Below are 60,077 nucleotides of genomic sequence, written 5' to 3'. Positions count from 1 at the left end.
ATACTTATCAATAAAACAGCAGAAAGAAAGAAAGAAAAAGTATCACCCTTTTCAAATTATTTTAAATTGGCTTTCGGGATGTGTTCAGTAAAATATCAGCTAATTAAAAATTTAAAAACTTAATAGAATATATGAAAAATTGAAAATACAGTAAAGAAAAAGGAGCTACTGTCGTGAAATATCAGGTTCTCTTAAAAATAAGAAATTAGTGGGAAATATTGCAATTTAATGAGGTTTTTTATCCATTCTACAGATAACGTGATATTTTCAAATTAAACATATACTCGTGACTCTGCTCCCTGTCCCCTTATCCAATTCACTAGAACACTTAATGATGTAATTTCTGGTTATTGTTAGCTGCTAGGTTGTTCGTACATACAAATGATTGTAGCAATAACAATTTTATATATATACCTCTATTTATTTATTTTTATGAAACTAATGTTACATATGAAATTTACATGTTTTTCTTAGTGAAGATCAGCTCTTAGATCGGTCCAATTACAACATTTAGGTAGGTTTTCATAAGACTTTAAAAGTCAACAACTTACGAGGTGTGATACTTTTTCAGGTCATAAAGTCCAGTTTTTTTCATTCGAAAATCGATCACTACTATTTTGGACATGATGAATCCATCTATTAGGTCTGATTGGATTAAAACATGTGGCATGGAGATTCAAAGGCGTTTGTATGTACAAGCTGTCCCTAAATCTATCGCATCCCACTCGTTCAAAGGAATTTTTATGAGTGATTTAAGGCATTGGAAAGCTGATAAAATTTACTACATTCTGTGAAATTCTGAGCTTTGTTTTTAGATTGTACACAGAACTATGACAGTCAAAACAACAAGTCAGTTTGGGGCCCAAGCGAGTATCGAACCGGCTATGGACTGGATCAATTCTACATGCAATGAATGAATGCTTTTTAATCACGTTTCTAAAAATTTACAGAACCTATAAATGCAACTTCAATAATGAATTTATGTAGGTGTTAAGTGCCAAATTGGGGCATGAACTGAAAAGGGTATTCTCTGTACTTGTATGCTTTATTGCAAACAGTGATTGAAATAAACAAATTGTGCATTATATATTACGTGATTGTGTATGGATGCATTTGATTATGTATGGTCAATGCCTATCGGTGAATGCATTTTTAAATTGAAATGTTAAAATTGTATTTGTGGCATAATTGATTCACTGGTATTACAATATTGCACCCATGAGCTCAGATTTGAGGCCTGAAGATAGACTGAATGAAATTAACGAATTAAAAAGCTAACCATATGACACTAAATCTATTGGGCTTACAATAAGAGGGTAAGTGGTACTTCTGGCTTTGTCAGTATTGTTTTTAGCATGCAAGGTTGCTCCTCCCTAGCCACGAAGATGGAGAAGCCTTCACATTAGCCGTGGAGTTGATGGTTATGAAACTCATGAGTGGAAGTCTGATGCATCAGGTTGGTGTTTGGGAGCTCTCTCTTGATTATGATTATCCCTCACCCACGACTAGTGAAAGGTTTCTGACCAAGATAAAATCATAAATTATATGAATACACCTGCACCATGGTCTTGATCTAAGTATTGTCTATATAGTACCCATAGGGATAAAAAAATAAGAACCTAAATTTGTTTGTACATTTAGATAGGCATAGCATGCATCACGTAAAAAGAAAAATTAATTAAAATTAAATTGAGTCACTCATGCATAATGATCTTCGCTTCTACAACGGTAAGTGTATACATGTTTACCTGTTCATAAATAATATTTCAACTCTCTACAAATGATAATCTTTTGATGCATTATAATGTTATGCATGCTTGAATTGATAATTGTCTGCATCCTTATGTGAGTTGTGGAGATATTATCTTGCATATTTGTTTAGATTTGCGAGTACTGAATAGAACTTCTTACCAGGCTTTTCATGAGTTTGACTTATTTTATGAGCTTTCCGGTGAAGTATGATGTATAAATACAGAGCGAATGCAGAATGCATAGGCAATGTCAGGATAGTTTTGAAAAAAAATAATTATCGTTATTTTGGATTGAAAATACTCTGATGTAAATTTTAAATTATTGAAACTAAATTAAACTTTAATAGTGAATGTTATTTGCATTTTAATTCAGTTAAGATGATTGAGTATACTGTAACCCGATCAGAATGTTTAAGCCAAAGAAAAAAGGTTGTTTCTGATGTTTTTAAAAAGAAAAAAAATCTCTAAAATTTTCTGGTTAAAATTTTTGGGTGTTACAAGTAGGAACCTTATTTCACATGAGGGTCACTCCGGCGTAACGAGTAATAGTTCAAGGTGAGAAATCTTGCCAACGACCAACTATTGGTCTCAAGAGGAAGCAAGCAATACGAAATGCAATAAGACAAAGATATTTTTAAAAGATTGATTCAAAATGACACTTCTTACAAAATCTATGACAATGATCTCTGCAAGGTGAAAACCCCAATTTGGATAAAATCAATAAAAGATAATAGAAATTTTGTTAAACAAATATTATTGTATGATCAACTTGTTGACATTTGTGGGTCAAATGAGACAACATAAATGATTGACCGTAAAATGAATGCTTTTGATGAAATAATCAAATCATGATGCTAAAAAACATCATGAGAAAAAAATGACAAATATGACATTTATAACTAACAAGGGTGCATGACATAATGATGAGTGCCATGGTAGGAGTTATGAAATGTAATGTAAATAATGACCTAAGTCTAAAAATAATGCTCTATTTTTTTCAAAAGAATAAGGAATTACCCCTTGCTAAACTTTTTGAAAACAATGTTGAAAATACAAATTTTCATCTAACTGGCTACTTGCTATGGAAAGTGTTACAAATATAAGAAGTGTGAGTGCAACTTACACTACTCAGCAAAAATTTAATTCTTTATCAATGTTGATCTTACTTCACTTTTCAGTTTTTTTTACTTAATTTAAGTCATCATAAAATAAACTAACTCACTCTTCTTCACTAGAATAAATCTTTTGTTTGACCTTTAAACTTTAAATCAATTAGTCATAGAAGCACATGTATAAGCTTATGCTTCAATAGCTATCAATCTAATCTCACAAAGATTAAGACTTTAGAAACTTTCAATAAGTAAGACTCCTTAACCATTTAGGTCTGAAAATAAGAGCTCTAAGTGCATAAAAGCCTAAGACTTTCCATTCTAATTTTCTGTAATCTTTTCATGTCAAAGTTTGCATCAAACTTATCCATATTGAATATTTCTGAGTGGTCAATAATTTTTTAAATACTTTGAAAAACAATAAGACATGGGTTATTAGACTTGAAATAATGAGGATAAATGGTAATAACAATGATAAGGGATGAAATGATTTTTTTTTAGATAAATAGATTCTTTTTTTTGAACTTCGGGTATCACGAGGCTCAAAAGAGGTGACAAAGAAGGTTGGATATGTCATTCCTGAATGCAAGGCTAAAAAAAAAGCAAGTGGGGAAGGGATCCTAGTGATCTCTTGCATGTGATCTTCAATTGTGGAGGAAGTATTAAATTTTTTGGAGTTGTCTCACTTTTTTTTTCTTCAATAATGCATCTTTTTTTGTTTTCTTTAACAATGCCTTTTTTCTTTTATCATTGTCACTAGGTCTTAAGATCAAGTGCTAACTTTAAGGAAAACTGCCAAGTTTAGGGGATGACATGACTCTTTTTCTTTTCTTTTCTTTTTTTGACATTTTTTTTTTACTTTTTTGAGCATTTGATGTTATAGGTAGGAGGTATTAACGGGTCGGATTTACCTGAACACGACCCAGACTAAACCCTATAGGGTCTGGGTATGGTGACAAATAAGAAGACTTGATTAAGACCCATGTCCAAACCCGAAGATATGATTAATACATGGACTCGAGTATAGTTTGTGAAATTTTATACCAAACCCAAGCATGACTTGAGTTCCAATAAAGACTCACAATTTTTCAATATAAGAACGATAAAAATATTATTTTATCCGGTTTGGTTCTAGTTTTTATTTGGTCTGGGTATGGTTTCTCTTATAATAGACTCAATTAGACCCGAGTTTGGACCTGATATCATACTCGAGAATCTAGTTTAAGTCCGGTTTTACCTAAGTCTGAACTAAACCCAACCCATTGACACCCCTAGTTATAGGTCACATTCATCTGCATGCATCCAACAATCATCGCTACATCTTAGGTGCCATTGACTAGTAAGTAAAATAGGTTGAAGTTGTCTCTCGAACTAGAGTTGAAGGTCAACATATAGTTGATTCATTTACAAAAACAATGTGTGTCGTGATAACAGATTCCATTTCAAGAATGATAAAGTTAAGAAGATGACTTGAATGAGTATTAGTGACAAATCTTAGCTGTCATCAATACTCATTTTTTTAAATATTTCTTTGAGAACTAGTGACGTCTCAAGCCATCACCAATAAGATATATTTGTGATGGTCGATCCGTCACTGGTACTCAAGTAGACGTCACGTGTGTATACCTATAATGACGGTCAAACATGAAATTATTGACCGCTCTGAGTTTACAATAAGTAATAGTGACGGAACTTATAGTGTTGGACACTAAGCCGTTCATATTGGTGTAGTGTTGGTATGTCAAAACCATAATCTCAAATCCATTTAGCCAATATCTAATTAGTCCAATATGGTGTTGGCAACATCCCATCTGAACCCAAACCATTTACATCCTTATGTTAAAAAAAAAAAAACTCTGATAGGACGTGCCATTGTGGGCCTTGTGTCCGTGGTGACACGGACATACTAATTCGAGCAAAGTAGGAGTATTCTTCTAATTTTCTTGATAGTTTTTTATTACTTTTTAATAATATTTTGATAAAAAAAAGTGTTTTTAAATGCTAAAATACAAATAGTAATTTTAGCAATTGAAATTAAAAATTCCGTGTCTTCATTTTTCATTGTTTAACAAATTTTCAAACTTAGCAAGTTGAACTCGCATCTCGTATCGTTGTGTCCACGTGTCTCTGAGACGTAGGACATATGGAACCGGATTCTCCGTAGACCAATTACATCATTCTTCCAACGTCCTCCGACTGTTATTTTGGCAAGGAATTGCGACTCCCTAAGCGTTCCCAAACAGAGGGAAAACGACCGGAAGAATGAGTGACAGCCCAAAACTCTATACCAACAAGCCCAGAAAAGGTAATCTGAACGATACCCGCATCGGTTTTCTTTTACATTCTTCGGATTCGAGGAAGAAATATAAGGATGGTGGTCGTGTAACTCCCCCTTTTTTCTTCTTTCTGGTGTTTCAGCACAGTTGAAGCCCAAATCCGAAGAAGATCGTGCGTTTTCTCATCCTTCGATGGACCCTCCGCGGCCTTCTCCACCGCCACCACCACCACCACCACCACCACCACCAACAGCAGCTTCTGCTCCTAAAGAGACGTTTGCTCGCCGCTACAAGTTTGTATGGCCAGTTCTGCTGACGGTGAATCTTGCTTTTGGAGGTAGGAGCTTTACAACCTTCTCATTTGATTTTAGGGTTTCGTTTGATCGGTTTCTTATGATGGTTTGGATCTGTATTTGCTTTACCATCTGTATGTCCTCTTTGGGTTTGCTTTTTCTTGTGCTTTTGTTGAGTCTAATTCTATTGATGATGATTTTTATGTCTTTATACAGAGACTAGAATATGAGAACTACCGTGTGAACTGGGCAGTTTCGACACGTTTTTTTGCAAATCCGACCATGTAGATGTGTTCGGCATGGTGAATTTGCTAGGAGTCAACTGCTGGGTCGTGTATATTGGATGAAAAAGTACGAATTTTGGATGCCTGAATATTTATAAAGATTATGAGCCGTTGATTTTAAAGCTTTAAAAAAAATCTGGTTTATGCATCATAATCGGATGATTCAAGAGCTGGTCCTTATAAAACCAAGCATGTAGATAGATCACATCGTATGGTTAGATTTAAGGAAAACAAAAAAACAAAAAATCTATAAAAATTGTGGTTCACTTGGTAGTTCTCATATTTCCAGTTCTCTTATTCTAGTGACCACATTGTTAGTTTGCCAGTGTTTTCTCGTTGCTTAAGAGTTGAATCACTGACGTGCATTGATTTGTATATCTATTTGGCTTTTTGTGTTTCCCTCTCTCAACAGAGAGAAAACATGAAGAGGGAAGGAGCCTTTTACATAAGTTCCAAAACTCCCATTTCAGGCCTACTAGAACCAAGGGATTCAAGCTTTCCTGAAGATGTACTACTGGAGAACGAGATTGTAGGTCTCTTTGTGGTGGAAGGTTGATGTAAACTGACACATCTCTGACACCACTTTGATGTAAATCGAGAGGGCTCGATTTATGAGAAAACTACCAATTACGATTACAATTACTTCTACTTTAGATCTAGGAAAAGCAGAAAATAACAAAAAAATAACTCAATTCAATATTCTCAAATCAACTCTCCATTCTACATAGGGCTCTCATCTTTTTATAGATGAGGTCCCCCAAATCTCAATCCAAGTAAACTACCTAATTTGATAAACTCCTAAAAAGATAAAACTTATCTTAATTAAGATAGGGATCAAGCATAAGGATCCAATATCCATTACAAAATAACCTAAATATGAAAATGATCCAAATGATACGAATATCTAAAAATGTTGAAATAGATCCAAACGGATCATTATGGACCCATGATTTTTGCTTTTCTCCTGCATCATTCTCCCCGGGTTGGAGAAGACTTGCCCTCAAGTTTGGGTCTCACTTACGTCTTTTTCAATTCTGTTCCACCTTGTTGGTTATGGGCCCACAATATAGAACTAGATAGCTTCTCTGCTCCAGAAACTGTGTAGTACAAACTGCTAGAATATGTGTTTGAAAGCCGAACATATTCTTCCTTAACCATTCGTAGACATATGGGTCCCAATACTGATTTGGATCACATGGATCGAATTGTTCTAGGGCAGAGTTACCGAAAGCTTCTTAGATAGGTGGCAAGCTCGCTTCTCGAAAAATCACTTCGGAAGTGTGATACTCCTCACTTCCGAAACTTTTTGGGAATCTCGATTCTGTCACTCTTCTCCTATGCTTTCCACACGCTTCATATATTCTTCTTACATATTTTCTCACTTTATTTTTCATGTTTTTTATGTGTGTGTTTTCGCTTCTCACTCACTTCCATGTGCTTTCTCTAAATTGGCAATCATCATTTTTAGATTTTGTTAAAAAATTAATTCTTACACTAAAAAAATCATGAAATTTAAGAATAGTCACTTTTATTTTAGTTTTTATTTTCATTCCATTTTTATTCTCATTCAATTCTTATATTGCTTATTTTTTTATTCCTCGATTCCCGCTTCCTATACATTTTAAAGTGCATCGCTTCTGTTTCCCTTATCGTTTCCTGCTTTTGCTTCCTAGTTTGGCCGCCTTGTTCTAGGGCTGGTTTGATCCAATCTTAAGAAGTCTACGAACAAGTGATAGGGACCTCTTATTGCAATTGATGTCGATGCGCTCCAAACCCAAACCTAGTTATAAAGGGGTCTGTTTGGGCCAGACCCGGGTTCTGACATATAAAAATTGGAATTGGGACCCTGGAACCGGGCCCAAATGGATGTGACTCGGTTAAGGGCACTCGGAACCGGCCTGTAATCTGGTTTCTTCATCGTCTCGGTTCAGAGAACCGATTCACCCGATTCTCCACTCAGGTGGGAGACCACCTGTGAGGGACATCTCACTCAATCGGGTAGGGCAGAGGAGCTCCCCACCTGCTTGGGTATCCTGTCGCCCACCTCTGTCTGGCAGTCATCCGCTGGATGGCTACCGCGCGGTGGGGTGCCCTCCCTCCGATTCCACGTTGAGATGGGGGGCTGACGCCCAACCCGGTGCCTGAAAGTATGGTGGGTCAGGCGGCCATCCTGCTGGTACTACAGGGTTTGACTGGCCGGACCCAGCCGACGGATGGTCGCCAGTCGGATCTCAGCCGGTGCTAGGGCACCACCCAGCCGACAGTTCTTGCCAAGAAGAGGGGCCACTTGATGGCGTTTGCCCACCCAGATCCGGCCGGCAGGACAATGCCGGTTGGATCCTGGCCAGCCTCATGGCCATGCCCGATGGTTGGCTCTTCCCACGAAGGGTGTGGACCAGCGGAACCTTGAAGGGTTCTGCCAGTCGTTGAAGGCCCTATGTTTGTCCATCCAATGTGCAGGCTTGTCACGACGGCCAGGGAGACTATCAGACAGTTGGGTCCAACTGGCGGATGGTGGCTGACCGGACTCAGATGCTCTATAAGTTTGTGGAGCCTCTATTCGAACTCTGCAAAATTTTGTTGTAGTTGATCAATTATTTTCAATGCTAAAACATTCTCTAGTGCCATTGTGAGATTGTTGTTCTGATCGTCAACACTTCCTGAGTTGAATGCTTGGATAAATAAAAAATTCAACAGGATCGTCTCTCAAATATTATCGAGGTGATAATCCTTCGCTCTGATACCAAATTGATTTTAACTGACAGAGCTCTGATACCACTTTGATGTAAATCAAGAGGCTCAATTTACGAGAAAACTATAAACTATGATTACTGCTACGATAGATCTAGGAAATGCTTTAAAAAGCAAAAAATAACCTTAGTTGTCAAAAGTTGTGCCTAGGCCGCCTAGGCGGGTTTGACGTAGGGCCACTGCCTAGGCTTATGTGTCTAGGCGATAGGGCCATGTTTTTTGACCTAGGTTGTCCCTGCCTAGGCCACAGAGACATAGTTGTCATGTTTTTTTTTAATTTTTTGTCTCCTTTCTTTGTTTTTTCTTTTTCTTCTTCCTCCCATCCCAAAAGTTTTCTTTTTTTGTTCTCTCATTTTCTTCTTCTTTTGCTTTTCTTTTTCCTCCTCCTTTCACCCCCTCCATCTTCTCTTTTTCTTCCTCTTCTTCTTCTTTTTTCCTTCTTTTTTTTCCTTTTTTTTTCTTCCTCCTCTCGCCCCTCCACTCACTTCTTTTTTTTCTTCCCTTTTCTCCTTTTTTATCTTTTTTTTTTGTTTACATATATGCATGTGTTTTTGGCACACACACATATATAAAATCTGTATTTTCTATTATCTCTCTCTATCTATCTATCTATCTATCTATCTATCTATCTATCTTTCTCTCTCTCTCTATATATATATATATATATATGAATGGGTTTCATCCTATCTCCTTTTTCTTTATCTTACCGTTAAGACCCTCCATATATCAAAGTTTCAGGTGTTTTATGCTCAATTTAAACCATTAGATGTGTTTATCAATACTTATTTATTGAGAAATAAACTTTGTTTCAAATTAATTTGATGTAAAAAATGTGAACATTTTATCATAAAATTTTAGTAAGATATCAACCGATGATTTTTTTACCTCTTTAAAATACACATCTGGGCATAAAGATGCTTAATCAATTACAGGTTCTCCATTCAACAACAATCATAAACACATCTAACGGTTCAGTTTAAGTATAAAACATCTAAAAACTATGATTTTTGGAGGGTCCTAACAGTGACCTAATGAAACAAGGACCGGATAATCCTGATTCTCTATCTATCTATCTATCTATATGTATGTATATAGAGTAATCTGATGGTGTGCCCCAAGTTTTAGTGTATGTTCAATATTATGCAATTTCATGAATTTTGTGATATATTACACTTAATTAAACACTTCATCCATAGTTGAAATCATATGTTTATTACTAAATCTAACCATTTATTGTAATATTTTTGTTTTTATTGATTTATTTTTTTGGTCCCGCTTAAGCCCCGCCTAGTCCTTTTAGGTGTCTTCCGCCTAGGCTCCGACTAGCACTTTTGACAACTAAAAAAATAACTGAAAAGTAAGAAATAACTCAATTCAATATTCTCAAATCAACTCTCCATTTTGCACAGGGCTCTCATTTTTTTATAGATAAGATCCCCCAAGTCTCAATTCAAGTAAACTACCTAATTTGATAAACTCCTAAAAGATAAAACTTATCTTAATTAAGATATGGATCAAGCATAAAGATCCAATATCCATTACAAAATAACCTAAATACAAAAATGATCCAAATGATAAGAATATCCAAGAACGTTGAAATAGATCCAAACAGATTCTTATGAACCCGGGTCTTCTACTCCGCTCCTGCATCAAAGGTGCAACCTGAATAAGGGAGAAATTTTGTCTCGATTGTACTTTTTGGTCTTAAGTTAATTTGTGCCCACTATATATGCACCATTGTCTATGAGAATGAGAGAGAAACTTTGTCTCTAAAAGTGTTGTGCATTGTTGGCTTAAGCAAGTCTCTTTGCCCATTATCTGCACACCTTTGTCCACTGCTGCCAATGCCTCCTCACTCAAGAAGCAAGAAGGTTCTTTAATGCCAACTATGATGAACTCCTTCCTTGACATCTTCTAGTTATGCCATTGAGAAAATTCACTTCATCCAACAAAACCATCTCAAAAGGTGTATAAATCGTTCATCTACCTCTTATCTTCAAGATTCTGCTCTGCAACGATCTTAAGATTGAAAAACCAATTCAAACTTCTAGGCCCAGATTGGTGTTTGAAGGAGATAGCTTCACTAAGATTGTTCTTTCTTCCATTTTTTATAAGGCTGGGGTAAGAAATTTAGCCATGTAGTACCCCCCTTAGTTGTTAAAGGCGCTACACGGAGCCTAGGCGGTGTGCCCTTAAAAAGACTAGGCGGGGCCTAGGCGGACTAGTCAGTACCCCAATTAAAAAAAAATTAAAACTACACAAAATATGTAAACAAACTGCTAAAATTAATAACAAACACGTATATAACATAAAATCAATCAACAATAAGCAATAGACAAAACACATGTCGTCCAACAATATAAAGCAATTATACTAAATAACCTGCTCATTTACCTTGTTAGTTGTATGGTTTGTTTATTCAATTTTTTATTTATTGTTAAGATTTTTGAGCAGGTTATTTAGTATAAATTTTTTGATAAAATTGAATAAACAAACCATACAACTAACAATGTAAATGAACAATATATAAAAAATAAAATCATGTGTACAAAAAAATTAACAGTAGACATAATATAATCAATAGACAAATAAGAAGAAGAAATGAACAATTAAATAAATGAACCATGCAACTGATAATCCGCTAAAAAAATTAAGAATAAATGAACAATTGAATAACTCATAAACAGTCTGTCCAGCAGAAATATAACTAAGAAACATAAGTACATAACCCGAAACAGTCAAACAAATTATACATGAATAACATACACAAATAGAATTTGTATGTGTGTGTATAAATTATGCACACACATAAACATATTAGAGAGAGAGAGAGAGAGAGAGAGAGCATTGACCCTTTCTGGTATTACTTTCAGTGGTGCAACAATTAACATTTGCTAAATTTAGAGTAAAGGGACAACCTCTGTAACAAAGTTGATTCTTCCCACGAATGATACTTCATTTGCTATGAGGTGATTCTCTTGTCAATGCATTTGTTGAACCTTTGGCCAGAAAAGAGTCCGAGGAACTAATGAACAATCAGCCTAAAGAAAGTTTGGTGGACGACTATCATCTTGATACCGATAAGAGATATGCTTTATGTTGTTTTTAGAGTGTTGAGAGTGGTCAACTTAGCCTTATAAGTGTTCACATAGAGATCTGATAGGGTCCCAAAACTTGGATAATGAGACATATTTGTTAGAGATGAATGGTTGATCTAGTAATATTGTTTGATTAAGAATTATTAGTTTATTGAAGGTGCAGATTGGATCTTTTCCATGGGATTGAGAGTTCAGGGAAATTTAAATGGTCAATTGGTCATGCACCAATTTTGGAGGTGGAAGAGAGAGAGGGGAATTTTTTCAATAAAAGCTTGTTGCTTGTCCTCATACATGCCTTTGCTGCTCTTTGTGATTAGGATATTTGAGACAAAGAACCTTTCCATGCCTAAAGATTTACCGCAAGCCTCTCATAATGGAAATATTTAAGCAAGAGTTAATGTTCTATATATAAATCATACCATAGTGTAGGATATATTATTAAAAAGTTATATTTAAAGCTGAAAAATACTAATAAGATATGAGACAATAGGAAAATCATAAGCAATTACAGTCTGTGGGCTACAAACAGAAATAAACAAGAATAAGCGAAAAGCAAGCTAGACAAAGCAAATCATCAAAATCACAGAATGCAAATATATATGTAATGAATACATCAAAATACATGCAGAAATAAAGATTATCATAATTCACAAACATGACCCTTTTTTGTTTTTATAAAATTACAAATGTGACCTAATAACAACTGTTTATCACACATTCAGACCGGAAAAAAAAAATAATTCAAGGTAAACATGCTTATAAAATAGTAACTCTATATAAACTGTAAAGGGTCAAGATTTAAGAATATGATAGGTTCATAATGATATATGGTACACACTAAATGCTATATAGAAAAAGTGCAACCCATCATATATCTATGAAAAACAAAGAGGTCATATTGAGAGAGAGAGAGAGATGTCTCTCAATCTCTCATCAATTGAATTCAGAAACATAACCAAATATTTTGGATACATGTCAATGAAAAGACTTAGTTCCATGGGATTGAATGAGATAGTTGGATGATTAAGTTGCACTATCATAACTGAGGGGCTATGTCACATGGATAGGGATGCGGGAGCGGGACATGATGTGGATTCACTTGGTACGATTCAATAATTTTCAATAATTAGGACACAGGGACACGGCTGTACACACATAGATGTATGTGTGTGTATAAAACAACACTTCTAAATCACTGTAATTAGGAACATCAAATAATGAAAGTAAATTGAAATTGAAATGTAATGTAATTAATGACAAATTTTAAAAGAAAAAAAATTCAAATGAACATGAAATAAATAAATAAGATCATAAAAGAAAATAGATAAAGTTAAGGACACAATGTTGACCGTGTGAAACTGGTTTGAGTGTGCCCATAAAGTGTCTGAGTGTTGTATCATGTCGATAAAGGATACACATGCTAAGTGAAGTGTCAGTGTAACGTAACTGAGGGGTCTTGTGTTCAGATCCCATGGGGGCTAATCCCATCTTGTCTGTCAGGAGGAAAAGAAAAAAAAAGTCTGATTTTATTTACAAAAGCCAAGCATTAGAATTCTGTGAAACAGTGAATGCGCAGGTTGGACTCCTATGTCACATAGGTGCGAATGCGGGTACGGATGCGGGTGCGGCACTTTAAAAAAACTTGAGTGCGGGGAGGATATATATAGATAGATAAAAATAGACTTGATTAGGGTTAACTGAATCTACTTTTGGATAGAAATGGACCTCAGTGTGGTTGACTTCACCTAACACAAAGGAAGTTAACTGTCCAAGTGTCGCTCCCGCAGCTTACATAGTTGGACTCAGATGTGGATGGTTGTGCATTCTATTTGTGTCAGTATAGTTAACCTGTAGGCTTGGCTGAACATTAGTTACTGTTGTTTCCCTTTGTGATTTGTAAACTGCAGCTTACTTGTTTCTGAGAACAAACAAGAAGGATGAGGAGGATGTGACTAAAGTTGTTGGTGAGGCTCCTGCTCAGGATGCCAATACAACCATTGCAGTTCCTGAGAAGGCATTGCCTCCTCAACCTGTAATAGTGTCTGCAGCTGCACGCCAGCCAATACCAGAAGAGGAGCAGCAAAAGCTTTTCAAGTGGATGCTAGAAGAGAAGAGGAATGTGAAGACCATTGACCCGGTGGAGAAGAAACGTATAGATGAAGAGAAGGCCATCCTTAAGCAATTCATCCGTGCTAAGTCTATCCCAACCATCTGACCATCATTGATTTCAACAATTTCGTTGTGGAGAGAGAGAGTGTGTTCATATAGAATACAGTTAGTTGTCTTCATGCATGCACTCTTTGCTGTTGTGTTCGTTTTGTTCTTTTAGTTCAGGAATGCTGCATTTGATAAACAGGTTTTATTGTTCTATATTTGCTTTTATTAAATGAAAATGATATCTACATTTTATGGAAAGAACTCCCACAATAGCAGTTCCTCATCAGGGATCATATTACAAAGGATCAAGCAATCAAAGCACACCTCAGGACAAGGGTTACAGAACGTAGACCTCTATTGAGACACGATCAGTCGGGCAGATTTCCCCCAGATAGGGATCTTCCTTCTGCTACACTTTGCAACAATGCTAACTACACTCGGTTGTTGAAAGACAGAGAGATCGAACCTGGGAGGGAGGTGAGCTGGTTGTATGAAACTCAAAGAATGATGGTCACCGGGAATAGGCGCTCAAATCTTTTCTTTTTCAATCCTACAACCATCACCCTCCCACCCAAATTCGTTGGAGGAAAGGCTAGCTTGACGCTGTTGTCTGATCGACCTGAGGCAATTTGAAGATCCGAGTCGCTGATTCCTTCTTGCAGCCATGGATGGGGGATAATACCAGTCCTAAGCCGGGGCATGAACAAAAAGGGTGGTATCAGGCTTTACTGCCAATTTATGGATGTTCAGTACAGCACGTCCAAATATCTTGCAAATCCCAAATCCTCCATATTATGATGTGAAACGCTTGATCCCAACATAATTAACTTCAGTCACTTCCAGCAGAAGGGCGATTGAAGCACCAACTAAGCTCCTCAATCGGGGTTCGATGGGGAATTCTGTTACCTCCAAAATGGGAAATGATAAACTTCCAAATGTTAGTCACTCTGCATGAGAGAAATAGATGGTGGGATGTTTGCTCGTCCCCACAACAGAAGTGTTTTCTATTTGCTAGTCGAAACCCATTATGCTAAATTCCATCTAGACTCTAGAGTAGGAAGCTTCTGTTCAAACCGGAGTATAGAGTCCAAATTACACGAGGGATATCATCTTTAGTCCATATTAATCTTCGCCAGGACTCTTGTGCAAAATGGCAACAACTAGCTAGCCTCCCAAATGACCCTTCTACTAATGATGATAGATTATGAGTTGACATTAACAATCTATCTGGCTGGAACTCCAGGGATGGGGATTGGATATTGAAGGCAGGAAGGACAGATTTGAGCATTTTTTTTTGTTTTGACGAAGTTCCCTGCCGAAAACGCGAGCAGACAGTTAACCGGTTTACATTGTTCTATATTTGCTTGATGGCACAACATTATGATGATGTGATGTACAGATCAGCTGTCCAAATTTTGCAAGTTGAATTAAATGATGTCTTTACGGATCTGGATTTATTATAAGAATCTATGACTTTATATAACAAGGTTTCTTTGGTTCCATTGGTTTGTGTGTGACATTGTCCAATGTGGTTTGTTTTCTGTAGCTAAGTTTCTTCCTACCCTGCCTTTTTCTGATTGAATTTGCTAAAATTTGTCAGTTGGGTTTTGGTCCTTAATCAAAATTATATTCATTCATAGACTGCAATATCAAATGTAACACGGCAACAATGGTCGTTAATTGTTCCTGAAAAGTGCTGTATGCCCTTCTCCAGTGGCGACCATCTTTGATGCGTAACGAAACTGACACTTTTAAATGTCTCAAGTATCAAAGTAGCTTAGCAGGTTGAGTGATTTCACTTCATCAAGTCGCCGAACGGTTGAGAAAACTTTAAGAGCAAAAGTTAGAGAGAGAGAGAGAGTAACCAGGCTGTGATACAACGCAGGTTTGAGTTGCAAGTTCGAAACATTTTTTTTTTAAAATAAGATAAGAAGGCATCAAATTTTTTATTTTTAATCAATAAAACTATTTTTTTGATATTTTAATAATATAGTTTTCATTGAAATAATATCACAAATCATTAAAATTATTATAAATAATGTCCATATGTGTCACTGTCTACGTCAGCGTGTTCGGTGGTGTCCGCTCCTGTCGTTAAGATATGAAAGCAAAATGATGTATTCCTGTGACATAGCCTGCCCCCTATGGCGACTAAGTCACCATACCAGGCGTGGGGTTTCCCAAGTTTAAATATGAAAAAAAAGGGACCTCCTGTCTACTTTGCTACTTGAATAGTTGCGCTTTTAAGATTTTTTTTTTTTATATTTACACGGAGAAACCACCTCCATGAACAGAGACCGAGCTGCCTGCAGCACTTATAGTCTTTTAAAACCAATTCAAAAGAAACTTTTAAGGTTGCTCAACATCTGGGTTATTGCATTTCATTGACTACTTTTATCTGAATGCATTTGGACTACCCGTGTGAGGTATAAAATGTTTCCCTTTTTCATAAGACAACTCATGGATAGGTCATCCTCTGGTCTCTTGTTGGCAACTCCACAACGAACAGCATTTTGCTCGCTTTGTTTGACAGTAAAAGATCAAAGGAATGATTTTAGAACTAAGTGTGTCTTTGAAAGGTAAACCATAAAAGCAGGGACTAACTGTAATTAAATAGATATCCAGCAGTTTTTAGCGAATCAGGTGTGGTTAGAAAGTTATTTTTGTCTAGTTTTTATGTTACCTTTCACACATGCAAATTTTTTATATATGCAAACTTCCTCTCAAATGTGTAACCTTTTTGCAGAATAATTTTTGTTTTCATATCTGTATCTCTTTGATCTGACGTCAAAATCTTATCATTTTATAGTTGTTGGAAAGCTAACACATGCCTATAATTTTCATGTTTTAAGTCAGTATCAAAAAACTCTTCTAGGGTTTCTGTTTCTGAATTTCAAAACCAAAATAGAAACATACTTTGCAGACTGAAATAATCGAATAATCTATCTTCCAGATAACGTTTCAACCCAGAAAATGAAGGATTTCAAAAAAATACAAAAAACAAACAAAGAAACTAGACAAAAATATTTTTCAGCGACACCTGATTCACTGAAAAATGATGAATGTGCTCTGAGATACAACCCCAATAATGTTCCTAAAACAGAAGATGAACAAGAGTGGTTGCTTTTTTTCATCTATTTTATGCTATTTTTCCATCAAAAAATAAAAAAGATAGATAATAATAATTATAATAATTATTAATAGTAAATAGTAAATAGTTACTAACTTACTATATAATAATTATTTTTTTATTATAATATTATTAAAATTAATAAATAACAAGCCCATCGAGTCGACCCGGTAGCCAACAAGCTGGCCCGAGCCTGGCCCACGCATATAATGGGTTAGGCTTCAGCCAATACCTAATGGGCTCGAGCCTAAAATATTGGCCCATCAAGCTGCTTGCTCATTGCGCAACCCTAGTTAGGTTTGGTTAAGTCATGTTTACAGGTTTGGATAGGGTTTAGGCAGGGTTCAAAGAAAAATCAAGTTCTCTCAAAATATAACTCAATAAATGTTGTAAAAATGGGAGATAGTTCATGACACGTTAAAAAAGCTTGGGTTAAAATGTCAGGGGATTCAGGGTTGCAGAAATAAAATTCTACAAAGTTTTGAGTTTGTTTTGGATCTAGATTTTGTTTAGATTTTGATAGACCCTAAGAAATTGAATTATTTTCCTAAAAAGAAGTTAAAATTATCCCAGAAATTAGGATTAGGTTAAGGACATGTTAGAAAATGTTTGGTTAAAATTTAAGAGCCTGGTTAGTTCTGGTTTAAGAATTAAAATTCGATCAATTCAAGATAAGGGTTTGAATCAGGTTTGTTTATGAATTGTTGGGCAGAACCAGTTTCGGTGTCAGATTTAATTATCCTTAATGGGAAAGAATTATGATCCAATTTTTGGAGGGTAGGTTAAGAACATGTAGGGGCATCTAGGATTAATTTTACTAATCTGGACTAGGTATAGATTAGGAGATACATTATTTTAAGTTCGGTTATTTTTTTAAATCACAACAATAGTATGTTGTTTACAAAATTGGGTTCAGGAGAGGTACAGGCTTAAGGGGGGCTTGAGAAATAGGATCTAGCAACTTACTCGGGTTGGGAAAGGTGTCCTAAGGATTGAGAATGGTTTGGTCCTTCTAAGAAAGGTCCAAAAGTTGTGATGGTGTTGAGTTGGTCCAAGTTTGTCGAAGGAAGTTGATGAAGTCCACACATACACTACATACAATTTGGTTCTACATAGTACTTAGGTAATTTCAGACCTTAGAAGGGTTGGTACCATCTTACACTAACCATATTAACCTTAAGACAGAGTGAACAATTCAAGGGACCAGGGACTCACAGAGGTAAGGAAGGAGGAAAGAAGACGTAAGGAACAAAGGGGTAGAAGAGAAAGAGAGAGAGAGAGTTGACTTTATGGGGGCGATTTCTTAAAAGAGAGAAAGAATGAGACAACTTTGTTCAATATTTCATATCATGCTAAAAAATGAGGCCCATTTTTATAGGTCAAGGGGACTTCCATAATAGTATCACCATTCACAAGATGAATTAAATCAAAATAACAACTAACAAAACAATATTAACTCCTAGTTTTGTACTTAGAAAACCCTTCCCCAAGTCACCTTAACTAGGGGCCAACTTACTAAAACCTACTTGGGGTTCCACACTCTTTTAAGGTGGGACTCCAAAGGCCTATACAGTTTTCTTGGAGAGCCTTGAAGGCTCTTATGTGGCGCCAAGAGGTGTGACCCACTCTCCTTCACTTCCTTCTAAAGGGGGCGCACAAGGTGGGTCCCACTTGCCATAAATGAGGAGGGGCGCCCAAGGGGTCCCACATGGATGGCGCGGTAATTGCTTTGATGAGATGGCATGGATGAGATGTCATGACTTGCAAACTTTGGAGCTTGAATATTGAAACTGGTTCAGTCGTTCGGGGATTTGATTGTAATTTTTGGATCCTATGAGTTGGATCTGGGTCTGCAAATTTTGGAATCGCATCATATAACCTGCTCATATATTTATTTAATAATGAACCTACTAATACATACATTCATTCATTCATTGAAAAATAAATATGTTTATATGCACATACATTCATCCATTCATTTAAAGATAAATCAATTTATACATGTATTCATTTCATTCATCTAAAATAAACTAGCTCATTTATTTCATTGATTCTAAAATAAATCAACCCTTACACATATTATTATTTTTCATTCAATATAAACCAACTCTTAGAATCATTCATTCATTCATTTATCACCAAACATTTTATAACTTTGACCCTTTATAACTTCAACATTCACATATGAAACCTTGCAAAAAACACAACATATACACACAACTATCTTCATTCAATACTCTATAACTCTAATCCTTTATAACTTCAATATTTATATATGAAACCCTTAAAGAAACATAATATATACACATACATAAACACACAACTATCTTTATTCTAACACTTCAACTTCAATCCTTCATAACTACAACATTCACATATACACAAATATATAAGTCCAACCATCCATAATTTTGTCAAAGCTCATGCATACATTCATTTATTTATTAAAAAATAAACCTATTTATACATATATTTAATTGTTCATTCAAAAATAATTATACTCATACATACATTCATTTATTTATTCATTTAAAAATGAACATGTTCATACATTCATTCATTTTATTCATTCGAAATTAACTTTCTCATTAATTTTAAAATGAATATGCTCATACATGCATTCATTTTTTGTATTCATCGTGAATTAACTCTTACAATCATTTATTCGTCACTAAATGAACATGCTTATACATACATTCATCAATAATAAACTTGTTTATTCATAAATTTTTTTATTCATTATAAAATGAATATGCTCATACATATATTCATTCGTTCATTTAACTTGAAGTAGTTTTACAAGTTAAATTTTTATTAAAACATTTTTATGTGTGCTAGAAAAAACTAAACTTTATTGGCGCAACAAGTAGATGTGCCACTAAAAAACTTTTTTCTAATGCACTTCCTTTATGCACCCAAAAAAAACTTATTACACTATCAACTTAGTTTGGCTCAGTATAGCTTACTTTTTCACTGGCACTCAGTACATTAGCGCCAGTGACACTGACGCTAATTATATTAGCGCTATTAAAAATGATGGCACACTAGTAAATATATTATTTCGTGTGGTTCTCTTTTTAACTTACAAGTCTCCAACTGACAACCTAGCTAGATGTATTGGGCCCTTGTAGTCAAACAACATTTCATTCCATTTGTCATACGTATGCATGTTGCTGATGTCTATCAATGAGGGAAAGAAAAGGGATCCACACGTTACTTCTTTCAGCTTTTTGTGGCTTGTAGTGGAACAATTACTGGTCTACGCCTTATCTTGTTGCCCAAAATACCCCCCTATCATGCAAGAAATTGTAAATGGCAACGTTGTTTGTTGTGGGTTTTATGTCTTTTACTAATTTGTTTTACACCTTTCTAAAGGTGAATATGCCTGTCACAAACAAACATGAGATAAAATGTTTTCTATGTAATTTTCAAAATTGATAGAAAATATTTACTTCTGTTTTACGAAAAAACACAACCTTTAATAATGTTGCCTTTAATTCCAAATCATAATTGAGAGAGAGAGAGAGAGAGATTAGGAAAGCCATTTACATGGAGAACCTTTTAAAAAGTTAGAAAGAGAGAAATTAAAAAAGCTACCTAGACGCGGACATTAGATTACAAGAAGAGAGAGAGAGAGAGAGATCTGTATATTTTTGCATGTAAATTATATGTTTGTAAGGGCAAGCCCTTGTTGCCCAAGGGGGTTTGGTACAGTGGGATGGGGCCTTGGCTGCTAAACTCAAGGATCAATTCTCATAGGCGACTCCAGGTCAGGGGTCCTAACCTCAGAGTTTTATGCTGCCGGCATGACGATCATAAGGTAGGCAGGTTCAGCCAGCACCATCAGGTCTTGGTGAGGTTTCTTCAGGTTATAAATTTAAAAAAAAAGAAAAAGAAAAAATGGGCAAGCTGTTGTTCCAGTTTTTCACTAATTTGATATAAAGCAACATTCAAATATATAGCGTGGCTGCTTAGCATTGATGAATTGTCAATAATTCACTTAAATTCCCCTTTCTTGTCATAGCGTCGTTGTCATGAAAGATAATTATGATGATGCAAGGGAACAAGATGATAGAATGTCTTTTGGGAGTAGAGAAAACTGTCCGAAGCACAAAAAAACAACAACTGAACCCTTGTTTTTTTATTGGTATAGGCAAGCGGGGGGGATCGGGTTAGGCATATCCCTACCAGATATCTCTTAAGCCCCATGTGCGGAGGAATTCTAACCTGACCCTTCAACTTGGCACAGGACCCCGCTTACCACATGGGGGTACCACCTGGGTGATAAAAGCAACTGAACCCTTGTTTTTTTTCTTTTTATAGGCAAGCCCGCGTTAGGCAGACCCTACCGGATATCTCTTAAGCCCAAATGTGTGGAGGGATCTAACTTGGGCCTTCAACTTGGCACAGGACCCCGCTTACCACATTAGGGTACCACCTCGGTGGTAGAAACAACTGAACCTAGGGATGGCAGTGGGGCGGGGCGGGGTGGGGGACAAGGTCTCCACCCCCGCCCCACCTCAAGATTTTATCCTCCACCCCCGCCTCCGTCCTCGGCGGGGATGGATTTTATCCTCCACCCCCGCCTTCATCCCCGTTTCATGTCCTCCATCCCCGGTTCAAACGGGGATGAGGCGGGGCGGGGATATTGCGGGGAAAAGTGGTCGGGGCGGGGACGGGGCGGGGCGGGGAAAAGTGCACGTCCATCCCCGCCTCCATCCTCGGACGGGGATGGATTTTAACCTTCGCCTCCATCCCCATTTCATACCCTTCATCCCCGGTCCAAATGTGGCGAGGCGGGGTGGGGCCCCGCTTTCCCCCGGTCCACTGCCATCGCTAACTGAACTTTGTATCACAGAGGCATGCCGCTTTACCAATGGGGGCTCTGTAGGAGCGGTTAGTGGACGTCGTTACCATGTGTTGGGACGTTGCAAGTTCAAAACCCAATGGTATGTTGTGTAACTGGTGTGCCTTTCAAAAAAAAAAGACATGCCACTTCGACCACGTATCTCTGATGACATGACTTTTAGCTCTAAGAAATGAGCTGAAATCAAATTTGATCACATCTCGGACATGTTTGACTACGTCGGACACCGCAAAACATCTGCCTATGGACGTTCTCATCCAATTAAAAAAAAAGCAAAAAAAAAAAATTGCTTTTCATTATGGTATTTTATTTATCATTTTCCTTATTTGATAAGCTTAAAAAGGCCCGTCAAGGCATGTTTGATGGTTTGTTCAGGATGAACAAGAACATAATATTGGTTCTATGTGTTCTATAATAACTGTATCAAGTTCAATCGTTTGTTTGGACCATACTCGGATATCGTGTTTCAAATGTCCTACGTTTGATGAGCAAATAACTTGGATAAGAGTCAAAAAAACAAAAGACCACAAAATGCAGAAACAAGATGTCTTTCAAAGGCTAAAAACAAAATCATTTTATCTTTCACCGTGTTTGGGCAAATTCTAAAAATTGTACTGCTAGATTTTGAATAACAAGCCCGCCAATTAATCTTTGTACTGTCCATCTGTCTGAGCAAGTTGCCTCTCCCCACCATTCACAAATAAGAGTCCTAACACCCTCCTCCTTGAGCCACCGTAACTCCAATTTAAAGGATCCCCAAACATTAATATTTTTCTCGCCCCAAAACACACTACAAGAAACATGTGGATTAGCGACGACCTAAATCCGTCGCTAATTCGTCGCTAAACAGTTTAGCGACGGATTAACGTCGGATTAGAGACAGATAGCTTTCATCGCGAATTGTTCGACGCTAAGTAGCGACAAAACTTATTCGTCGCTAATTTGCGATGGATTAGAGACGGAAATGATCTGTCGCGAGTCTGTCACTATTTTAAATTAACGATGGATAATATCCGTCGCGAGTCCTTCTCTATTTTAAATTAGCGACGAATAATATTTGTCACTAATCCGTCGCTAAATTTAAAAAAAAATTGCTCGCTGTCGGGAGGTATTCCGGCAGCAATAAGCCGGACTTGGAGCAATTAGTCAGCGGCGACGGAGGAGGAGGACGACCCACCACCGGATCCCAACAAGTCGTACTCCCTCGACCCCAAGATCTCCGATTGGGTCTCGCAGAGGTCGAAATGGACCGATCTCGTTGTTGACGGCCATGACGGAGATGAGGCCGGTGTCGGGGCGGATGGCATCGCGAAGGTAGTCAGAGCCGACAGGGAGTTAGGTGGCGTGGAAGCGACCTGCTCCCTGGCGCGCTCGACCGCCTCGTCCGACTCTCCGTCGTAGAGGTGAGTGCGGGAATGGGGGTTGCTGAAGCGGCCAGTGAAGAAGGGCAGCATCGCGTCCAGCACCCGCGGGTCCACCAGCGACGTCGCTTGCATGTCCAGGTACAACGGTCGCCCCGCGATCCGCACGCCCTTCATCGAGATTCCTCCACCTCCTCTGCTGCGTCAGAGTTGGGCGACGACAGTCGCGGTGGTCGACATCGTCCGGCAGGATCGTCCGGTGAGTCTTACTGCGGCGAGCATGAGGCTCGGCTTCATCGACCAGCGGGAGCACGAGGCTCGGTTTAAATCGAACATTAATTTAAATTTCGAACGAGGGAGAGAGGTAAAATTTCGCGCATTAGGTGGGACGGTTTAAATCGAAAATTAGCTATGGATTTAGCGAGGGAATTTTTCTGTCGCAAATTAGCGACGGAAAAATTCCCTCGCTAAATTCGTCGCTAATTTCCTACAGTTTTGCAATGAAAATTTTTTGTCGTCGATCTGTCGATAATTAGCGACGGATTTGAGATGGAATTTATACCGTCGCTAATTTCAAAAATATTTCAAAGATTGGCGACGGATAATGTTCTCTCGCTAAGTCCGTCGCTAATTTGTGACGAAAAAAATCCGTCGCTAATAAGGGTTTTTCTTGTAGTGACAAGTGAATGCGTGAGTAGTCTTACACTAATATATGTTTGGCGAATGCACTCACACTACAAGAAAAACATTAATTATCGTCAGAAATTTGCGATGAATTATTTTAGTCGTAAATTTGTAACAGATTAGATAGAGAAAACTAGTCGTCCTTAAATTGAAATTAGTGGCAGAATTAGCGACAAAAATATTTTATCTCAAAATCCATCGCTAAACAGCAACGGAAATATTCTGTCTCAAAATTCATCGCTAATTAGCGATAAAAACATTCCATCACAGAATCTGTCATTAATTAGCGATGAATTTTGAGATAGAATATTTCTGTCGCTACTTTTCGATTTAAACTGGCCCATCTAGGGTGCGATTTTTTCCCTCACTCTCGCTCTCTCCCTCGTAAAAGCCCTAATCGAGCATTCTCTATCTCTCTCTCCCCCCCCACCCCCACCCCCATTTCATTTTGTTCTTTCACTGCCACAGTGATGCCCCTTTCCCTTGTCCACAGTCGGCCTGAGCCGGGTGTTATCGCCTGCACGATTTCATTTGGTCTCCAACTTGAAGAAAAAAAGGAGTTCATGTTTTCTTATTGAGTGGGTTGTTTAGAACAAAGGCTTCATTTCTATCTTCTCCCTTTTAGCCTCTTTTATTATTATTATCTGGGTGTGTGGGAGATTCATGAAGGTGTGTTATGAAAACTCCGATTTCTTTTCCATTTTGGTGGATTTTTTTTCTGTTTTTTCTTTTTTGTTAAATATTATGAATGTAATGTGTCACCCATTTTGATTTTGCTGGACCATTTGTTTCTATTGCTTTTCTCTGTGGATTTTGTGATGAATTAAGTAACATTGATTTCTTGTGAATTAATGTATTCATTTTTTTTTATTACTGTAGGAAAATAAAGATGGTGTTGACCCTTATCTTTTGTTAGGGTTCTTAATTTATGGCATGTGATGAAGCTGAAAGAATGATGGAATGCTCAAATTTGAGTGCTTGGTGGCCTTTTGTGGTGTTTGATACGGTTAGCTATGAAGTTGCTAAAATTGAAAAAACTTGTTTATTACAATTTGAACAAATAAATTATGTTTTTGTTTGAGGACATTTGGTTTAGTTTCTGAAGCCTTTTTTGGTATAAAATAATTTAAAATGGGGCATCAAAAGCATCAGAAAATCACATTAATAACATTTCTTGTTGATGCTTTTTTGTTCAGTTGCATAGTAACTGCTTTCCATATTCAGGAATTCAATATCAAAGGTGTATTCAGCTATGTATATTGAAAATGTTACAGACCTTGCGTTTGATGATATTGCTCCTCAGGACCCTGACTTTATATCAATTCAAGGTGATCAATAAGATTTGCTTCTAGGCCTCAAGGAAGTTCCACTAGGCTTGTTGAAATTTGAAAGTTTTTATTTTTATGTATATGGCATGGTCACCTAACTGATAATGCACAATATAGGCTTAGCAAAAGCAAGACTTATCTCAAGCAAACTTTTCGTTTGAAAGGGAGCAAGATAATTTTTTATTTTTCCCTGACAGGTAGCTTACTTGGTATCTCATAGATATGGTCCTTGTCAATGTGCATTTCTCGTAATCTGCACCTGAAGTTCATAAAACATGCTAGATGATATAACAGTCTTTTTTTTTCTTTATTGCATAAAGTGATGTGTCTTTTGCTTCCTAACTTTTTCTTTCCACCCAAAAATGCATTACAACCCTCTCTCACGTTAGGACCTGGTGAGTTGGAAGATGGCGGTTGAGAAACGTCAGATCCCAGAAGTTGATAAAAAGGTTATTCTTATTCAATATCTAGTTATTTTAGTAGCTCGGATTTTTATGGAGGTAGAAAACTTAAGCTTTGCATTAATTGCTTTCAGACGCTTTATCAGCATTCTGGTTTCATTAACATAGATAGAATAAGTCCAAATGCTTGGCCTGCTCTTATGGCTGATATATCTGCTGGAGAACAAGGGATAACAACACTTGCTTTTGGTATGAAAATATTCATTCAATATTTATATGTAAGTAAATGCTTCATTCAAACACTAGAAAATACACTTTGACTCTCTTTTTATTGTCTAAACATAGGTTATACAAGATTATTTCAACCTGATAAACCAGTCACAAAAGCACAAGTTGTTATTGCTCTTGCTGTTGGTGATGCTGCAGAAGTTGTTATCGAGACCCCATTAACTATTTGAGCCTCTCAAGTTTTGTGTGGTTTTTATTTCTTCAGCCTTCACTTCCACTAAGTAATAGACCATTCAATGTTGATTGTTCTTTGAGAACAACTCTTCCCTGTAAAAATGTCCCTTGTGTTTATTGATTCCATTTTATGTTAAAGATCTTTTTTTTAGTTACAGCTAAGCGTCTAGTTTAGTGATATGTAGATTATCATTTTACATAAGTAAATATTTCAGGGCCCATTCAATATTGTGTGAGAAAATTTATTTGTCAGTCACAATCACTGTTATATTGAAATATTCGTCTTCCAAAGTGATGATAGACTTCATGAACTAAAGGTGAATGCTTTTTTCCTCTGGGCACTTCCAAGTTTCAGCTTTTTTGGATATGGTTGAGTAGCATTACTTATATTAGGATATTAAAAATGGAGACAACTTTATTATGGAAAGGGATTTTAGTATTTTTTGAAATCACGAGTACAACACAACAACTTTGCAGACAGTCATTGGTCCTAGTACTGTTGTTAGCAAGGGACATTAAAGTATGTATTATTGTGGATCTTGTCAACTGGTTTTAGTTGGTTGTTAGTCCAGAACATCAGATGATATTGATAGGTGCATGACCAACTTAGGTCATTGAATCTGGAACTATCTGTGTTTGTATCTTCCTCTTTGTGTGCACAGTAACATTATCGTTTAAGGGATAATCACAATTTTTGACTTTTTCTTCAATTCATCACAGTTTTAAAAGATTTCTTCCAAAAACAATAAAAACTCAAATAAATTGTATAATGCAAGGAAGCGGCTCACTGAAGAATGCAAGGAAGTATACACAACTTATATAAATTGTATAACGAGAAATTTTTTTCTCGATATTTATATTTCAAACAATTTTTTTTAAAATTTTGTGATGGATTAGCGACGGATATTATTCATCGCTAATATTTGGTTTTGCGACAGAATGTAATCCATCGTTAATCTGTCGCTAAAAAAGTGACAGATTAGCGACGGATATGTATATGTCGCAAAACCAAATTCGTGCCTATTTAAAGACGAACTTGTGATGGATCACGTCCGTCGCTAATCCATTGCAAATTAGCAATGAAAGTAGCGACAGATCAGTTTTGTCGCTAATTAGCGACCAAGAATATGCGACGAATGTTAATCCGTCACTAAACACATTTAGTGACGGATAGCGCCCATCGCTAATCCGCATTTTTCTTGTAGTGTCATATCATGCAACCTTAATAACATTGGTGAGGAAACCAAAAAACAGCCAAGCTCCTGCATTACCGGAGGTGACCACTTCTTCCACCATGTGAATCTTACCCCTTGCATTGGAAGCTCCGATAGGTCTCAATTGTTCATGAAATCCACAAACCTTCTCATGTTTCACGTGTATAGTTGTGGTCTGTTGGAGTCCTCCAACACAAGGATAGAGTTAGAATCCCAACCAATGCACATTGATTCGTGTCCCGTCCGACCACAAGCCCTCTTCAATGTGGTGGTGCATAGACTGTTGTGACGAAAGATCGTTCCCCATATCTGAAAATAGGATGGATATCGAGAACTCCCCCATAAATGAGACTCAACCTATTATGCATTCCTTCCAAGCAATCAGGGTCCCACCCACTCTACCCTTTGTTGGCAAGAAAGCGAAATTGCATCTCTCCCAAATCAAAATCTTTGGGGCCTCAAATAAGTTAAATAACTGCATTTTTAGTCTCTTGGACGCAAACTATACCAAGTATCTTTTTTTTCTCGTTTTGTGACTGACACTAAATATTTACAAGGAGAATTACAATGTATAAGAAGCCGGTTGTCCTGCTCTCCTTCTAAGCCTTAGGTTCGATAGTTCATCGCCCTACTGTCTTTTTTTCTAAATAATAAAATTATCATTCTCAAAAAAAAAATATATTGGGGTAATTTTGCAAAATAAATTTTGGAACAATTTCAGAAAAAGACACGGTAAGCAATCTCGTCGTTTGCAAATTCTTGTATGACGTGGGTTACGTGGGTATTTGGCTCATGTCAAAATTTTCAGCAACAATTTCAAAAGGGACATAAAATCCACGACAAACAATCAAGTTATTTTGAAATTCCTATAATGAATCCAACATTTTGCACATTAATACCCCGAATCCCTCCTTTATAAGTAATATATATATATATAGAGAGAGAGAGAGAGAGAGTAATGCGCTCCTGCCCACCTTATCGTTGTTCTGCCCTCCTTCAAAAATCATTGTTTTTGATATTTTTTTTCACGTCTAACAGTATAGATCTGATCTATGTTTTGTTTAGTGGGAACCGGCTTTTGAATCACCAAAATCTGACTTGTATACAGGTTTTTTGGGTGATCCAAAATCAATGGCTATTAAGATTTTAGTTTTTCCCGTCTCATAAAAACATGATTCATTCTCAATAAATCTATCATGCTAAGCACATCTAACGGTTCAGATCTATCATAAAACATTTCAAAACTATGACGAGAAATGAGACCTAATATGTTCAATTCTCATATATATATATATATATATATATATATTGGTGACTCTCCTAAGACAAGAGGTAAGCCCACAAAGTTTTATGCATAGCGACAGTGAATAGGTTTTTACTGGTGCTAAAATAGCACTAGAAAAAAAGACCTTTTTTGGCTCTAAATTAATGCCAGGAAAATGCATTTTCTGACATTTTTAGTGCTAATGATAGTATTTTTCTCATGTAGTGGACTTGGGTTAGGTTTAGAGGTGGGCATCGGGCTGGCCCGGGCCCATTTAGACCTTGGCTTGTTGGGCTTTAAGTGCGGCCCAACGCGTTAGTTTTGGCCTAGTTCTTAATGAGCTCGGGTTTGAAGAGCAGCCCAATGGGGTCAATGTGAAGTGGGTCGGGTCTAGCCTGAACCAACCCAAATCTATTTATAAATAGTAATAATTAACAAGTTCTCAACTTCCCGTATACAACTAATTATCTTTTTAGTTTTCATAGAATTAATTCAATTAATTAGGTAAATAGTAATAGTTACTAACTTACTATATAATATTTATTTTTTTATTATAATATTATTAAAACTAATAAATAGCTCAAGCCCATCGAGTCGACTCGGTAGCTCGCAGGCCGTCCCGATCCTGGCCCACGTATATAACGGGTTAGGCTTTAGCCAGTATCTAACGGGCTCAGACCTAAAATATTGGCCCATCGGACTGCTTGCTCGTTACACACCCTTAGTTAGGTTTGGTCAAGTCAAATGTCAAGTCTTGTTTATAGGTTTGGATAGGGTTTAAGCAGGGTTAAAAAAAATCAAGTTCTCTCAATATATAACTCAATAAATGCTATAAAAATGAGAGATAGTTCATGACACGTTAGAAAAGCTTGGGTTAAAATGTTAGGTTCAGGAGATTTGGGGTTGCAGAAATAAAATTCTTCAAAGTTTTGGGTTTGTTTTGGATCTAGATTTTGTTCAGTTTTTGAAAGACCCTAAATGATTGAATTATTTTCCTAAAAAATGTCAAAAATATCCCAAAAATTAGGATTAGGCTAAGGACAGGTTAGAAAAAGTTTGATTAAAATTTAAGAGCCTTGTTAGTTCTGGTCCTAATTTTGTACTTAGAAAACCCTGCCCCAAGTCACCTTAAATAAGGCCCAACTTGCTAAAGCCTACTTGGGGTTCCACACCCTTTTAAGGAGGGACTCTAAAGGCCTATATACATTTTTCTTGGAGAGCCTTGAAGGCTCTTATGTGGCGCCAAGAGGTGTAACCCACTCTCCTTCACTTCCTTCTAGAGAGGGCGCACAAGGTGGGTCCCACTTGCCATAAATGAGGGGGCACCCAAGGGGTCCCATGTGGATGGCGAGGTAATTGCTTTGATGATATGGCATGGATAAGGTGTCATGACTTGCAAACTTTGGAGCTTGAATATTGAAATCGGTTCTTCCGTCCGGGGATTCGATTGTAATTTTTGGATCCTATAAGTTGGATCTGGGTCTGCAAATTTTGGAATCGCATCATATAACCTGCTCATACATTTATTTAATAGTGAACCTACTAATACATACATTCATTCATTAATTAAAAAATGAATATGTTTATATGCACATACATTCATCCATTCATTTAAAGATAAACTAGTTCATACATTTATTCATTTCATTTATCTGAAATGAACTAGTTCATTTATTTCATTCATTCTAAAATAAATCAACTCTTACACACATTGTTATTTTTCATTCAATATAAACCAACTCTTAAAATCATTCATTCATTAATCACCAAATACTCTATAACTTCAATCCTCTATAACTCCAATATTCACATATGAAACTCTGCAAAAAATACAACATATACACATACATAAACACACGACTATCTTCATTCAATACTCTATAACTCTAACCATTCATAACTTCAATATTTATATATAAAACCCTTAAAGAAATACAATATATGTACATACATAAACACACAACTATCTTCATTCTAACACTTCATAACTTCAACCCTTCATAACTCTAACATTTACATATACACATAAATAACTCTAACCATTCATAATTTCATCAAGCTCATGCATACATTCATTTATTTATTAAAAAATAAATATGTTTATACATACATTCAATTATTCATTCAAAAATGAATATGCTCATATGTACATTAATTCATTTATTCATTTAAAAATAAATCAGTTCATACATTCATTCATTTTATTCATTCGAAATAAAATTCATTCTAAAAGGAATATGCTCATACATACATTCATTTTTTATATTCATCATGAACTAACTCTTACAATCATTTATTTGTAACTAAATAATCATGCTTATACATATATTTATCAATAATAAACTTACTTATTCATATATTATTTTATTTATTAAAAAATAAGAATGCTCATACTATATTCATTCATTTAACTTAATGTAGTAGTTCATACATTCATTCATTTAACTTGAAGTAGTTTCATAAGTTGTTTTTTTATTGAAACATTTTTTATGTGCGCTAGAAAAAACTAAACTTTATTGGCGCAACAAGAAGATGTACCAGTAAAAAAAACTTTTTTCTAGTTTACTTCCTCTATGAACCAGAAAAAAAATTATTATACTAGCACCTTAGTTTGGCTCAGTATAACTTAGCTTTTCACTGATACTAAGTATATTAGTGTCATTCAAACTGATCTTTTTACTGGCACACTAGTAAATATATTATTTCGTGTGGTTCTCTTTTTAACTTACAAGTCTTCAACTGACAACCTAGCTAGGTGTATTGGGCCCTTGTAGTCAAACTACATTTCATTCCATATTTCATACGTATGCATGTTGCTGATGTCTATCAATGAGGGAAGAAAAGGGATCCACACGTTACTTCTTTCAGCTTTTTTGTGGCTTGTAGTGGAACAATTACTGGTCTACGCCTTATCTTGTTGCCCAAAATACCCCCCTATCATGCAAGAAATTGTAAATGACAACGTTGTTTGTTGTGGGTTTTATGTCTTTTACCAATTTGTTTTACACCTTTCTAAAGGTGAATATGCCTGTCACAAACAAACATGAGATAAAATGTTTTCTATGTAATTTTCAAAATTGATAGAAAATATTTACTTCTGTTTTAAGAAAAAACACAACCTTTAATTCCAATTCATAAATGAGAGAGAGAGATATTAGGAAAGCCATTTACATGGAGAACCTTTTAAAAAGTTAGAAAGAGAGAAATTAGAAAAGCTACCTAGACGCGGACATTAGATTACAAGAGAGAGAGAGACAGAGAGAGATCTGTATATTTTTGCATGTTTTATGCATGTAAATTATATGTTTGTAAGGGCAAGCTGTTGTTGCCCAAGTGGGGTTGGCACAGTGGGGTGGGGCCTTGGCTGCTAGACGAGCACTCAAGGATCAATTCTCATAGGAGACTCCAGGACAGGGGTCCTAACCTCAGAGTTTTACGACGATCATAAGGTAGGCAGGTTGAGCCAGCACCATCAGGTCTTGGTGAGGTTTCTTCAGGTTATAAATTTAAAAAAAAAGAAAAAATGGGCAAGCTGTTGTTCCAGTTTTTCACTAATTTGATATAAAGCAACATTCAAATATATAGCGTGGCTGCTTAGCATTGATGAATTGTCAATAATTCACCTAAATTACCCTTTCTTGTCATGAAAGATAATTATGATGATGCAAGGGAACAAGATGATAGAATGTCTTTTGGGAGTAGAGAAAACTGTCCGAGGCACAAAAAACAACTGAACCCTTGTTTTTTTTCTTGGTATAGTCAAGCGGGGGGGTCAGACATATCCCTACCAGATATCTCTTAAGCCCCATGTGTGAAGGGCCTTCAACTTGGCACAGGACCCCCGCTTACCCACCTCGGTGGTAAAAGCAACTGGACCTTATTTCACAGGGACTTGCCACTTTATCAAATGGGGGCTCCATAGGAGCTGTTAGTGGACGTTGCAAGTTCAAAACCCAATGGTATCTTGTGTAACCGGCGTGCCTTTCAAAATAAAAAAGGACATGCCACTTTGACCACGTATCTCTGATGATACATTCTTATATGTGACATGACTTTTAGCTCTACGAAACGAGCTGGAGTCAAATTTGATCACATCTGACATGGTCAGACATTTTTGACTACGTCGGACACCACAAAACATCTCCCCATGGACGTTCTCATCCAATTTTGAAAAAAGAGAAACTACAACAACAACTACGCCTTCATCCCAAAACAATTGGGGTCGGCGATATGAACCAACAAAGAAAATCATTCTGGGTCTTCCACATGAATCCTTCTCCTCCATTCATTTCTATCCAATGCCATGTCCTTTCCTATCACCTCCATCCATGTCTTCCTAGGCCTACCCCGACCTCTTTTAACTAATATATTTTCCCATTTCTCCATCCTTCTAACTGGAGCATCATTAGGCCTTCGTCGAATATGTCCAAACCACCGTAAACGATTCTCTCTCATCTTATTTTCAATGGGTGCAACACCTACCTTCTTACGTATATCCTCGTTTCGAATCTTATCTTTTATTGTATTTCCACACATCCATCTAAGCATACGCATCTCAGCTACACTCATTTTTTTAATATGATCTCTCTTGGCAGCCCAACATTCCGTACCATATAGTAAAGCGGGCATAATAGTCGTCCTATAAAACTTTTCCTTCAACCGCAATGGCATTCTACGATCGCACAACACTCCAGTTGCACTCTTCCATTTCATCCACCCAACCTTTATCCTATGATTTACATCTCCATCAATTTCTTCATACTTTTGAATGATAGATCTCAAATATTTGAAACAATCATCCACCGGTATTTCTTGCTCACCAAACTTCACTACACTCCCATCTCTATTTCGTTGCTTACTAAATCGACATTCCATGTATTCTGTCTTACTCTTACTCAACTTAAAACCTCTTGCTTCCAATGTCTGTCTCCATAATTCTAACTTAGCATTAACCTCAGCTCTAGACTCATCAATCAAAATAATATCATCAGCAAACAACATACACCACGGCACATTTTCTTGAATTGATCTCGTAAGCTCATCCATCACTATAGCAAATAGGAAAGAGCTTAAAGCAGATCATTGATGTAACCCAACCGTTATAGGAAAATTGGTTGTCACCCCTCCACAAGTGCGGACATTGGTTACTACTCCTTCATACATATCTTTAATTATACTAATGTACTTGAGAGAAACACTTTTCTTCATCATTGTCCACCAGAGAACGTCCCTAGGTACTCTATCGTAAGCCTTCTCCAAATCAATAAAAACCATATGCAAATCTTTGTTCCTCTCTCTATTTCTCTCAATAAGTTGTCTAAGAAGATGTATAGCTTTCATAGTAGATCTTCCAGGCATAAAACCAAATTGATTCTCCGATATCATGACAACCTTCCTCAACCTAGACTCAATCACCCTCTCCCAAAGTTTCATAGTATGACTCATGAGTTTTATACCACGATAGTTTGTGCAATCTTGTATATCACCCTTATTCTTATATAGAGGCACCAAAGTACTCTTCCTCCACTCATTAGGCATCTTATTTGTCCGCCAAATCTTGTTAAAAAGATTTGTCAACCATTCTAAACCTTTCTCTCCCAAGCATTTCCAAGCCTCGATAGGTATACCATCTGGGCCAACTGCCCTTCTTCATTTCATTTTCTTTAAATCCTCCATAATTTCTTTCTTTTGAATCTTGCACACGAAGTCACGATTCATCTCATGAAAAGGAATGGAAATGTCTCCAAGATCCTGAGCATGACTTTCATTAAATTGCTTATCAAAATAATCTTTCAATCTCTCCTTAATCTCCTCATCTTTGACTAAAACCCTTTGCGTTTCATCTTTGATACATCTAACCATACCCAGATCCCTCGATTTCCTATCTCTCATTTTTGCAATCCTATAAATATTCTTCTCACCCTCTTTGGTATCCAACTTGTCATAAACCTCCTTATATACCTTATCCCTCGCGTTCCAAACTACTTTTTTAGCTTCCTTCTTTACTATCATATACTTTTCCAAATTCTTATTATCACGACTTTTACTTAGATTTCTATAACACTCTCTTTTAACCTTAATAGTTAATTTGACATCCTCGTTCCACCACGATGTATCCTTACCTAGCGGTGCACCGCCTTTAGACTCACCCAATACCTTCTTAGCCACCTTTCTCATGCCACCCGCTATCTTATTCCACATAGATTATGAATCCTCCTCGAGACACCAATCAACTTCCTTAACTATCCGCTCTACAAACATTCCTTGTTTAGCTCCTTTCAGTGCCCACCACTTAATTATAGGATTTATCCTATGTCTATCCCTTTTGCGACATTGTCTAATTCTAAGATCTAAAATTAAGACTCTATGTTGTGTAGCTACACTTTCTCCCGATATAACCTTACAATCGATGCAACAACCCCTATCTCTCTTTTTAAGTAGGAAAAAATCTATCTGACTCGTATTAACCCCACTTTTAAATGTTACTTGGTGAGACTCCCTCTTCCTAAACCAAGTGTTTGCTAAGATCATATCATAGGACAAACCAAAATCTAAAATCCTTTCTCCACTATCGTTTCTTTCTCCTATACCATAGCCTCCATGGATACTCTCAAATCCATCCCTACTAATGCCTACATGCCCATTAAGGTCACTGTTGATGAAAAGCCTTTCTCCATAAGATATCCCTTGTACTACTCCATCTAAATCTTCCCAAAATTGACGCTTAGTGGAATCATCTAAACCTACTTGAGGTGCATAAACACTAATAATATTAATAATATCCGTACCTAATACTAATTTAATAAGTAAAATCCTATCACCTTTCCTACGAACCTCAACTACATTATCTATAAACTCACGACTCAAAACAATCCGTACTCCATTCCTATTCCTATTTATTCCTGTATACCAAATCTTATATCCCCAAGGTTCTATCACTTTTGCTTTCTCACCTACCCATTTGGTCTCTTGTAGACATAAAATATCAATCTTTCTCCTACACATAACATCTACTAACTCTACCAACTTACCAGTTAAAGACCCTATGTTCCAAGTGGCTAATCTAATTTTATGGTCTTGGACTAACTTTTTTACCCCCACCCGTCCAACAAAGTGAGGAAACCCTTGCCTATTTGACACCACACCCGGGCGCCGGTGTGACGCGTCGCTTCCGGGCGACGACCTAGCAACCCTTGCCCATTTATCACTGCCTCCGGGCCTATAGAGTACAGTGTGTCGCTCAGTAGGGAACGCCCCAACAAAATTCTCATATTGGTTCATATTCATAAGGTATGACTAAGTTTTTATGTTGGCTGTCACAGGCCTACCGCAACCCTCCTCCTTTATCCGGGCTTGGGACCGGCAGTTATACACAGGCGGAGTTAAAAAAGAGAAACTAAACAAAAAAAATAACTTTACATTATGGTATTTTATTTACCATTTTCCTTATTTGATAAGCTCAAAAAGGCCCTTCAAGGCATGTTTGATGGTTTGTTCAGGATGAACAAAAAAGACAGAACATACAATTGGTTCTGTGCATTCCGTAACAACTGTATCAAGTTTATTGTTTGTTTGGACCATACTGGGATATATTGTTCCAAATGTCCTATGTTTGATGAGCAAACAACTTAGATATGAGTAGGAAAACAAAAGACACCACAAAATGCAGAAACATCTTATATAGATGTCTTCTAAAGGCTAAAAACAAAATCATTTTATCTTTCACCTTGTTTGGGCAAATTCTTAAGATTGTACTGCTAGGTTTTGAATAACAAGTCCACAATTGTTAATTCAAATTCAAGCTCAACAAACTTGAATACTAATACCCATCAAAGAAAAACAAAAGGATCACACATAGAATCGTGTGAGACAGCTTCTTGATCAATATGAATACAACAACAAAGATGGCATCAACAACATATTCAATCTAAAACAAAAAAAAATCTTAGATTTTACAAAAAACAAAAAATCGATATGCATAAGAATGACAAAGATGGCATCAACAGTCAATCAAAAACCAAAAATCCTAGATTTCATAAAAAAAAAAAGTCAATACTTTAACAGATTCAATCAAAACCAAAAATCCTACATTTCACAAAAAAAAAAGCGAATATGCGTAAGAATAACAAAGTCGACATCAATAGATTCAATCTAAAACCAAAAGTTCAAGATAGAGAAGAAGAAACCATCAAGCAAAAAAATACTTAAGCACGATGCCCAGATCATAAAAACAGCAAAAATTTCACTGGAACAAAAGATATTTGCAGAGGGATGATGATCAAGTGGTCGACATTTGCTTCTTTTGAAGGGTTGGGTGAGTAACCATACGTCCCCAACAACGGACGCGGTGTGCTCTGACTCTTCAATTGATTTGGGCCAACCTGTCTCTGTAACCCTCGACCGGCTCGTGTTATTTTTGTAACAGGGGGGTGGTGGAACGGAAATGACGTTCATTTTTTATGCAACGTGTGTACCATGTGTGCTTCACTCTTTCGTCTCCCTTATTGGTGGTATTTATGGGACAATTTTTCTTGTGTTTCCATCAAACTTGCTCCACCAACCACGTTTATGCCTTACATTGGACTTGCTTTGTCACTGTCACCACACTTGATTAGATTTCTAACTCATATCTTCCCATCAATGCATATTTTCCTCTCTTGGAATTGTAGTCTTTTTTTTTTGTCTTTTTCATTGTTGTCCCATCCAAAGATATGTGGCTGTCAAGCAGGTCACTGCATGCCCACCATGCACCGATCCTGCATATAATGTGTTCGCCTCTAAGAAATGGATCACAATAAAACAAACGAATGCATATTTAAATTGGATTCGGATCCAGTCTTGCCATTCAAATCTCGGACCAAATTTCAACTCTAATACACCGTAACTAGATCGCAGCCGAGTTCAGATCCAGATTTGCTGCACAAAATTCGGATCTTTAACTATTCGTATCATATCCGACCCGTTTCAGCCCATGTGTCATCATCAACCATCATCGCCATGTACAGTGGAGAATTACAACAGTAGCCAGCCGTTTAACGAATACTGACCCTCTCGCGCGGCCGTTCGATTCGCTGACGCATTCCTAACCGTCGGATTTCAATTCCCCTTTGCCATCCCTATTTAAACGCATACAAATTTAAAAATACTACGATTTTAACCGCGACACGGAACCGAGGCTTCATCCTCATCTCTCTCTCTCTCTCTCTCTCTCTCTCGCACGGTTGCAGAAGAGAGAGTTAGAGGTAGGAGGCTGGTTGAGAGTTTTGAACGTTACTTCCTTCCTTCGTTCTCTGATCGATGACTCCTCCGATTGCTCCTCCGATGGCCTACTTGGTACGTGCGATTCGTTTTCCTTTCGTTCTTAGCGTTCTTCTCTCCTTTTGGTGGAGTTTTCTTTCGGAATTTGATGGGTGTTGATCGAATTTAGGGTTTTGCGTGGTCTTCTTCCTCCCCTTCTTCTTCCTCTTGTTTGTTGCAGAGATCGAGCTCATTGACGTTCGGCGAGAAGCTCTGCGGGGCGCTGATTCCGATCGTCGCCATCCTCGACGTGATCATCTGCGCAATCTCCGGGTGCATCGAGCATCAATTCGTTCGGAAGGAACCCCTCCGCTCTCTCAATTACGCCGCGCGTCTTGCTGAGAACACGCCGTGTAATTTCCACTCTCATTCCTTCTTCTTCTACTACGGAATTCGCCTTCGTTTTTATGATCTTTTTGGCCCGCCTTCCTTTCTGAGTCGATAGTCAAGATTTTTTTCATCCTTCTTTCCTGATATCTGTGAATTTTGCAGTTAATGTGAACGAGATCGAGGCCCTGTATGAACTGTTTAAGAAGTTGAGCAACTCGTTGATTGCGGACGGATTGATACACAAGGTGCGGCTCTGGGTGAAACCTTTTCGTCGTTCGGATTGTTGTTTTCTTTGATTGAATTGGTTTTTGAAGCTGCATAATGGAGATCCTGTAGACAATGCATTGTCCTGCAGTCCGTTTCTGTTTTCCTGAATAAAGCAGAAATTTTGATTTAAATACATGGGGAAAGACGTCTAAAAGTGTAAAGTCAATACTCAACCTCTTCAGTTGCCGCAAAATTTTTGTTAAAAAAATTTACATCGAAAAATTTCTTTTCCTTTTCTAATTCAGGCTTTAATGATCCAAAAAATGATAAGCGAAATGAAATTATAGAAAACGGAGGGCACAGGATCAATTGCTGATTTAATGAAAATTCTTTTGCTCAATATGTATGGAAATGAGAATTAAGAAGAGGGAGGGAAGAAGCGGCTGTAATAAATGGAAAGTTTTAGTGATTCCCAAATTAGATCAAGAAGAAGCAGAGGATTCAGGAAACCCATGGGTAATCTTGAGAATGAAGCGAGATACAGACTTAACATTTGAATTTTCAGATTCATAAACAAAGAAGATGCAGATTAAGATGACCTTAAACTATCACATTCAAGAGAGAACCAACTCTTATACTTCTATGATATATACATATTGAAACTTTATTGTGTATACAAAAGCAAGATGCAAACTCTACGAATATGACGCCACATGAGTCTCCAATCGAAAGCACTTGTTCCATTTACGCCACCTTTCTTTTGTTAACTCTATAGGTAAGCTACTACTACCATTATTGTCTTCTATTTTTATTTTCTATTATTGCATCGAATTCCTATTCTTCTTACTCTTTCATCCTTTGCATTTATTCCATAGTGCAATCCACCTTTTATAGCTGAAATTCACTACCACCAGGGATAGAATGAGCGAGGCTTCTCATGAGAAGCTTTGGCTCAGCTTGACGAAAGTTCATTCATTTAATAAACAAGCCGACCTCAAGCTCATTTAAGTTTGTTAAAAATATGAGACATATATGTCTATTTTCTTTCCTTGTTTGGAGTTGAACTGTAGAAACAAAAAAAGCAAAAAAAAATCATTTTGTGTAGTGTAAGAGGACCTTCCTTTCCAAAGAAAGATGATGAGTTTAAATTCTTTCTTGTCCTTTACCACAAAAGCTTAAAAGTTAGCTTTATTGAGTCATCTCAGCTGGAGTCTAGACATGTTCAAGATTATGGATCATGCACTGAGCAAACAATTGGCATAGCTTATGTGTAGACTTAGCTTCCACTAAAATTTGGAAACTTCAAATGCTGGAACTTTGAGTTTGACATCTTATATAATGCTACCATAATGACACTGGAATCACGGATTAGTATAACTCATAAAAATAGTCCAAATTCCTTAATCCAAAAATGTTTATAAGGTTTGGGTTCAGATTGATAGGTTTCTCAAGACAGTAAACAACTTACATGTAACAAATTCTTCTTTCATATATATTTCCCATTGCCCGTCATCTTTCCCTTGGGAGTAGGTGAATATGTTGACAAATAGAAAGGAAAATAATATTCTAGAATAATGTATTTGGAATGTTTTTTTATTTGGGAATTGGCTTATTATATTGTCTTAATGTAGTTCACTTTTCTTTTTCCCATATAATTTTGTGTTTGAGGAGCTAACTTTTAGGGTATGTTTGGTTGCATTGAAATGTGATTTGGAATCTCATGAAAATGAGAGAATGAATATGATTTTCACAGCCAAACAAACATGTGATTTGGAATCTCATGCAAATGAGAAACTAAGTGAATCTCATGTGATTCCAAATCACATGGTGGAATATGTGATTTGAAATCAATATAACTTCAAATCACATTCGATTCCATCTCATGTCATTCCAAATCACATGATATTCAGCCAAACATACCCTAATTGCTAATTCTAACCCTAGATGACTTAATACAAATGTGATTTTTGCTTGCACTTTATGATATATCATGGAGTATGAACTATGAAAGCATTTTTTATGATATCAATGATATGCTTAGCAATTTGAAATAGTCCTTTTCCTTTTCTCCCAGGAAGAGCTTCTGTTGGCATTATTCAAAACTCCATCAAGTGAAAACCTTTTTGTTGATAGGGTAAGGAAATCTTTAGGAGTCTTTTGCTCTTTGTTAACATTCTTGGATTTTCTCTACAGAAATATCTGTTTATGGGATGTTGTATAGTTGAATACTAGTATAGATTGATTGAGTAGGAAGACCATAGGCTTTCAGCTTATGATTCAAATGGCTGGAAGATAGGGAACATTTGTAATTAGTTTTAATTGCTACTAAAGAAATATTCTATGCAAAACATGAGAAAATTTTAGCTGATGTTGTTTGTGTCTGTAGTCTACATTAGTGTAGTGAATTTATTTCTAGTTCTTTGGGATTTTAATCCCTCTTTTTTTTTCTCTTTCTTATGTTACTGTAAATGTCCAAGAATTTTTGGTTCTCTGGGCCACTCTTCATCTATATAAGGGCTTCAAATATTCCTGGTCCACAACAACAACAACAACAACAACAACAACAACAACAACGCCTTCATCCCAAAACAATTGGGGTCAGCGATATGAACCAAAAAAGAAAATCATTTTGGGTCTTCCACATGAATCCTTCTCATCCAATCATTTCTATCCAATGCCATGTCCTCGGTGAGGTTCAAAGCATTCATATCCTTTCCTATCATCTCCATCCAAGTCTTTCTAGGCCTACCCTGACCTCTTTTAACTAATATATTTTCTTATTTCTCCATCCTTCTAACTGGAGCATCATTAGGCCTTCGTCGAATATGTCCAAACCACCGTAAATGATTCTCTCTCATCTTATTTTCAATGGGTGCAACACCTACCTTCTTACGTATATCCTCGTTTCGAATCTTATCTTTTATTGTATTTCCACACATCCATCTAAGCATACGCATCTCAGCTACACTCATTTTTTTAATATGATCTCTCTTGGCAGCCCAACATTCCGTACCATATAGTAAAGCGGGCATAATAGTCGTCCTATAAAACTTTTCCTTCAACCGCAATGGCATTCTACGATCGCACAACACTCCAGTTGCACTCTTCCATTTCATCCACCCAACCTTTATCCTATGATTTACATCTCCATCAATTTCTTCATACTTTTGAATGATAGATCTCAAATATTTGAAACAATCATCCACCGGTATTTCTTGCTCACCAAACTTCACTACACTCCCATCTCTATTTCGTTGCTTACTAAACCGACATTCCATATATTCTGTCTTACTCTTACTCAACTTAAAACCTCTTGCTTCTAATGTTTGTCTCCATAATTCTAACTTAGCATTAACCCCAGCTCTAGACTCATCAATCAAAACAATATCATCAGCAAACAACATTCACCATGGCACATTTTCTTGAATTGATCTCGTAAGCTCATCCATCACTATAGCAAATAGGAAAGGGCTTAAAGCAGATCCTTGATATAACCCAACCGTTATAGAAAAATTGGTTGTCACCCCTCCACAAGTGCGGACATTGGTTACTACTCCTTCATACATATCTTTAATTATACTAATGTACTTAAGAGAAACACCTTTCTTCATCATTGTCCACCAGAGAACGTCCCTAGGTACTCTATCGTATGCCTTCTCCAAATAAATAAAAACCATTTGCAAATCTTTGTTCCTCTCTCTATATCTCTCAATAAGTTGTCTAAGAAGATGTATAACTTCAATAGTTGATCTTCCAGGCATAAAACCAAATTGATTCTCCGATATCATGATAACCTTTCTCAACCTAGACTCAATCACCCTCTCCCAAAGTTTCATAGTATAACTCATGAGCTTTATACCACGATAGTTTGTGCAATCTTGTATATCACCCTTATTCTTATATAGAGGCACCAAAGTACTCTTCCTCCACTCATTAGTGTACTTTCCTCCACTCATTAGACATCTTATTTGTCCGCCAAATCTTGTTAAAAGGATTTGTCAACCATTCTAAACCTTTCTCTCCCAAGCATTTCCAAGCCTCGATAGGTATACCATCTGGGCCAACTGCCCTTCTTAATTTCATTTTCTTTAAAGCCTCTGTAATTTCTTTCTTTTGAATCTTGCACACGAAGTCACGATTCATCTCATGAAAAGGAATGGAGAAGTCTCCAAGATCCTGAGCATGACTTGTTAAATTGTAATTTATAAGACGATGTATTTTCTATATATATTTTATATATATAAAAGAAGATACATATACATATATATATATATTTCATATATGTATATGTATTCATCTACTTGTATATATAAAATATATATTTATTTATTGTATTGGTTGTAGGGGTATTTTAGTCATTTCTATATTTTACGCATATTCATGTTTTTGAATATGATTGTAATTCCTCCTTTTTATTTTTTTATTTTTGTAATTTTTTTCATTTCTTATTTTTGTTTTTTTTATATAATGTTTTTATACACAGTCAGTGGCTGACTGACTGTGTACAATGTACAACAGTCAGCCATTGACTGTGTACACAGTTTTAAAAATATAGACGTTGGGCTGATTCCCAACGTCTCTAATAAGAGCTGCTAGGAATAGCCCAACGTCTCTTAAGTTTGCTTATAAATAAGGGATATGTGAGCCCATTGTATGTATGTATTAGAGTAAGGAGTTGTCTCCTTAAGCTTATAAATATTGTGCATTTATTGCACTTTCTTTGGTGTAAAGCTTATAAACATTGTCCATTTATTGCACTTCTTTTGTGGTGTAAAGCTTATAAACACTATGCATTTATTTTGTGTATTGAGTATTTGAAGTATCAAGTTATTTGAAAACTTGATTGTTTGCAAGGATTCTTCACATGACTTCCATTAAATAGCTTATCAAAATAATATTTTCATCTCTTCTTAATCTCCTCATCTTTGACTAAAACCCTTTGTGTTTCATCTTTGATACATCTAACCATACTCAGATCCCTCGATTTCCTATCTCTCATCTTTACTAGCCCATAAATATCCTTCTCGCCCTCTTTGGTATTCAACTTGTCATAAACCTCCTTATATACCTTATCTCTCGCGTTTTGAACTACTTTTTTAGCTTTCTTCTTTGCTATCATATACTTCTCCAAATTCTCATTATCACGACTCTTAGATTTCTATAACACTCTCTTTTAACTTTAATAACTAATTTGACATCCTCGTTCCACCATGATGTATCCTTACCTAGCGATGCACCGCCTTTAGACTCACCCAATACCTTCTTAGCCACCTTTTTCATGCCACCCGCTATCTTATTCCATATTGATTCTGAATCCTCCTCGAGACACCAATCAGCTTCCTTAACTACCTGCTCTACAAATATTTCTTGTTTAGCTCCTTTCAGTGCCCACCACTTAACTCTAGGATCTATCTTATGTCTATCCCTTTTGCGGCATTGTCTAATTCTAAGATCTAAAATTAAGACTCTATGTTGTGTAGCTACACTTTCTCCCGGTATAACCTTACAATCGATGCAACAACCCCTATCTCTCTTTGTAAGCAGGAAAAAATCTATCTATCTCGTATTAACCCCACTTTTAAATGTTACTAGGTGAGACTCCCTCTTCCTAAACCAAGTGTTTGCTAAGATCATATCATAGGACAAACCAAAATCTAAAATCCTTTCTCCACTTTCATTTTTTTCTCCAATACCATAGCCTCCATGGATACTCTCAAATCCATCCCTACTAATGCTTACATGTCCATTAAGGTCACCACCGATGAAAAGCTTTTCTCTATAAGATATCCCTTGTACTACATCTAAATCTTTCCAAAATTGACACTTAATGGAGTCATCTAAACCTACTTGAGGTGCATAAACACTAATAATATTAATAATATCCGTACCTAATACTAATTTAATAAGTAAAATCCTATCACCCTTCCTACGGACTTCAACTACATTATCTATAAACTCACGACTCATAACAATCCCTACTCCATTCGTATTCCTATTTATTCTTGTATACCAAATCTTATATCCCCAAGGTTCTATCACTTTTGCTTTCGCACCTACCCATTTGGTCTCTTGTAGACATAAAATATCAATCTTTTTCCTACACATAACATCTACTAACTCTACCAACTTACCATTTAAAGACCCTATGTTCCAAGTGGCTAACCTAATTTTATGGTCTTGGACTAACTTCTTTACCCCCACCCGTCCAACAAAGTGAGGGAACCCTTGCCTATTTGACACCACACCTGGGCGCCGGTGTGACGCGTCGCTTCTGGGCGACGACCTAGCAACCCTTGACCATTTATCACTGCCTCCGGGCCTATAGAGTACAACGCGTCGCTCAGTAGGGAACGCCCCCAACGAAATTCTCATATTGGTTCATATTCATAGGGTATGACTAAGTTTTTATGTTGTCTGTCACTAGCCTACCACAACCCTCCTCCTTTATCGGGGCTTGGGACCGGCAGTGTATAACTAAACAGTTATACACAGGCGGAGTTCAAATATTCCTGGTCCACAATTTATGTAAATTTTATGATTCAAAATTTTGTGCTTTTGTGTGAAAAACATGATCCAAGGTGAAACACCTTGCAAACAAACCATGTTGCATCAATATTATAAAAATCATTTCGTATTGTACCATATGGCATGGTGTATCATGAAATCGCTAGTTCATGTGATACTTTATAACCTTCCGAATAGTAAAACATGGTATATCACAATGAATCAGACCGTATCGTATGATGCATGCTATATCATAAGATGCAACCATTTTTTTGTATTGTTTATCGAAAACTTTTACGTAATTTCATTTAGATCCATTTTCATTTTCAATGGCACCTTTCTAAATCAAGAAGACTTTAATAGAGTCCTATTGACCTATTTCATATGATAAGAAAATAAACAAGAAATTTTCTTTTTTAGTTTATTATGATTAGTGAAGACTCGAAAGAGGAAAACTATTATGGAAAAAATACTCATTATTTAATTTTTTTATGCTTGTTGTGATTAATGCAAGTGATCAATAGAAGCCATTGTAAAACACTTTTTTAATACTTAATGTGTATCAAGCCTTTGTTTTTCAAATAGTCTAATACTTTTAAAACCTTTCATGCTTTCATAGTAAATATTTGATAGTTGATGATTTGTTTAATTTTATGTATCGTGACATTATTTTCTTTAATGTTTTTACTTTTTAATGTTTAACCTCAAACCCTTTTGGTCTATGTAATAGATATGCTTTTATGACATTGTGATTATGGTTTTTTTGTTTAACTGTTACATATTTATTCATGTTCTATGCATTTCATAATTAAGTTTACTTAATATTGTAAGTTGGCTGCTCAAATGTGTTTTATTTCTCTACGTAGTCATCTTTTTCTTTTTCCTTTTTTTGGGTGTGTGGGGTGTGTGGAGAGGTGTTATTTTGATTTATTAATCACTGGACTCGTGGATTGTTTAGTGTTATGTTGATGTACTTAGGGTTTAGACTTGTTAATGACTGGATGTGACTTCTATTTCAATTGTCTTTCTTTTGTTAATTTTTAATTGTTACTTAACATGTTTTAATAGTTTACATCTAGGTCTAATTGATGTTCTAGTAGTTTTCATGCATAATGTTTTTAATTTTATGAGTTTTTCCTATTTTTCTGTTATTGCAAAAATTTGTTCTTGTTGTATCTTATGATACAGTTTGATTTACCCATATCTTAGATCCTTTGGATAAGCGTTTCAATATGCTTTGTGCAACATTCTACTAATTACATCTACGTATACAACTTGCACCTATGATTTCCAGCTCAATCGTGCAGTGCCTTAAATAATAGCAAATGTTTACCCTGTATATACAAATAACTTTACAAGGTATGAAAGCATAACTGATAATAAAAAACATAACAAGGTACCCTCTATAAGACTAGTTATATGGAACATAAAAATGGTTTTGCGCTTATGATTCTTCGTGGAAGAACACGCTTGTAACTTCATATTAAACATCTGGTTTTGGTATCTAGTTTACTCGTTTTCTGGGGATTTTTTGCTGTTCTTTCAAATGTTAATAGGGGATAATATTTATTAAGCATTGATGTGTCAGGGTTGGTCTAAACGAATTTAGTCCTTGTTCCTCTTATTTTGTAGGTCTTTGATCTCTTTGATGAAAAAAGAAATGGTGTAATTGAATTTGAGGAGTTTGTTCACTCACTAAGTATTTTTCATCCACATGCTCCAATCGAGAACAAAATTGATTGTAAGAAACCATGGGCCTTATGGAACTCTTTTTTCTTTTTCTGTATTTTGCCTTAGATACTCATTGTGGAAACTTTTTCCTTTGAGATACTTTGCAGTTGCATTTAGGCTTTACGATCTCAGACAAACTGGGTATATAGAGCGTGAAGAAGTAAGTTTCTTCCATATTAATTTTCTTTTTTTATCTCTTTGTATTTTGTCATCATTGACTTTAAACTCAATGTGATACTGCTAGAAGGATGTTCATTTGTAATGTAAACACTTCAATTAGCAGTAGTGTTCCTCCCTACTACGAAAATATGTTCTTTGCTTACCTTGATGCTTGTAATTATTGGATGTTCCTTATTTTTCTGTTGCATGTTTTGTCACATCATATTCTTTGAACTGTACAAGTTGCATATTGGATGTTTTATGAAGATGATTGTTGAGATGCATTCTAATGGTTAACATGTCTCTGTTAATATTGTTTACATGTTCTTTTGTATCATTTTATGCTTAAATTGCTAAGTGCAAAATAGTGATGAGTGGAAGGCAAACGAAGTAGAGAGGATATGGCTGTAATGAAATACAAGTGCTAAAAAACAATGTCACAGAGTGACTATAAGAAGGCACAAATACATAAGCAAGATGTCACTAATGAACCAAATACAATGTGAACTTAAAAAATATAAGTCGCAATATATTAAGAAATGCTTGAAAAAGCGTTGAGAATGGAGGGGGTATTCACCCCTATTTATACAAAGAATGGGACCCAAGGGAGGCTCACATAGAGCCGTTGGGGCTCCCAACAGCTCTAATGTGGGCCCCTTTACATTATTTAACTAAATAATAAAACCAAAAAAAAGAAACTAAAACACAAACCCTAATGGGCATGCATGTTTTACATGGAAAGAAAAGACTAAATTGCCCCTAGTGGGCTTTATAAAAGATAGAAGGAAAAATTTATATATATATATATATATATAATGGTATACATATATTTCAATACCCTCTTTAAATTGACGGTGAGATCACCGAAAGTTTGCTTAGAAGAAAGGAGAACCTAGGGAAAGGTAAAGCTTTGGTAAAAAAATCTGTAAGCTGGTACTCTGAAGTGATGTATGAAAGTTTAATACTGCCTCATAAAAACTCATCTTGAATATAATGACAGTCCATCTCAATGTGATTTGTCTATTCATGAAATGTATGATTGCTAGCAATGTAAATGACACCTTTGTTGTCGCAACATAGCTTCGAAGGAATAGAGATGATAACTTCCATATGTTTGAGCAAACTTCTTAACCAAACAAGTTCAGTTGTAGTGGTGGCCATTGTCCTATACTCGGCTTCTGTGAAAGATAGAGAAACCTTCTGTTGTTTCTTACATCTCCAAGAAATTAATGATTCTTCAAGAAAAACACAATAACATGTGGTAGAAATACGATCATTGGGGTTTTCACCCCAGTGAGAGTCAGTATAAGCAATTAAATTTGGAGACGAAGAAGAAGATAAGAATAACTTTTTTGTTATAGTTTTCTTCAGATATTTGATGATTCGTATAACAATTGTCATGTGAATAGTACTAGGTGTATTTTGGAATTGACTTGCATTGTGTACAACATGAGCAAACTCTGGCCTGATAATAGACAAATATGTTAGAGATCCGATTAATTGACAATAAGGAGTGTGATCTTCTAAAGGAAGTTCATCATTGGCTCTTATCTTAGCATTGATTACTTCTGGAGTCTTTACTTTATTTTCGTCAGTCAAGCCAGACTTAGTAATAATATCTGATAAAGCTTCATTTGAGACAGAACATGTTAAATTGTAATATGAATTTGTCCATTTCTTTATATATATATATATATATACCCGATAGGGGTATATCAATCTTTTTACACATTCTTTTTTTGAGAATATGTTTTGTAATTTATTTCTTTTTACTTTTCTATTTTTTTCTTCTTTTGTTTTTTTATTATTTCAATTAGCCATGAGGGGGCCCACAATATATACATTGGAGCCCCCTCCAACGGTTAGATTTATAACCGTTGGAGGGGCTCCAACGTATATGTTGGAGCCCCCCGTGACTCCAATGCTTGTATAAATAGGGGTCATCCCCCCTTAGTTCTATTAAGCTTCTTGTAATCCTTTTTCATGTTCAATAAAGAAGCTCTTTATTTTTATGCCTTTGTGCATGTCTATACATGCCTTTGTGCACTTGTGAGAGTTCTCCTTATGCATTTGTGCACACTTCTTGTTTTAAGTATTGTGTTTTTGTACACATACTTTCTTTATAGAGATTTTCACGTGGTATCAGAGCAAGGTGCTTGAAGAAAGGTCATGTGGCTATTCACATTATCGGGTGCCTCGAAAGTCGTGCCTTCAACTTATTAGTTGGTATTTGGTGTGAATACTTCTTTACAATCAAAATTCGTGAAGAGTATACCACATCAAGTAAGCTCTAATTACTTATTGTGATACGTATTTTTACCTCTCCTCTCCTCTCCTCTCCTCTCAAGTGGGTGAAAAAGATTTCTATTTTTCTCTTGGCTTCAAACTTTATGAGTCTATCACGTGTGGGCCGGCAACATGGAAGCCCATATAAAAGGGAAAGGGCTTTGGGGCTATGTCCAAGGCTCAATTCTGGAACCAGAGCAAAGAATCACCTTGGTAGAAAGAGGTGAAATTAAGATTCTTGAAGGAGAAGAGAGAACTAAAGCTCTTGAAGAATATAGCAAGAGACATGAGGAGTGAGAAATAAAAAATTTTAAGATCCTATCATGGATTTTTTCATCCGTTGAAATAAGAATCAATGCAAATATTATAAAGTTCAAAAAAGCATCTCAAGCATGAGAATACCTTAAAAAAATATATACTTCAAGGGACTTATCCCATAAATACTACTTTCAAAATAGGGCTTTGACCCTTCTCCAAGGAGAAATGACCATTAGAGAGTAGTTTCTCGAACTTCTATTTGGGATGAGCTTGCCATGCTCGAACCAAAGTGAAGCGGAGAAGTCATAGAACTTTGACATAAGCAATTAGATGTAAATGTTTTGTTCTTACAGACAAAAATGATAAACTCTCACCAAAGGTTATTCCTTGTGCTTTTCTTGGTTATTCTGAAACACAAAAATGGTTTCGATGTTATGATACTAAAAATGATAAACTATATGTCTCAAGAAATGTAATTTTTTTGGAAAATGTTAGTGGTTTTGAAAAAAATAAACTGCATATAGAAAATGTCGACTATTCCTTCATTTTTGAATTGTTATCTAGAATTGATGATAATTCTAGTGATGATGAGTTAACATATAATGATATTAGTGATAATGAATTGGATGAAAACAACAATGATTCCAACCCATCTACCTCCCATCATCAAGAAGGAAGAACATCTAGTGATCCTATCACTTATATACATAGAGATAGAGATACTTTTAGAAATGCGATTGAACAATATAGTGAACCTAGTGAATCTACCTCCACATATGATATAAATTCTAGAAGAACTGAAAGAACTAGGAAAATTTTCTCTAGATTTGTATCCTTTGATATATTTTCACCTAAATATAGAGTCTGCCTTAGTGTCATTCACTCATATTTTGAACCAAGAAAATTTGAGGAAGCCAAAAAGTGTGTCGAATGGAGAGAAGCCATGAAGAATGAACTCAAAGCTCTCAGGAAAGCTAACACATGGGAATTTCAAACTCTTCCCAATTAAAAGAAAACTATAAGATGCAGATGGGTATTTAAAGTCAAAACCAAGAGTGATGGATCCCTTGAAAAGTATAAAGCTCGCTTAGTTGCAAAACGGTATGGTCAAGAATATGAAATTGACTATGAAGAGACATTTGCTCCAGTAGCACGTATGGTCACTGTCAGATGTCTCATCACTATTGCGTCAATTAAAAACTAGAATATTTTTCAAATGGATGTCAAAAATGCTTTTTTGATTCTGGATCTTAATGAAGAAGCCTATATAGATGCTCCACTAGGTATGAAAAATCCTAAAAGTAAAGTTCTTCGTCTTCGAAAAGCTCTTTATGGTTTGAAGCAAGCCCCCAAGGCTTGGTACGATAAATTTAACAATGTAATGTTAGAAAATGGTTTTTCTTCATGCTATACTGACACTGCATTATTTACCAAGAAATCTGATTCTGGAATTGTTATATTATTATTATATGTTGATGACATGTTAATAATAGATGACGATACCAAAGGAATCAAGAGTATTAAATCTATTAACAACAAAATTTGAAATGTCTGACTTAGGTTTTCTGACATATTTTTTGGGAATTGAGGTCACCTATTCTCATAGAGGTTATTTCTTATCTCAAACTAAACTTGTTTGTGAGATTATTGACAAATCAAGAATCACAGATGACAAGGTCTGCGAAACTCCTGAAATAGTGGGTTTAAAGATGAAGATTGATGATGGGATTCTTCTAAAATATTTCACCCTGTAGGAGGTATTTTTGTCTTCTTCTTCTGAATTAAATTTAATTGTTTATATTGACTCTGATTGGGGAGGTAACCCAAATAACCGTCACTCCACCATTGGTTTTTGAATTTTTTAGGAGAATCCTTAGTTTCTTGGAGATGCAAGAAACAACAGAAAGTATCACTCTCATCCACCGAATCTGAGTATAGAGCCATGGAAACCACTACCATGGAAATTGTTTAGATTCAAAGATTGCTGGAAGATATGAATGTACGAGTTCAAGGGCCCACCAAACTATGTTGTGATGGTAAAAGTGCAATCTACGTTGTCAAAAATTACATATTTCATGATCGCACGAAGCATATTGAGATGGATTTTTACTATGTTCGTGAAGAATATCTAAGAAAAGTTATAGATCTTCCTTATGTAACATCAGAATATCAACTAGCAGACTTCTTCATGAAGGCATTCTCTTCTCCTAGATTCAACTTTCTTCTTGGTAAACTTTTGGTTATTTCACCCTAAGTTTGAGGGGGGGTGTTAAATTGTAATATGAATTTATCCATTTCTTTATATATATATATAGAGAGAGAGAGACATATACATATATATATATAGATATATATGTATATGTATCTATCTAACTATATATATGTATGAATACCCGATAGGGGTATATCAATCTTTTTACACATTCTTTTTTTGAGAATATGTTTTGTAATTTATTTCTTTTTACTTTTCTGCTTTTTTCTTTTGTTCTTTTATTATTTCAATTAGCCATGAGGGGGGCCACAATATATACATTGGAGCCCCCTCCAGCAGTTAGATTTATAACCGTTGGAGGGGCTCTTACGTATATGTTGGAGTCCCCCCATGACTCTAATGCTTGTATAAATAGGGGTCATCCCCCTTTAGTTCTATTAAGCTTCTTGTAAGCCTTTTTCATGTTCAATAACGAAGCTCTTTATTTTTATGCCTTTGTGCATGTGTATCTGTGCCTTTGTACACTTGTGAGAGTTCTCCTTGTGCATTTGTGCACACTTCTTGTTTCAAGTATTGTGCTTTTGTACACATACTTTTTTTTATAGAGATTTTCACAGAACATATCTCCCACGAGAATATCTCAAAAAAAACAAGATCAGTCATATCAAAAGATTTTTTAAGCATAACTTTAATTTCTTCAATTTCCTTTTGATCATTACTAGCAATGATCATGTCATCAACATACAAAAGAAAAATAATAATAGAGGTACCTATAGATCTTATAAACAAAGCAGTGTCAGTGTAACAGGATTTAAAACCAAATTTTAATATGGTATTACTAAATCGATCATACCATGTTTTAGGGGCTTGCTTAAGCCCATACAAATCCTTTTAAAGTTGAAGAACCATACAATTTTCAATAGTCAAACCGGGAGGATGATCCATGTACACTTCTTTATTTAAATTTTCATTTAGAAATGCATTTTTAACATCTAGTTGATAAATAGGTCATTTTCTAATAGATGCTACTGTAATTAAAGTCCTAACTGTGGTCGTACGGGCTACTGGAGCAAATGTCTCCTCATAATCTATTTCATATTCTTGAGAGTATCCTTTTGCAACTAATTGTGCTTTATGTCTTTCTAGAGACCCTTCACTTTTTGTTTTGATCTTAAAAACCCATCTACACCCTATAGTCTTCTTTCCCTTAGGAAGAGGTTGAATTGTCCAAGCATGAGCTTTATGCAGTGCATCTAATTCTATCTTCATGGCTTTTACCCACTCGTTTATTTTTAGTTTCATTGTAGTTAGATGGTTCATGATATGAATGGATAGCTAGAAGGCAAGCCCTATAGTTTAGAGTAAAAGATTCATATGACACGAATCTAGTTGGAGATCTATGAATTCGTTTGGATCTTCTAACACTAGTTTCCTTAATATTTGTTGATTGATTATATCTTACAAGGTCACATGGTTGCTCCCCAGTATCTCGTCTAGAATAATGTAAAAGATTTTGAGATGGTTCTCTTTTTTCACTAGTCATTAATAGACTCAAAATTTTCAATGTTATTAACAATTTCATTATTTGATTTAGGTAATAAATCAAATAAAAAAGCATACTAGGTTTCTTCCTTGGGTTTTTCAAAATCAAATCTGTTTTCTTTTTCAAGAAAAATAACATTTCTAGAAACATAAAGTTTGTCATTTGTTTGATCATAGCACCGATAGCTTTTTTGATTCTTGGCATATCCAAGAAAGACACATTTTATGGCTTTGGGAGATAATTTGTTATATTTTTCAAGAAGCACAAAACATTTACATCCAAATACCCTTAGTCTTTTCAAGTCAGGAGAAATTTCAAAAAGTTTTTCAATTGAAGATTTGTTTTCCAAGACTTGAGAAGGCATTCTATTTATTAGATATACTCCAGTAAGTGCAGCTTTGGCCCTAAATTGTTTTGGAACATTTTTTGAAATAAGAAGGGTTCTAGCAGTCTCAATAATGTGATGATGTTTTCTTTCGAAAATTTCATTTTGTTGAGGAGTCCTTGGACAAGAGCGTTGGTATAAAATTCCATGATTTTTTAGATATGATTGAAATTCATTTGAAAGAAACTCTCCCCCCTAAGTCAGAGCGAAAGACTTTAATATTTGTTTTAAATTGGTTTATAACAAGGTTATGAAAATTTTTGAAACACGAAAAAACTTCTGATTTAAGCTTGAGGAAAAAAATCTAAGTATGTCTACTAAAATCATCTATGGATGTAACATAATATGAATATCCTCCCTTTGACATGACAAGAGCGATACCCCGTACATTCGAGTGCACCAATTCAAATATTTCACTAAATAAAGAAGTTCTTGATCCAAAAGGTATCATTTGCATTTTTTCAAGTATACAATCTTTGTATACAACATCTTTATCTTTACAAAAAAATTCAAAAATGAAAAATGAGATAATTTAGATATACTTGGATGTCCTAATCTTTTATGCCAAAAGTCGAAATCTATGTCTTTGACATGATTACAAAAAGAGTTTTGGGGTATACATAAAAAGTTCATATAATAGAGATCTCCTCTTCTATGGCCTTGTCCAATCAACTTCCCTGACTGGAGATCCTGCACCCAACAAGCCTTAGATAAGAAGAAAACTTTACACCCATTATCAGAAATTTGAGAAAATGAAAAAGGTTTAAATCTAATTTTGGAATAACCCGTAGGTTTGGAACAAAAAAAATTTTGAAGTGTCTTTGAGATTTTCTATACTTTTGACTTTAAAAGAAGTGTCATCTGTGGTTGATACACATGAAAAGTATGAATTGGTGCAATCGGATAGTAGGGATTCATTATAATATCATATGAAAAGATGCTCCTGAATCCAAAATCCAAGTGGACTTACCTGGAGAAGAAGAGGACGATATGGCGACACCAGATGTAGAAGGAGTCGCTTTAAGGATGTGTGAAACAACCTCCATTATTTGAGCAATTGTCAGATCATTGAAATTGCCTTCTTTCTTGATATCTTGAGTTTCTTCACTTAGAGCGGCTACCTTCTTAAATTTGGGACAATCTGGTCTTATGTATTCTCGTTCTTTACAATGATGACAAATGATTTTGCCCTTGTATCTACTCTTGTATCCTCCATGATGTCCTCCATTGTTTTTTCTCTTAAAATGAGGGGGGGTATATGTTTTTACAAAGTTTCTGGGTCTTGCCATGGCAAGAACCTCATCATTTGACTTGTGGATGCCAAGTCTTGTTTCTTCTTGGCAAATTTGCTCAAGAGCATCACTTATAGAAGGAATTGAGGTCCTATGAAGTAAAGAGGACCTAACTTGTTCAAATTCCGGTCAGAGGCCATAAAAGAAAGATAAAAAGTTCTCTTTCTATTTGAGCTTTTCTTATTTCAATAGTTGAACCTTCTCATTTAGGTTGTAACATGGCTAATTCATCCCAAATAGGGGATAAAACCCCATAAAAATTTCTCACGCTTTTGTCTCCTTGTTTTGCATTACGTACCTTATCTTGAAGATAATATAGTCTAGCCATATCCTTTTGAATAAAGGAGTTCTTTAAGAAGGCCCATGTGAGCCTTCTTGAATTTTATGATGTTGGTGGCAATCTTAAATTCCATGGTATTCATAAACCATGAGAAAATTTGAGCATTGCTTGCTTTCCAATCTTCCAACTTGTCTTGGTATTTTTGTAAAGCTTTTTCTTTTTCTTTTTCTTCTTCGGACAATACTTTGACTTGATCTCCTTCTCTTCTAGTTAATTTGAGTTGGGGTTCGTTAGTAGAACCACTAACAAAACCCCATAGCTTTTTGCCTTTGATGTGATTTTTCATTGCCGTCTCCCACGTCAAATAGTTCTCATTTAGCTTGTATGTGATGACTGAGGCAAAGTCTCTTTCTCCCATAGCGACTTGCGAAGATTTGAATAGAAGAATGACTAACACGAGCGTGAGGAGCACTTACCACAAGAGGATCACTAAGGAAGCATTTTCAAAAAGACGTTAGCTTTGATACCATGAAATGAAACAAGGGTGCATGAATACAATGCCAACAAAGAGCTACACAAATGCACAACAACAATGTGGTCTCTAATGGACCGATCACAATCTCATAAGAGATAAAATACAAAAACAGTAATAAGGCATAAAAGCCTATTGAAAAACAAAGTGAGAAGTTGAATACCACAGCAAATGCTTTATAAAGGCACACTTACAAAGTAGAGGTGAGGCTCTATTTATAGAGCCTCACCTTTAATGAATGGGAGGCAGTCCAATAGACGTTGGACTGTCTCCCAACAGTCAAAAGAACTGACACAGAAACAGACAAAAAACAGAAAATAAAGAATAAAAAAGAAACAGAAAAATTTACATTTCAGTCTCTAGTGGACTGTTCTAAATATAAAGGACAAAAATACCCTTGTCGGATATTTGTATACATTTAATTTTAATATATATATATATAGAGAGAGAGAGAGAAATTCCTGGATTTGAACTTACATAATGCATCATAATTTGTTGTTGACTGACATTTTTGTGGTGTACTGCCCCGTCATGCCATGTTTGATTGTCGACTGATTGATAAATTGAGCTCTTTTGGCAGGTAAAGCAAATGATAGTCGCCATTCTGAATGAGTCAGATACGTTACTGTCAGATGAACTTCTTGAAGCTATTATTGATAAGGTAGATATATAAATATGAGGCATATGGTCCATCGTTAAATATATAGAATGATGAAGTATATCACTTGATCAATTTGTTTTTCAGACTTTTTTGGATGCTGATGCGGACATGGATGGAAAAATTAACAGAGAAGATTGGAAGAATTTTGTTATGCAACGCCCTTCTCTTTTGAAGAACATGACTCTACCTCACTTAAAGTATGCTAATTTTCCTTCTTACTCTTCATTATTCCATGTGACAACAAATATCATCATATAAAGGATCCTTTATTCTGTTTTCTCATTGAATCCAAAGTGCCGATCTTTGCATTTACTATTAACTTCTGAAGCAGGTTTTGTCTAGACTAAGCAGCCATTTGATAAAACCGAGCAACACCAAAGAGCGGTTTATTTCCCGTTGGTTAAATTCATCACTTATAGAAATTGAGATCATCCTAAATGTTTTGCAGATGATTGTAATTTGCAACTGGACTGCATAGTGTGAAATTTTGGTCAGGATGTGTTCCACAAACTTGTTGGGCTAGGAATTGACATATACTTTTCTCCCTGTTGCTGAAATGGAACATAACATATTGCCCATTGCTGTCCCTGTTCTGATGAAGGGAGGCATCAAGTGATCTCTTCTTTCTTTCCTCCAGTAGTTATGTTCTTAAGAAAATGTTAATTATTTATTATGTGGGGACTATGTGCTGTTTCTTAGTTGTTACGTCATATCATAGGATGTGTTGTTGACCATCATTTGATTTTTGTGCTAGCCATAAGAAACAAAATCTTGCTTATATCTGCAATCAGATAAATTGATCAGGGCATTTGTATTAGCTGTTTGCTTATGTATTTGAGCATGCACGTAGGGACGTCACTACCGCCTTCCCGAGTTTTATCTTCCACACTGAAGTTGATGACTAGAAGGAGTTGACCAGGTTCTGGAGGCTTCTGAGTGCTTGAAGTCAATGAATCATGATGACATGATCACTTGAAACCAAATAGGCAGTAACAGCCCGACTGATGAAAGATGGTCATGCATTTTTCCCTGATGCTGCTGTCCTTTGAATTGTGCAATTCAACTCCATTTTGAATGGTGCTGCTGACAGGTGGCTATTTTGCTCTCAAGGTATCTTCGTTAATTTATTGGGGTCCATCTGCAATTTTGAGCTGTGTAATTCTGGTCAGCATGCCATATTAAAATATGTACGTTGTGAATATGGCAGCATTCCGTTTCCCAAGTATTCATTTTTTGGATCTCATTAGTTCTGCCGGCAGTACAGCCCTGGCCAATTTGTATCATGGTTTTGGATTCTTCAATTGTACATTGCTTTCACCAAGGTAAATAAATAATAGAACAGCATGACCTTTTGTCAATGTGGGATTTCGCCATTTATCATTTATCTGACAATTATGTGATTGTGCAATGTGAAAGCACAACCTTATCCATGTAAACAAACATTTAAGAAAGACTGTTGTGATAAGCTATTTTAAGCATGTCAGCACTCATACCCCTCATCGAGAGACTTACGGAAAATATGCATTTATAGATGACCTGTGCTGCACATTTGTTGTATTTCGCACCCACAAACATGGCTGGTATCCAAGTTTAGTTCTGGTATGTTTTATAGCCATTTTAATTGCAAAGTGCTTTCAAACTAGTGTTTGCTGTCTTCAGAAATCGATTAGCAATGACTGTTCTGTGTTTTGCAGATTATTTTGGAAATAGTAGCATGCAATGACGTGTTAAGAGCCTGTTAAGAACCTGGTCAAAATACTCTCTTTTGTCTTCATAATCATTTATCTTTTGTTATTCTTCTGTATTATTTTTCAAATTGCCTTTTATTCTGTTACTTGTTAGCGTTTGGCACTTGAGGCCATCAGATTTGTATAATATTCTCTGATCTCTATGTATTTAACTTTCGTTTATCATGATAGTGGTCCTTCCACATCTGGCAGTTTTGTTCTGTTGTTTCACTTGGTCATGCCTATATTCAGATGGTAATTTTCGCTAATTTTCTCCTTTGATGCTCGTTTCACCTAGGGACCATTTGATTACATGCAGAAACTTGCCAAACGTAGAAGGTTTCCTTGAAAATAGGTAGGATCCTGCTAGTTTTCTCAGAACTCCGCAAAGAAACAACTTTTCCAGAAAAAAATTGTACAAAAAAACAACCTTTTGTTAAAGAAGGCTGTCGGACTTTTTTCTCCAGAAAGTTCTCTTTGCACACTCTGTAAGCATTAATTTTGTTTTACATCAGCACATAAGAAAGTTTGGCTGAGAAAAAAAAAACTGGATAAACTTGTATCATGGACAAAATTCTTTGAGGTGTAGTGTTTATGATTGGATATATATATTGATTTTAAGTAGAGACCAAGTTAAAATAAACATAAGTATTCAATATTAGGGAAAACAAGCTATAAACTGATATTAGCTGATGCATGATAAGCATAATTATTACTCAAACTGTTACTAAGATTTCGTATAATGGAATCGGAATGGATTCTCTTGGCACCATGGCAAGGAAATTTCTGAAGAGGCCCAACTCAAAGGCTGTACATATTGAATAGAAGGCTTCCTCTCTTTATTGTGGCAACTGCTATTCAATATGCTAGTCCTAGAAGTCTATCAACACCTGATGAATTGTGAACTCGTTTCTAATGATGAGCCTCAAAATTTGTGCCCCTCTGATAAGACTTGTAATTTATTGGTGATTATGAATAAATGGTAAAAGGTACCTAAAAATGCCGGTTTGCTTATAACATGAATAGATAAATAAATATCTTGTGACCTACTTAATTGATAGAAACATTGTCTTGCTTTGGTTCTATTCTAATCGATTGGATCAATGTAAAGTTTCATACTTGTCACTCGACATTGTGTGTCACAAGTACTCTTTCTCAAAACAAAAAAAAATTTGTCAAAAGTAATCACCATTTTGTCCGGGTGTCCCTGATGACATGCACCGATATGCTGATTGGGACATGGCGATTATTTTAATACTTTTATTAATTTTTATTACCTTTTAATAATATTTATTTAAAAAGTATTTTTAAATATTAAATATCAAAAAATAGGTTCTATTGATGAAGAATTAAAGAATAGAAAATAAAAAAAAATTGTCCATATGTCTCATTTTTGAAAAAAAAATCAAACTTGCGAGTCGAATGCTCTGAAACTCTTCTCGCATTTGACTTTTCAAATAAACCTGGTTCCTTTAAGAAGCAACTTGGTCATTGGCAGGGCAATCCAATAAAAGTCTTGGATGAACCGTATGTAGTACCTTGCTAAACCCAGAAAACTACAGATTTTACTGATATTTGTCTATGGCTTTCAATCTAGACTTGTCATCACCTTCAAAGTTAAGCGAAACAGGCATATGTAATCCAACATCTAAAGAATATTCATAACTAACTCATCAAAATTTCAATAAAGTGATTAATTACCTTGAAAAGATTCACTGATACATTATTTTTAGAAATGACATGGCTCAAGAACATGATTTTATAACTTAGCATAAAGCTTATGCTTTTTAAGGGCCTCCAAAATGATCTTCAGGTGATCCTTGTGACAGTCAATAACTTTTTATGATATACACGGAATATTGACCTTGCACTAGGGATATAAATTGTTTGGATTTAAACGGATTCAAATTCAAATAGTGAAAAGCTCATACCAGATTTTGCTTTTTTACATGTAAATGGATTTGGATATGTCAAATTCTGATATTTTTTTAATTTGGTAGCAAAAAATCAAAACCATATCGGCATCCCTGCTTATAATAGTATATGGTTTTGGCTTATCAAATGCAACTAAACAGAACTGAAATCGGTTGGATATCAGATAAAATCCATTTCATTGACATCCCTACCTTGCACACTTTAATGATTTAAGTAAAATGGATTTTTAGTGAAATTGACCTGCTGGTAATGTCCAGCTTTTGCTGTATAGAGGTTTCACATTAAGAATAAGCTAATACCTAGGAAGC

General features: G+C 35.8%; 2 protein-coding genes across 4 annotated transcripts; both read left to right on the top strand.

Moving 5' to 3' along the window:
* Window positions 1-5,078: 5,078 nt before the first annotated feature.
* Window positions 5,079-13,980, top strand: LOC149820357 (uncharacterized). The gene is made up of 3 exons (XM_089982602.1): window positions 5,079-5,165; window positions 5,279-5,473; window positions 13,470-13,980. Exons 1-3 carry the CDS (start codon window positions 5,123-5,125, stop codon window positions 13,775-13,777), a joined length of 546 nt encoding a protein of 181 aa, XP_089838728.1. The 5' UTR covers window positions 5,079-5,122; the 3' UTR covers window positions 13,778-13,980.
* Window positions 13,981-37,576: 23,596 nt separating this feature from the next.
* LOC149820356 (calcineurin B-like protein 10) lies at window positions 37,577-58,024 on the top strand. Of its 3 annotated transcripts, XR_016426553.1 has the most exons (11): window positions 37,578-37,763; window positions 37,909-38,080; window positions 38,220-38,302; window positions 40,339-40,398; window positions 46,401-46,509; window positions 46,607-46,659; window positions 56,027-56,107; window positions 56,192-56,304; window positions 56,958-57,429; window positions 57,639-57,706; window positions 57,802-58,024. XR_016426553.1 is itself a non-coding variant. In XM_089982906.1 (9 exons), exons 1-9 carry the CDS (start codon window positions 37,728-37,730, stop codon window positions 57,010-57,012), a joined length of 762 nt encoding a protein of 253 aa, XP_089839032.1. In that variant the 5' UTR covers window positions 37,577-37,727; the 3' UTR covers window positions 57,013-57,461. The 3 variants fall into 3 exon arrangements, 2 of the variants coding, with proteins under 2 accessions (XP_089839032.1, XP_089839033.1); XM_089982906.1 differs by lacking the exons at window positions 57,639-57,706; window positions 57,802-58,024 and having other exon boundaries at window positions 37,577-37,763; window positions 56,958-57,461; XM_089982907.1 differs by lacking the exons at window positions 40,339-40,398; window positions 57,639-57,706; window positions 57,802-58,024 and having other exon boundaries at window positions 37,613-37,763; window positions 56,958-57,461.
* Window positions 58,025-60,077: the final 2,053 nt, after the last annotated feature.

This window comes from Nuphar pumila, chromosome 12 (genome assembly GCF_984573655.1).
Source record: "Nuphar pumila chromosome 12, dmNupPumi1.hap1.1, whole genome shotgun sequence".
NCBI lineage: Eukaryota > Viridiplantae > Streptophyta > Magnoliopsida > Nymphaeales > Nymphaeaceae > Nuphar > Nuphar pumila.
This window is presented reverse-complemented; position numbering and strand designations above follow the sequence as displayed.

Bases quoted from the DNA above. Each gene is read 5' to 3' on its own strand.
- LOC149820357 (XM_089982602.1), top strand. From the start codon at position 5,123: ATGAGTGACAGCCCAAAACTCTATACCAACAAGCCCAGAAAAG. The intron at 5,166-5,278 runs GTAATCTGAACG...CTGGTGTTTCAG, and splicing joins TACCAACAAGCCCAGAAAAG to CACAGTTGAAGCCCAAATCC. The intron at 5,474-13,469 runs GTAGGAGCTTTA...TGTAAACTGCAG, and splicing joins GGTGAATCTTGCTTTTGGAG to CTTACTTGTTTCTGAGAACA.
- LOC149820356 (XM_089982906.1), top strand. From the start codon at position 37,728: ATGACTCCTCCGATTGCTCCTCCGATGGCCTACTTG. The intron at 37,764-37,908 runs GTACGTGCGATT...TGTTTGTTGCAG, and splicing joins CTCCTCCGATGGCCTACTTG to AGATCGAGCTCATTGACGTT. The intron at 38,303-40,338 runs GTGCGGCTCTGG...CTTTTCTCCCAG, and splicing joins CGGACGGATTGATACACAAG to GAAGAGCTTCTGTTGGCATT.